Below are 63,809 nucleotides of genomic sequence, written 5' to 3'. Positions count from 1 at the left end.
TGTTCTAGATCGAAGAAAAGACTAACATTTCGTCTTAAATTTGCACGTTCCATTTATAAATTTATGATCAGCAGCGAAAATTAAAATTCATTTCTGATAAGTTAGCCTAATTGATACATGCATGCTTCCATTGAATAATTTTGTTTAGTCAGGCAAGCTTTTTGGAAAGCTATTACTTGTTTGATATACATTTAAATAGTGTTACTGCGTTTCTGCGGGATAGTTCTTTTTTAATAGAATTAATATTTTGCTTCTTTTTATGAATTGAAAGTAAATTTGCATGTAGAAATATATTTTATGCCTTATAAAAAATATCACATATTTTTGGTTTTACTCGTAAATGAAAAATAGGTCATACTTAGTAGACTGTCGTGTTTGGCGCGTTTTTATCGAGACTATAATCTATTCGGAAAATTTCGGAGTTCTTCATTCTTTTCAAAACAATGCATCGGGATCGGTATGTGGGACATACTATAGACCCGAAATACTACAGACCTGAATGTCATTAAATTTTATATAAATGATATATTCGAATTTTTATGTGCCGTTTCAAATAAAATTACTTTGTTTGTGTAATTATTATATTTCCATGTAAAATGTGGTAGAAATTATCATGAAATTATATCCATATCAATTATTTACGCAAAAATATGACAGAAATGAAAATTTGAATTGACTGGAAAATTTGAACTAATCCATTACTATTTTATCATGTGGTCCCTTAAAATCATATAAACTAATGCATTAAGTTTCAATACAATGCAACAAAAAATGGTTTGAAATACATAATCTCCAAGAGAAAAAAGATGAGTTAAACTTATTGTATTACAGTAATGTACAAATCAATGTGTTCTCCATTACTTCATACAGTAATGAACTCGATTTTTTATGATAATAGTAAAATGTCAAACTTCAAAACAAGTTGCTGAAAGTATATTAGAATTTACCATAAAAATTAGTACAACCAACTTTTATTTTCTTTTTTGTGGTGTGTTTTATGTAAACAACCAATGATTCATACAACAGTTATATTTTTTGCGGCCCATTTGACGCTTGCGTCAATATGTTTTCTTGTTTAATTTGTGTAACGTACATAGAAATCTCATTTTAGTCACGTTCCCCGTGGGTTCATATGTGACCGATGAACCTTTGAGTAATTGGTTACACTAGCCCCTTTCTGTCTTCCATGTTTAACAAAATACAAGCTACATGTAGCATGATTATCTTTTTAAAGCTTCATTTAGTACATTGTTCCATTGAACTTAATTTTAAAGTTACTAAGAAAAAAAAATAAAAGTAAATCTTTCTTATATTTCTGCAAGCCTTGAAGGCACAGACTGTTGATGGGATTACTGCAGGTCTTAAATCTACAAACCTTTAAAAGTTGGTAATTTATTACTTTTTAACAGTTTGAGTATAATCACGAGAAAAAATATAAAAAAAGTCTAACTTTACATATTTGTTTAAATTTTAACCCTACAAAATCCTTAGAATCCAGGAGCTTCCGGGTGCTTTGCACCCTTGGCCCCATGGGGGCTCCAGGGCGCGGCGCCGAGACCCCTTGCCTAAACATGACACCCCCTAAATACAATGGGGTTGGATCTCACGCGCTCACGTCTCCGTAAACTAATCTCAAGAGCGATAACTCGTTGACTTTGACAGCTGTCCGACGAAGGATGGACGAAATGAAATGTGACATTGACGAGCAGGTTGTGAAAATATCAGAGTTTTTAAAAAGAGAGCTGAAGCCGGGTGATGTTTGGTAAAATTTGTATTGAACCCAAAGCTTTATAATCTATTTCTAGAGTCTATAATTAAAGGTTACTATACGTTTTCTTTCGGTTAGAATGTTTTGTTTACATGTAAGTAATTCTACTTTCGGTTTAAACAGCAATCGCACAGGCACCTCATGAAAATATTTTCCCTCTACCTGTATTATATCGTAGAGGGTATATATTTTTTTACAATGAGAAATATATATAACGTCAGGTGCCTGTGAGCATTCGTTACTTATTACTAGATATATAGACTAGAATCAGATTACAACTGGGATTGGGCAAAAATTAAAGCACTTAATTATACCCTCTCTCTCTCTCTCTATCTCTCTCTCTCTCCAAATATATTTCATTATTGTGCGCAAATTTCACAAAAATTAGCTTAACATAGTTGGATAGAATAGGTTTTTTGACTGTATATAAATAAGGAATAAGGAATCATTCTTTGAGTATTATGAGGTGATAATTTTGGTCGGGGCGTGATCAAATCCAATAAAGCCCAAAGGGCTTTATGATAGATTTGATCACGCCCCGAAATTATCACTTCATAATATTCAAAGAATGATTCCTTATTACTTATATTTATATAATTTTAGGCCATCTTACGATTAAATATTTAAATATAAATAAACAAACCCCGCTGGCGCCTCAATTTGACGTCATTTGTAATATGAGTTATATAGTACAAAATCGTTACGTAGTGTTATCACAGGCAAAGACACTGAATAATGTATTAACTATAGTTCGCGAACCGTAATTAATCTGTAGTTAACGATTTGTTAACAATTGTTTTTATCTGTAAAAGGACATTAAACAATTGTAAACTATAGTTTACCAATGCCAATCTGTTTGTCTGTAAATAAATGTTAAAAATAGACTTTGCTGATAAATGTAAATTATGCTATAATTTACATTCGATAACTATAGTTAAGAGTTGTTAATCCTTGTTTCACAGTCCTGAGACTCTATTTATCAGATAAACTATGTTTTGCAATCGCAAATGATTTTTTTTAGTGTTAATCATATTTTACATTTCTGAAACATACTAGTAGATGATCGAGTTAATTATGGTTTAACGGCGTTGTCCATAATTTTCTGTCCGTAAACTACAGTTTAAAATGCACCCGATAAACCTAAAATTAGTATACTTAAGTACAATTTCAAAATAAATGGAACTTTATCTTATCTCAGAGACATAAATAACAAGTTATGATAAGTTATTGATGTCTTTGCTTATCTATACTATAAAGATTCGTTAAAAAATAACCCCTTAATTAATTTTGAAAAAATTGGATTGACCAATTCAAAATATAAAGTTCTCTATTTTTTTTTTGGGCATCATATTTATTGCAAAAGATATAATAGAGTCTTTAAAAAATATCTTTGTGTTGTGTTTGAAATATCATAATTTACAAATGAGTTGTCAAAAAACTATTTCAACTTTTGTCAAAAAGTGCAAATTGAATCTAATTAAATCAATAAAAAATTATTCAAAATCTGACAAAAAATAACAACAAAAACCCTTTTAGATATGTCTTGTTTCAATGAAATGTATAGGGAAAAAGGAAAAGTGTACATACTTCTGGCACGATAGCGTACACAATTACAATTAACATACCCTGCTGTACAGGTGCAATGTGCAGCGAACACATTGCCTGTAACCTTTGACAAAAATGTTGACACATCATAGTCAGGACGCTTGCTCATGTCAGCTGATGGGAATGATGGTATAACTTTACAACGTATGGCACAATGAGAACTTTCATTATTGATAGGGTTGTATTCCACCGAATGGACATGTTTATCTTCAAGGAACACTTTTGATTTAAGTTGACGTTTAGTGTTCATTTTGATTACAAGATAATTATAAATATCTTTCTCTGAAAAATCGGGAATGTTAGTAAAATCTGATGACCAGTTAGACAGAGTGTAAATATCGGGTATGGGTTCTCCATCTGGAAAAGTTGACGATTTAGAGTTTTTCTCAGACTGATTGTTTTGCCCTTGGACAGCCGTTAGTTTAAGAATAATAACGCCGCGTGCTCTTTCGACAAGTTCCTTTTTGCTACCTGATATTATTTGATTATTCTCTCTCAAAAATTCTCTTAGTTTGGCGATCGTCCAGTCATTAAATAGCGTTAATTCGGCGGAGGCGTTCATAACAACATACGTTGTAGTCAGCGGAAGTTACGCTAACAAAGAAGAGTTCCAATTTTATAAGGGAAATAACTCACGTTCTTGAAGTGGGGAATATTAAAATAACAGAGTCAAATTTTTGGGCTTTATTTTTAATACCGAGAAATCGGAACAGTGCTGTCTTTTGTTTTATATATTTTACACAATATTGGTACTTGAAGATTACCAATTTGTTTTTATTTTTTCTCAAGCAAGCTTTGCTTATTAATAATCAACGAAAATTCCTTTAAAATATCCGGAAATCATCTGGATTTTTTGGTTTTTATAATCTTGGGCATGCGCATTACATTCACGCTAAATAAAGGGAGGCTCTTTTATGTTCATGTTTCCACAATATCACATTTGCATGGATAAACAAAGAAATGATATTACAAATACGTGTAAATTTGTCATATATTCTGTTTATCAAAGGAAATACGGGAGATAACTCTAACTCATTTAATAGTGCATTTAATATGAAAAATTCCGAGAGTTCTGAATGTCAACATGGTGTGTAAATTTGAAGCGAGTAAAACATTGGTGAAAAAGTGTTGAATTCTTCATGAATATGAATTAAATTTTTTGATGAAAAGTATCTACAGCCTCAAAATGGTTTGTTAAATTATGAACAATTTGACTGTTATTTTCAATACAGCTTCATTGATTTTCTCCAAAATCGTTTCAAAAAAGACGCGATCACCTGTGGGTATCTGACGATGCGGGTATATGGGAGGTATTTTAACTGTAGTGAAGGCCTGTCCCGAGACACAGTTAGTGAATACTAACTAAGCAGAGTATAGTGAAATTAATTAATAGCATTATTCAGAGATATATATAACAAGTGTTTACACGTCCCTGCATTATTGTAGGCTTAAAGCTTGATTAATATGTAAATGTCAACAATACGGTGTGTCGATGTATCTATTTCGTAAATGCCCGATATCATATGCAATATGTCAACAGCATTGTCAAGTTAAAATTATAAATAAAGTTGAACACTTAGGATATTGTTTTCATGAAAGTAAATTTTGGTAGAGATTCAGCTTGGCTGGATATACTGATTGACGAAGCCGAGCCGAATCTCTGCCGAGATTATCATAAAATAGAACCAATTTAACAAGAGCTTGGACTTTGGGTAGTGGAGTCAAACGGCAATGTGACCTAGGCCTGTCTATTTCATTGTCGGCCACTCAGGCATGGCTATTTGAAATCAACACGATTTGTCTTGCTTTTGAGCAAAGATTACGCAATCGGTGTATATTTCACTTGAAGGCAGCGTCATTTTAACTTGTTTTGAGGCAAGAAATAGATCGTTACATCTTACTGAAAGTCCACGGTGTTGTTAAAATGGTTCTATGTCACATTCATGTTTGAGATTTAACACTGCTACGAAGGTAACATTATATAAATAGTGCCGGTTTGGGAGCTAGGGTAACTGTTGAAATTGACACCCCGAGATAACCATTGTCTAACTTCGCGTCGGTTGACAATGGTTGTCTCGGGGTGTCAATTTCAACAGTTACCCTCCCAAACAGGCACTATTTATTTTATTATACTGAATGTCTTAATTTTAAAGAAACTTTTACTGCTTTTATATAGAAATGAAGTGAATTCTACGGCGAACCGTACGCGCATAATTTACACGCATGTAACAATTCGTTGTGTTACCCGTTGCCAAGTGTGTTGCTTACGCTGAGGGTAATAGAACGGATTACCAACTGCGTCTAATCCAATCAGATTTCAGTATTTAACATGGAAGTATAATAAATGTTTTTATCTCATTTTGAGAAACAATCATAACTGATTTTTTCGAGAAATAAAGAAGCTTAATTTTCATTTGCAACGAACGTTAAATATACGATTTAGTAATTGTATTACTGTGTATATCAATTATAGGTATCTAGTTAGTGCCGGTTGGTTCAAACAATGGAAAAAGTATGTTGGTTTTAACGATTTGGATAAGACATGCAAGGGAGAGCGCGACGTTTATCCTGGACCAATAGACAACTCAGCACTCCAGGAGGGTAATTTAGTGTCAGAATATACTGTCTTTTGCCGACGTTAAAGAATTATTTTGAATAATTGGTAATACTATACTAATATTAATAATATTAAATATTATTTTGTTTGTGTTGTCATGCAAGTAATATCTCTCTGCCACACTCTATCACAATCTATGTTAAAACAATACAGTATTATTCCTCCCGTTTCAAATTTTCTATGTATATGCATTATGTACATGTATATAACATGTTTATGTTGCATATAAATATGATGCCTAAATGTACAGTGGGCAATGGCCTTTAAGTACCAAATAAACATCACATCTTATCTTTATCTTTCTGTCATTTTTTTTTTTTTAAATTTTGTTGATGAAAAAACTATAAGCATGTGTTACAACATATACATGTATGATTATATTTATTTTAAATAATAAACATAATTTACAATTGATTCATTTTAAAAAGAAGTGGAGGGTGTATTAGAATTGAAAAACCATTTGGTTGAAGATTTGGATTATTGCCTTCTACCAAATGACGGATGGCAATGTTTGGTGCAAAATTACGGTACATCAAACATTTGTAAGGTAAGATTTTTTTTTATTTTTCTAAGAAAATGCAGACCTGGTTTTATCCAGATTAAGTTGAATTTATCAAATGCAAACAGTATTATAAACTTCAAAAGATAAAAGTAAATTTATCAATCACAAGCATATTTCAAAGACTTTATTAAGAAGAAAATAATTTATGTTATCTGATTATATACATGTACATGTATATTTTTCTTAATTAATGTTAATGCTCAAATCAGATCTGTGACCGTCTCCGACAATTTTTTATCGTGATATGAAATATTTGGAGCCGATTACAGATCTTTTTTTTTCTTATCAAAATGAGATTCAAGTTTTAATCCAATTTACGTCATAAGTTGATTTCCAATGTGTATTTTAATCTAAAGGACACATTACAGAGAAAAGTGATTGAGCAAGGAATGTTCATAAAGCATTGTAAAGTGGAACTTTACCTTATGACACTCAAGCTCCAAGCTTCCAGGAAACAACAAGAAATACATCATATAAACATGAGCAGGGTTGATACAATAGGTTGGTACATGTATTTGTATCCTGTATTATTATGCCTCCTGTCAGTTTGCCGCTATATATTCAATACACATCTATTTTTGCATAGTATACAATGGGTTTATATAGCGTAAGCATACTATGCCGAAATAGAGCACGGCAAATGTTTACAACGAAAACTTTCCAAGCGCCGACAGCGGGTTTCGAACTCTTGCCACTATAAGCATTACGTTTTGAAACCCAACACGTTACCGTAACGTACAGCAGCCGATGATGTGATTGACGGTATTTATATATATATTAAACGTAAAAACATACGATTGACATCAAGCAATTAAAATTATTAATCTTTCCAAAAACACCTCATTATTGACGATAATTTTATAAGTTAAAGTTTTGATAAACTTTTGAACAAATGAATTAAACAATTTCAAAAGAAATTCTACATGAGAATCACAAAAACGCTTTTTTAAATGACGCTTGATAAAGAATGTACAAGAACAAAATTAAATGAGATTTCGTCTGCTAAACATTTCGAGTTTTCTCGCTAAGGTATTTAAACGTCTCTCGTTTCTTGAAAAGAACATAAACCTTTTTTGATTTTTAATTGTACAACAACTTGTTGATTAAATAATCAATCAATTTGAAATCAATTGATTAATTTGAAAGAACAAACGCTAGCTTTTCCGGTGATTATTTTTGGGGACAAGACAACACTCAAACGTCACAGCTAACGTTACTTATAGCAAAGCACGCCAGTATATACAACACTCGGCATTATAATAACAATAGTGTTGTGTTGTGCATGTACTATGCCTAAATAGTAGTCAGGGTTTGATACATAGTGCACTCGCCTCCGGCTCGTGCACCAAGTATCAAACCCTGACTACTATTTAGGCATAGTACATGCACAACACAACACTATTATATAAATAGCAGTTATTATAACTTAGTTGATCATGCACCTCTGAGTTCAGCAGTTGTGGATTGTTTACATATATTTTATTTATCGCGATGGTCATTTTTTTCTATGACTACTCAATCTGCATGATATTATAACCTTACGATACATATTTTTATCGAAGGGATACATGATTTGACCATGATATATACTACGTGTTTTTCACCTCATGGTTATAAAGAGTTGATTAATCGTTTAAGCCTTGCATTTAAGACTTTAAGCAATCCAAATACCAGTAAAACCATTCAATTTTCTTTCTTAGGGTCATTAGCACTGGTCATGAGGGATTTGTTTGATATACCTGACGATGTAGAAGTTCGCTTGTGGAACAAGTATATGTCCAACGCTTACGAACAACTGAATAGACACGAACACACACTACAGGAGGTGGGTCTTTACTGTGGTCAAATTGTGATAATAGAAGAAAGGAACAAAGACGGGACCTGGCCGAGAGGAGGGAATGGTGAGGGGTTCGTACAATGAAAGTTTTAAAAAGTATTTAACTCTTCAACTGTTTATATATTATGAATTTAGATGAAGTAAAATTACACTATCTAAGCACATGTTATATTTTTTTGTCAAAATCTGCTTTAAAACTGTACTGTAGTTTCAAAGTGACAGAAAAACAGAGGCGGAAAATAAATGAAGAAAATGAGAAACAGAGACAAATTGAAATGCAAAGGTACGAAAAACACTGTACTTTTTCTAGTAAAGATTTTCGTAGTTCTCCACTTATTGTGAAAAGAATACTAGTACTGTTATTAAGCCGCTGTACTTTTTTTACACGTTTACTAGGAAAAGAGTAGATGCCAGAGCACAGGGACTTGTGTTGTGTGACAACCCCAGATGTGACAGTCCAGCTCGTCTGTACTGTGTTCCTTGTAGTGAACAGATTTGTACTGGCTGTACAGGTTTACACATGCTCAGAAAATCTAATAAAGGTCATAACGTGGTAGATTATAAAGAAAAGACACAACATGGAGATATATTGTACTGTAAAACTCACGACCAAGAAAAGTGTGAGTTGTACTGCGTACAGTGCGAGATCCCAGTTTGTTCGAAATGCCTCTCCGGGAAATCTCACAAAGGACACGATTTCACAGAAACATCAGCTCTGTTTGATCTCAAGAGAACCTGCGTCATAAAGGAGAGAGACAGCATTAAAAATCATATCCAGCAACTGAAGAAACAAATGGAGGTTATGGATACAAAATTGAAGGAAAGCGAACAAAAATACAAAAATCTTCTCACTGAGGTAGGGGTTAGAAAAGAAGAAATGCTAAAAGCTGTAGAAAGAGCGGCCAACAACCATCTACAGAAAATTGGGGATCTGAAGACCTTGGATATCAATCAAATCCAGGCCCAAAAGGAGGAACTTGCACAGCAGATTGCAAAGGCAAATGCTGTATTGGAATCCCGGGAGGGTTTGCTGAAGGGACACAGTCCCAGCGAACTGTTTTCTTTTGAATCCAAGGCTTCAGATCTCAAGGACATTCCCGAAATGATTGTCCTGAAAGAACACAGTTTTAAGAAAGGGTCGTTATCAACAGAGGTAATCGAGAGTGGATTTGGAGAAATCGATTAGCATTGGAGAGGAAGTTAATTATACAAGTGCAGACATAGAGTGACGCAAACTTTTTTTACTCTTTAGAATTAACATAGGATTAAAAACTTTTCTTTATTATGAGAAAATGCAACATCTTCATGCTGATACTAATTTCTTATTTTACATTGCGGATCCATGATTTCTAGCTAGAGTGTTAGCTTATGTTGTAAATCATTCTTTTTGCTAATTCTTTTTGCTTCGTGAATACTGAGTATTTAGACATATATCTACATTTTTCATGCGTATAAAATTTAATATTATGCACAATAGAAGTAATCAAAATTTCAATACAGTACGTAATGGATGATATCATAAACATGTATGATCTAAATCAACAGAAGATTTTCTATGTAATTGTGATCACAGTGCCTAGCCCTAGAGGAATAGGCAGTGTTGAATATTATGTCTTTGAAAGGTGGTAGTTTTGCAGCTATCTAAGGCGCAATTCCCCCAAAAATCACATAGGCCATCAGATAGACCGCTTTCTATATGGGAAAATATAACCATATTTGATCTAGTGGGTCTTACCATTACTAACAGATAAGATATTTATTTACTTTTACAGGTAAAAATGAAAAAAAAAATGTTCCATGAAAAAATTATAATTTCTTAAGATTTTTTTTCACTACATGACAGTTATGAAATTCTGTAAGTTTTTATTACAGACATTGAATTTCTAAAGGAAATTTTCTCAATTGAAATACTTAGACCGGATATGGATTTTTCTAGGAAATTTTAGTTCGATTCCTATCCAAATGCATTATCCTCTAAAAATAATTTGATTACAGTATTATCATTTTTCTATGGGATTTTATTTTTAATGGTAAATATTCCATGAACCTGCCATGTGAGATACATTCTATTCAAACAAAAATTGTTTTAAATGGTCTATGGTATAGTATATATAACAAGCATTCTGAGAGTATTGCATAAGCAATACACGTCCCCTACCGGTTTGTGGAAATTGTGAAAACAATGCACTGTTATGCAGAATATCGAACCTGAACATTAAAAAATTGGAATATAAAAAATTAATTTTCTCGAAAATATGTCAACCAGACGCTACGAAAGTGTAAACTTGATCTGTAGTTTGACATTTTGAAGCTGTCCAGCAAATTTCGTATTATTCCTCAAACGCATAAAGAAAAAAAAGTGTGGAAAACTGAAGTGGGACAGACAGACGGACGGACGGACAGACAGACGGACGCAGAGGAAAGCTATAGTCCCCTCCGGTGAAAACCGGTAGGGGACTAATAATCTTGCTAGTATTAAACTTTGCCTCAAACAGGCAAAAAATGTCACATTGACGTTATTATCTGGCACAGCGTTGATATTTAAATTTTAATTTTTATCTCATTTTAGAAATTTTTCTGTGTGTGGAAGATTTTAAAAAGACAAGGCCATTTTAAGTTTCAAGCCCCTATTTCGTGCAACTCGGTAATTAAATATCGTGCCTTAATTACAGAACAGTGAAAAGTAGAATACACTTGATTAACGAATCTATACAGAATTCTATCATTCAATTAATTCGATAATCACACCACCCGTGCAAAATTAGGTCACAAGATCAAAAGTAAAAGTTTTTAAGAATTGACATCCCAAAAAATTGATCATTTAGAAAGAAAGTCTCAGTATATAATTTTGTTTTTACATTAGAGGATATAATATAGAAACGTCTGTATGATTTCCTTTCACTATAATATGTAGCAAAATCATCCTCTTCACAATGAAAAGACTTGTTAGGATAAGGTCAGGTATGTAATAACATTACACTCTGATTTTTTGAAGATGTTGTTTCTTGTCATAAAGCTTAAAGCTGCTTGGTCCGATTTTATATCAAATTTTATGCACGCATTAAAACGATGGCTATGCTTAGTATATGTATAATAATAGACATTGCAATAGTTTTACCCGTCAATTATGCCAAATTTCAATGAAGAAAAATACTTACAAAATTTGCTAACAAAACAAACGACATTAAAAGGTACCTCGTTAATTCGCCTCATGTTAAATTTCGCCCCTGACGACGAGACGGGTATAGTTGTATTACGAATTTGACACCGCTTTAAATAAAGGTCGAAATGATCAGACAAATTACAAATAAACATGTGTACGTTTTGTTTGCTAATATTTCTAAAGTCTGCCTTCTTTACAATCGATGCATAGCATTCGGGTTGAATAACCCGAATCATTCGAGGGACGAAACCAAGCGGTTTCCTTTTCTAAACATTCCCGTGATGCATTTTGGTTTGTTTTTTCGTTTGCCCAAAGAGAAATTATTTTTATTTACTTTAAATATTTCTAACTTTAAAAGGAGACTGATTCTGCAGGTGTAAATAGGAGAAAGTCCATAACTTTCTAAGATAAATGATTTGTATGAAAAAACTTTTGAAACTGTAATTACAAAAAAAATCGGACCAAGCAGCTTTATGACAAGAAACAACATCTTCAAACAAGAGGCCCATGGGCCACATCGCTCACCTGAGGAACAACAGGTATGATAAAATCAGCTTAATGGAGTCATAATACAAACTATCTGGACAATGTACAATAATACATGTAGATCCTGTATAAATAAAATCCATTTCCCCCTGGATATTCTTAAGTTTATAATCATTAGTCCCTTTTCTAACAGGATGATTTTATAGTCATATCATATGTTGAGTATTGCAGTTCTCAAAAAGATCCTTAACAATAGTTTATATATGGGATATAAACGTACATCAAACTCTAAACCTTCTCGTGAGGCCAAAGAATTGTCCTGGGGCCAAAGTCTTAACAATTATAAAGAATCATCTGGCTGATTAGTTTCTGAGAAGATTTTTAAAGATTTACCCTATATATTCCTTTGTAAAACATCGACCGCCCATTGTGGCCCAAACCTACCCCCAGGGGTCATGATTTTCACAAATTTGAATCTACACTACCTGAGGATGCTTCCACACAAGTTTCAGCTTTCCTGGCTAATTAGTTTCTGAGAAGAAGATTTTTAAAGATTTACTCTATATAATCATATGTTAAACTTCGACCCCCCATTGTGGCCCCACCCTACCCCCGGGGGTCATGATTTTCACAACTTTGAATTTACACTACCTGAGGATGCATCCACACAAGTGTCAGCTTTCCTGGCCGATTAGTTTGTGAGAAGAAGATTTTTAAAGATTTACTTTATATATTCATATGTTAAACTTCGACCCACCATTGGGGCCCCATCCTACCCCCGGGGGTCATGATTTTCACAACTTTGAATTTACACTACCTGAGGATGCATCCACACAAGTGTCAGCTTTCCTGGCCGATTAGTTTGTGAGAAGAAGATTTTTAAAGATTTACTCTATATATTCCAATGTAAAACTTCGATCTCCCATTGTGGCCCCAACCTACCCCCGGGGTTCATGATTTTCACAAATTTGAATCTACATTACCTGATGACGCTTTCACACAAGTTTCAGTTTTCCTGGCTGATTAGTTTCTGAGAAGAAGATTTTTAAAGATTTACTCTATATATTCATTTGTTAAACTGCGACCCCCCATTGTGGCCCCACCCTCAGGTGAGCTAAAAAGATTAAGTTTCAATACAATAAGTTGTTAAAGTTGGTTTCTGGAAGAACAGACTTTGAAAATTTTCTTAATAAATATTGACAAATTTTTTACTTTTTTAATCTTTAGTTTTTAAGATCTGTGTACAAACATAGAATTGTGAGCAAATCTTTGTATCTTGCTTATAATTCGAAGCTTATCACTCAAATATGGTTAGTAAATAGAAATTGTAAACAATTAAACACAAGAAACATGCACTACATGTATAACAAATAAAGAACACAATTTATTTTTTCGAAATGAATCATATATATACATATTTATACCTACATATTTCCGTCAGCGATATCAAACTCTATTTAAACTGAATAAACTCGAGAAAATGTCGAGCATCTCAACAAAACCTATTGCATTAATCTACCATTACGCAAAAGATAATGCCGAATTACCGATAGAATGAATTGTATTTCAGTACCCCTACATCAGATTTTGCTTAATTTGCGCAGGTAAACAGTTAACTGTTTGATTTACCGAAGTATCTGTTTGATTTGATACGTAAAAATCACAAAATACAGACGATAGTTTCCAGGTTACAAAGCGTAAATAATGAAAACGAAACGAACAAGCTAACACCAACACCCTTGTTTGATCCTTGTTGGCACAATTAGAAAATTAATTAATAAACAATAAAAACAGAGGGAAATGCACTTTAGTACGTTGTTAATGCATCAGATTTTATCATTTTCGCAGGTAAACATTTACCGAAGTCTATGTTCCAAATACAAGGCGATTGTTTCCCCAAGTTAAAAAGCAAAATGAAACGAAAAAATCAAAACAAGCTAAAACCACCCTCACAAGTGAAAATGACAACGCGTTAAAATATTTAACCTCAATTTACTTCACAATAATCGGCACCAATGTTATTTCCATGATTCATAGATTATATTCGCACGTGAACTGTTGCACAACAAACTGCCAGCTTCAAACAAAGAACCTCGTTTTCGAGATGCGGTAGACTGGCGATGCCTGTCATAAGACCAGTCTATCGCAATGAATTGCCAGTCTACTATATATGGAATAACGAGCCTTTCTTTATTAGTATTTTCGCAATTATCTCAAATTTGGAACAGAAATCGCCTATAATTTTTGCAATTTAAATTTTCCTTTCCCTAAGGATGATTTATGCTAAATTACGCTAAGATTAACTCGGTAGTTCTTGAGAAGAAGATTTTTAAAAATGCACCCCCCTTTTTCTACAGTTTCAAGGTTTTCTCCGCTTTGAATACAGATCGGACTTTTATTTCTGCAATTTATATTCGCCCTCCCATAAAGATGCTTTGTGCCAAATTTGGTTGAAATTGGATAAGCGGTTTTAGAGAAGAAGTTCAAAATGTAAAAAGTTTACAGACGGACAGACGGACAGACGGACGGACAGACGGACGGACAGACGGACGACGGACAAAATGTGATCAGAATAGCTCACTTGAGCTTTCAGCTCAGGTGAGCTAAAAATCAGAGTGTAATGTTATTACATACCTGACCTTATCCTAACAAGTCTTTTCATTGTGAAGAGGATGATTTTGCTACATATTATAGTGAAAGGAAATCATACAGACGTTTCTATATTATATCCTCTAATGTAAAAACAAAATTATATACTGAGACTTTCTTTCTAAATGATCAATTTTTTGGGATGTCAATTCTTAAAAACTTTTACTTTTGATTTTGTGACCTAATTTTGCACGGGTGGTGTGATTATCGAATTAATTGAATGATAGAATTCTGTATAGATTCGTTAATCAAGTGTATTCTACTTTTCACTGTTCTGTAATTAAGGCACGATATTTAATTACCGAGTTGCACGAAATAGGGGCTTGAAACTTAAAATGGCCTTGTCTTTTTAAAATCTTCCACACACAGAAAAATTTCTAAAATGAGATAAAAATTAAAATTTAAATATCAACGCTGTGCCAGATAATAACGTCAATGTGACATTTTTTGCCTGTTTGAGGCAAAGTTTAATACTAGCAAGATTATTAGTCCCCTACCGGTTTTCACCGGAGGGGACTATAGCTTTCCTCTGCGTCCGTCTGTCTGTCCGTCCGTCCGTCTGTCTGTCCCACTTCAGTTTTCCACACTTTTTTTTCTTTATGCGTTTGAGGAATAATACGAAATTTGCTGGACAGCTTCAAAATGTCAAACTACAGATCAAGTTTACACTTTCGTAGCGTCTGGTTGACATATTTTCGAGAAAATTAATTTTTTATATTCCAATTTTTTAATGTTCAGGTTCGATATTCTGCATAACAGTGCATTGTTTTCACAATTTCCACAAACCGGTAGGGGACGTGTATTGCTTATGCAATACTCTCAGAATGCTTGTTATATATACTATACCATAGACCATTTAAAACAATTTTTGTTTGAATAGAATGTATCTCACATGGCAGGTTCATGGAATATTTACCATTAAAAATAAAATCCCATAGAAAAATGATAATACTGTAATCAAATTATTTTTAGAGGATAATGCATTTGGATAGGAATCGAACTAAAATTTCCTAGAAAAATCCATATCCGGTCTAAGTATTTCAATTGAGAAAATTTCCTTTAGAAATTCAATGTCTGTAATAAAAACTTACAGAATTTCATAACTGTCATGTAGTGAAAAAAAATCTTAAGAAATTATAAGGCCACTAAGGTTCCTTGAGCTAGAGTTATTCCTCTTTGATTGATTATTCAACTGTTGTTGGGCGTGTATTGCCTAGCTATTTTCAATATCCTTACAATTTACATTGTTACAGATTCTCCAAGTAAATTCTAACCATATCTATAGTATTTATATCGAAGTCTATTTAAATATCAGCACACTAACTGTGGACAGTTCAACAGTCGGTTTTAATGTTTTAATAAATCGATGATTTATTCATTTGATGCTATGTAACAATATGTACGTGTTCTTACTTCGAAACACTGAAAGAACATAGTGTTTATCATATTAGTAATTATAATTTTTTTGTAAATTCTAAAAATATCGTTTATATCTTTGAAAAGGTAACAATAAAAATATATATCCGTCATCATATGAGAATGTGTCGTCTTTACCTTGGTTGACCCGGAGTTGGATGGACCTTTTTCCGTATTTATTTCAAGGGGGTGGGATTTTGCATGATCAGGAATTTAAATCATTTCTTTTGTCGTTATGTTACAATTCAGTAAGAGCGTTATTTAATGTTTTAGCATCATGTACGACTGATGAAACAGCTATGAATTGATCGGTATAGGGATATATAAAAAATTTATAATTGAATATAGGAAAGTTACACATGTACCTGTCGGCGCAAGCACCTTGATTTCAAGACTAAACAGTGGGTAATCTTTAAAAAGAATCCACAAAAACAAGATGAATTTTCTCTAAATGAATTATACATGTACCTTATAAGGTTATTGGTATTTTTGTTTATAAGAAGGAATGGAATTAATTACAGAAACGGAGAATTGCAAACTCGAAATATCGTTTCCAATAAGAAATGTACAAAAAACCGTATTTTAAAAATTTATATCAGCACATACTAAAGGTATATAAGGTTTACTTCACTGTGAATCAAATCCGCCCTTTGTGTATAACTGTAAAACAATCTAGGCTCTTCTTGATTTCAGTTGAATGGACCACTTATTGAATTTCAATGTGGCATATTATATAAAGGGATCGATCGCCCCACTGTAGGATAGCACCCGATCGATTTCTCTCTTGGGTAGACAGAGCGGCTCCATTGATATAAGTCTGCTAAGCAACTCATCTTTCTCATTTTCTCTTCACTTGCATCCTTAAAAAAACTATACAGATTATGACAAAAGACGTAAAAGGAGAGCTATTCTGTACATGCTAATTAATGAATAAATCATATGTTAACAGATTGCTCAATACCTCGGAAGTTCTACCACGTGTTTCCCCAAAGAAGCGATAGTTCGCGCATGTCAGCTCGCGTGTAGAAGCATTTTCTGCGGAATCGATAAATTTCCATCTCTGAATTACAAATGGCGGCGAGGATCAATAGCTAAATTCTCCGACAATAGCATTCTAATATACAGACCGTGTAAACATAGCGTTTAAGATACAGTTTATCAATGCAATTCCATTTTTATTAGCGCATATTGGTATTAGTAAAGAAAAAGCTATAGCCCATGTGTTATAAGGACACCTTCTTTATAGTGAATTATACCATGTGGTCCGCCTTCCGATAGAATTTTTTTTCTCCGCGAATCAAGGATAGTCGTATTCTGACCAGGTTGTGCGAAGACAACATCAAATGGCAAATGGGATTTGACGGCCGAGCCTCGATGCACGAAAGTCGAAGACATTCTACCGTGTTATACGATCGCCAAAGAAGAGGAAAAGGAAGAAAATTATTGAAATTCGCCAAGTAAAATCAATACACGGGTTTGGGAGCCGGGAAGATTCTTTTCCCGGTCAATATGGGGAGATCAGGCTTTCTAAAAGATGTACGACAGATAATCAGGGGACTTATTTAGAACGGAATTCGTGGAATCAATGGTACTAGCGTATGTTTTCGTTTTCAATGTCGCAGCCAGCCAATTCTACTTAACATGGATATATCGTGTACAATCCTGGATTCTGTCGATTACAGCACTATGTATCAACCAGTCTGTGTTTGTCGGATTTGTGTGGTTTCTATTTGCATACATCCTTTACAATGTCAGTGGAGCCAAAGGCTTGTTACACTTCCTGTCACGCGGTAGGGAGAAGTTATTATTTTGTGTGATGGGGAATGACACCAGCAGTATCCCCTCAGAGGCCACGACCCCCGTCTCCCCCTCCTCGGAATGGCAGTCCGTCTACTCCATTGGGTCCAAAAGACGGTCCTCCGTTTCCTCCACGAGACTTCCGTCTCCATCAGAGCCACCGGAACCGGATCTTAGTCATCTATCAGAGGATGAAATCCGGACCATCCGGTCCGTCATTGGCCGGGCCAAGACCATGCAGCAGGAGGAACAGCAGAGGATTAGGTAAATATCTCTGAATGCTGAATAAAGTTCAACCCTCCCATATAGTCCTTACTTGTACCCGGGGGGGGGGCTAAGTAATGTTATACTTTTGCGGTTTGCAAAAACTGTTATATAAAACGAATGTACCTTTGTCACACAATACAAAAGGTATCCTTTGAATTTAATTGTTTATTGTGGGAAATTTTAATGATTTTCTATTTATAAAAATTGCTTTTGCTCTGACTTCAAGTTTCTCGACAGGTTTTCATGCTTATATACTGTTAAAATGATCTCTAGAAAGGATTGAAATCTGAGCTTCAATGTGCGTATAAAACAAAGAGATTTGATTTTACGCGACACATAAAATTTGCATTTGTCTGTGAAAACTTAATAATGGTCCCCTGGAGGTGACTGGCATTTGGATAGAGTGACAATTATGTAAACGTTGTTCTTCCGGCAATCATATGGATTGAACCATTACATCTCTGTCGTAGAGAGGGGGGGGAGAGGGAGATTTTTAACCTTCTCCTATTCAATATTTTTGCAATAAAACGCAAATACCACTGCTGTTTAATGGTGTCACTACTAGGCTGGATGCGGGTCCTCTTCTGTTATCGTCCCATTTTATTCTCTGCTTTCTATGTACACACTTCATTAATCAGAGCAGAAATATTGACATCCCGTGACAAAGCATTGGTAATGGGTCGGTATTTATTTAAAATTGATTTTTTTTTTCAAATAGAATTAAAGCATATGATTTTTTCTATTTTTCATAACATTTTAGTTCCATTTAAAATATCTTTAAACAATTCTTGGACAAAAGCGGATTTGATGAATTCTTATTGAGCGGATCAGGGCGTTTAAGTTCAGTAACGGATTGGTCTGATTTCGAGTTGTTAGTGGTCGTCTAATGCAATCTCGCTGTCCCTGTATTGTTTTGAGAATAAACACAATTACGACTGCTATTCTCAACTAGTTATCGATTATGTAATAGTTCCATAAGCAGTTATTTAAGGCTGTAATTACTAAGACGAACATCGTCTGCTTCTCTGATGATTTCAAACGTCTCTACGTCATCAGTAGGAGTCTCGTGCCATTGTTCTCAGGCCGAGCCTATATCATCGTCTGCTCCCGATCGGTCATTCTGTGATCGATTTTCATTAAGGGTCAATCTTGATATCGACTCTGATCAAATAATGCGTCTAGTTCAGTTTAATGAAGCTTCAGACAATCCTTGTACTTCAGGCGTGAACATTAACAAATGGAAAGGTCTCCTGCGCTGGAAATCATTCTTGAAAAAACAGATATCAAATTAAAGTTGCATGTAAATTATTATAAAACATTGCTTATATACACACATCAATCAAAGTATAAAGGAATTTTCCTATCAATTATTAATTGACAAAATTGAGACCTACTCTTTACGAGATAATATGTTTCCTTTTAAACTCCTTTGATCTCACTGTCTATGGAAGAGTGGTGTAAGATACAGATAGATATATATTCTCAACTAATTCACTATCAATATCCGGTGATTTTTTTTAACTTACCAACAGCAATCATCTGCCGATCCAATTTTAACAAAATTTATTTTAGGGCTAATAAACGCCTAAGCAATTTCGGTTTTTTTCTAATACTAACACGAAATATATTTTTTGGTGTCTTCAAAGTGATATTTTAGATTTGTGCACTCCTAAAGGTCGCTATTAAACGTATTAAGACACTAAACGGATTCTATGGATTCTTGGATGCATTTATTTCTGAATTTGCCGTTATTCCCCCCTCGTAAAGTTCCAGGGCTATATGGCGTTTTGACATGAAATCGTTTGCAGTTCTTTATCGCTACCGAGAAAAAGCCTTTCTCTACTGGCAGAACCTGGATCAATATTGCATTATTCTATGGAGAAGGTGTTTAAAGTACATTTATAATTTGATAATGCTGCATCCTAAGCAATTTCACGCTTATCATTCCCATGTTAGCCGACTGTAATCTACCTCAAATGTTGATCTCTAAAAAGATCCATATTGATTTGTACGATTCAAAGTCTACGTTGGGTCCTCTTTGCCATGTGCTTTACATATACCTGGATGCTTTGTGCATAAAGAAGTGCGGAAGCTGAAACATTAGTCAGAGAGTTTGACACTTTTATCTTCTTCTCTCTATGAATTGTACTTATCCCAGCTTTGCCTGAAGGGGTTCACGTAACTGCATATTTTAACATGAGGGAAACACCGGTTATTGGTTAAAATGTGAGCTTCAGACTTCATTGTCATATACTGGTTAATGGAAACCATACCTTCATAAATCAAAGTACTGATAGTTCTGAAAAGCTTTAACCCAGCTTCTGTATGTATATAACAGTTATATGTATATAACATTTCATCTTCTGTATACGCACTATATTTCCTCTTCACTGCGTTGCAGCCCCTGCAATGATGTATGTAAGCCCCATTAAATTCACAATAGCCCGGACATTAGATTTACAATAGCCCGTGCAGTTATGTGCACTAGCTCCTGTTTAAATGATGTAAACTTCTGCTCATAGGGGGCGGTTATTCTATGCACCGGAAATAAAAGTCTAACGACAATAAAACGCTGAGCTATGCTTAGCGCTTTAAAAATGATTGTATTGTTAACGATTAGTCCAAACATTTTCAAATATATTAATTATTACTCATCTCATTAGTCTTTTATACCATGGCAATGTTAATTAAAGATGATTTACAAGCTAAAAGTATTGGTTATATTCCGCCTCGTATGTACATGTAACAACAATCGCAACTTTTTCAACAAGCGTGTGCATTATGTAAGCCTTCATGACAATCCCCTCACCTTTTTTGGAACTTTATATGGATATAGAACATGTTATTATCTAATGAGATGTTAGTTATTCTTTATTAAGTTCAATGATATACTAGTATTCTGAAATATACCTATAAGGCTGTCTAGCCGACACTGAAATTGGTGGGAAGCGACTTCATTTCGTAAAAAATTCTAACATTCGGTGATGTTAATATGTTTGAGGTGTTTTTTCCTAACTACCGTATGTCGGAAAGTCCCGAGAAGTTGCAAATGCGTATAACAGTAAAATTCGCAAAACTCGACACAAAATTTATAGCATACCTTCACCCACCTAGTAACTTCGACGTGACAATGTTATGAAATGGCAATAATCATTATACAAAGCTTTATCTGGATTTTGAATACTAAAATTGAAGCTAAGAGGTGTAGCTAAATAGAGATTTTTGGATAACAGAAGTGCGTGTACATCGTTATTCTGCGAACAAGAAAAAAACCAGAAATCGACCATCGCCATGATAATCACAGTGTCATCACTTCCAATTTATGGCATTTTATTTCGTACCGTGTCACATTTGACGCAATTCATTTTTTTCCTATCCTTTTTTTTGGGCATCCATTTAGGAACAGAATGTCGCTCAGTGCAAACAGTGACGGAGTATATATAATAATCTTAAGTGTGAATAGAGGCAATTTTTTTCTCTAAGTTGTCCATTAAGCCAAAAAGTAAACGCGTACAACAGTGGTCACTTTTTATAATCCAGACAAAAGCGGAATAAGGCGACGCTTTACGGCTGTTTATTGCTTCGTTATGATGCAACTGGAAACTAAATCAATTCATTGATATCGAGGCTTGCACCAACGGCTGTTTCCAGGATTGAAGTCCATGCTATCACTCAGAAAAAAAATTAATTGGCTGTGTTCCAATGGTCCTCGATTGTTCTAAACAAGCGCCGACGCGTAGTTAAATGTCAAAAAATAGTCGCAAATAGGTCTTGCTAGTTTTAATTCTGTCGTAAAAGGTCCAACAGATAATTTACGTCGATTGTCGGTCTTTCAAGCTTATGAGTGTTGGATTGTAGATTTTAGATATCGAAATGTTGTATGAGAGATAAAGAGAATAAATCTACAGTAGGAGTTGTAATGTAACTCAGAAAAGGTCTCTATTCGTCCCTTCAACGGTTGTTTTTTTTCGCGTAACCGTCGAATTCTGCATTTTGTTGTTCTGTGAAAATCTCGTAAGTCTTGCCTTTGTGAAATAAAAGTCTCATTCAAATCCCCAGACCCAGTCCCTGAATGACAAATCTATATTTCTAATCGCACACTTTGAAGAACAAACTGATTCCGTTTTCTGTCTTCCTTCTGGAATAATTGCAGTAAAAAATATCACATAGACAATATACGTCTTGCTATAAAAGATGCACTAAAGTGATTATACAGTCAGTAAATTAGACAGCATACATGTATGATGCTATAGAGTATAGATACTTTATAATTCAGCATAGTTATACAATCATTGAACTTGGACTCTTCATCAATCAACTATGCATGCAATAAGCAGTCAACCAGGACAACTGATAAGGCAAAACACACTGAACTGTGCATTAAACCTAATCTATAGTTAATAAGGTAGAGTGTCAACAGTTTAAGATGCATTAGGCAACTTTTTCAGGTAAGTTTATCACACAATAGTGATGCAAACTTGGTAAGTCTATTATGCATACATTAGTTAAGGCGATTTCGTGAGTCTATCATGCAATAGTCGTTACAACTTAGTGAGTCTATCATACAATAGTCAAGACAACTTAGTGAGTCTATCATGCAATAGTCGTAACAACTTAGTGAGTCTATCATACAATAGTCAAGACAACTTAGTGAGTCTATCATGCAATAGTCGTAACAACTTAGTGAGTCTATCATACAATAGTCAAGACAACTTAGTGAGTCTATCATGCAATAGTCGTAACAACTTAGTGAGTCTATCATACAATAGTCAAGACAACTTAGTGAGTCTATCATACAATAGTCGTTACAACTTAGTGAGTCTATCATGCAATAGTCGTAACAACTTAGTGAGTCTATCATACAATAGACAAGACAACTTAGTGAGTCTATCATACAATAGTCGTTACAACTTAGTGAGTCTATCATACAATAGTCAAGACAACTTAGTGAGTCTATCATACAATAGTCGTAACAACTTAGTGAGTCTATCATACAATAGTCAAGACAACTTAGTGAGTCTATCATACAATAGTCGTAACAACTTAGTGAGTCTATCATACAATAGACAAGACAACTTAGTGAGTCTATCATACAATAGTCGTTACAACTTAGTGAGTCTATCATACAATAGTCAAGACAACTTAGTGAGTCTATCATACAATATATACTGTCGTCACAACATGGTCAGTCTATCATACAGTAGTCAGTATTAGACACGTTATTGTGCAGTTAAAAGCCCTTATCACGCAGCTACCAATAGAGCATTTTTTTCATTGGACATGTCAACCTTTAGAGTATACATGTATAGTTTTCATGATTCTAGTATTGTACACACAGTCTACTGTATCACATGTCTTTGCATGGTTTGGTTTCGTTGTGTGCTGTACGTACACTGTATTATCAAAGGAAGAATAGAAAAAATAAATAAATAAAATGCCATTTTGCATATATTGATGTACTTAGGAAGTTCCGTGCTCCGATAAGAGGGCAAATAATATTTCTCCGGAGAATATATCCTCTTCCAGTCAAATTACGTAAACAATCCGACATGATTACAGTGTATCCTGGGAATGTCGCCATTGATTTCTGGATATCTCTCGGGCCCGGACGGTTACCCGCTCCGAATCGACGTGATATGAACAAGAGGCACATTTTGGCACGTTTATTATTCTTTATGAATATATCACGATGCTGAAAAGTGTATATTACAGGGTATTTTTTCTGCGGGACTTGGCTTCATGAATATTCATGATTTACCGGAGAATACAAGAGTGCCGTAAAGTCAGGCATCGAATAATGGCAATACACAATATCACGTGATCTGGTGTTATTTTTTCAAATTGCAGCCGAAGAATTAACCCTTGCTGTATGAGAGAGAGAGAGAGAGAGAGAGAGAGAGAGAGAGAGAGAGAGAGAGAGAGAGAGAGAGAGAGAGAGAGAGAGAAAGAAAGAGAGAGAGATCTGAAAGACCATTTACAGTTTACAGGAACATAATCAATCACATATAATAGTAACCCATTGCAGGCCTTCTGTTTTCCGCTATACATGTTTGCAAGATTTCCATTTTATAAAGATTTTTCTTTATCAACAATTCTTTTTTCTCAAAAAATAAATACTGTTACAAGGCGGCCATTAACGTATTTAATTATCAGTTGTATTTATAATGCGTTAAAAAGAAAATGACAGTAATCTCAAAAGAGAAAAAGACAAATGTAAGAAAACAGGCATATTGGTGGGTTTTTTTAATTCGAATTTTGTTCGTTTTTGTTTTTGAATTTGTATGTTTATTTTATTTTTTTATTTTAAGGGGGGGGGTGGATTAGGGGGTTGTGTGGTAATGGCTTACTCCTGAAGGATTTTATAAGTTTGACTAAATCATTTCTGTAAAAGAACATTTGAACGTCAACACAAAATCAATCTTTTTGCATATATGATTCTAAACTATCATATACTACATTGTAGTAGTAGAAGAAGGTTGTTATACAGTACAACAAACCTGAAGCTACATCCAAGCTGGATTTAACAGAAGTAATGTTAGACTGTTCAGTTACACAAGCGAACGAACATAAATGGTTTCTCTTTAGCCCCGATATTGGAATCAAAACATAGTCAATGCGCATAAGGCTATCCAGGATTGCGATGCAGCCATACAGACTCGTTAAACTTTAATGAAGATGAGGTAGTAATTAATTAGGTCATATGCTATTGTTATCTCTCTGCAGTGTAAGTGACATTATTCCTTCATACGGCGCGCCACCCGTCTAATGAGTTTCAATCCGACACAATACGAACAAAACCCTCATTAATTTGCGCATCAAAACCCCAGCACAGGGAATTCGTTGATTGCAGACAAAGAGTTTGCCATATATGCAAACTGTCCTCTTTCATTGTTATCAAAGTTGTACAAGTTCCAAAGATGTGTACAGAATCAGGAAAACGCTTTGTATACCACATATCGGTATAGCCAAGTTCATTTGAAAATATTTTTTTTAGTACTGTACAAAAAATATTTGCAGACTAACGATTTGGAGAAAAAGTCATCCAGTGAGCATTCGTTATCCGTTGATGACTATGCCTATTAGGGCAGTACTATATGTAGTTACACTGAAGTGAATGCCAGCAGAAGTTACCATCAAATTGTATTAGCTGTTTGCAAATGCAGAAGGCTAGAGTGTAAACAAACCTACATGTATATTCAGTTAATATAAATTTAAAAAACGCAGGAGTTTATTGCCACTGCTTTTTGGCGCATTGTTTCTTAGACACATAAAAGTACTTGTTTAACGTTACCATGAATATATAAGATTGTCTTTGTAAAGTGTTGATATGTAGATGTGAAACACATAATCCGGCCGTTTTAATGCATTAAAGTGACAAAGTAAAAGTTGTATTTCTTTCGTAGGAAATATCTAAGTTTGAGTTCAAAGATTAAAGAAAAAATAATTGTAAAATCTGTAATGAATCTAATGAATTTTCTGTCCATCTGTGATCTATTTTTTTTTGTACTATCCTTTCTGATATATTATTTTAACAAATAAAATATATAACATGACTATAAAATAGTCATATGGTATATTTTATTTGTTAGAATAAGCTACTATGAAATAGTCATGTGGTATATTTTGTTTGTTAAAATATATTAAATCAGAAAGGCCAGAGCGAATCATTTAAAAAAAAAGCTGTTGCGAGGGACTTTAAGGTTCTCTACCGCACAAACCCCAGTCAAAAATTTGCTGTAAAGTTTATTTTTCTTAACCATATATTCTAGTTGTATTATCTTTTTATTCAGAAGTATTGTGCAAGATAATCAATTTGTTTTATTTTGTTCTATAACACAATATTTCTTAATAAGATATCTTAACTAGTGTTGCGTTACAAATCCTTATTATATGTATCTCTGAGGATGTTTGGGAATGCATAATTTTCCTTTACATTTTACATAATACAGAAGACAAGGTCGTTTTAAATGGAAAGTAATTATAATAAATTGTCCTTTGTTACAAATGTATCTTGTATATTACACGAAGGAAAACGTCTAATTACCTACTTCATTATTTACCCTTTCTTATACAAAACAAATTTTAGAATTAAAAATCCAACAAACCCGCATAAAGGAAATATTCGAAGTACATGTATATATAATATTTAAGATTTATGTGTCTACTAAACGGTTTTCCTATATTCTTTGCAATAATCATATCGACTATTCGGGCCATCTATACCCAAAACTGCGTCACTTTTGAACCACTAATGAGCTAGAGTAATGTTGAAATCACGATAATTATATGTGTTTATAATGTTGCTAATTCAATCAATTTTTACACAAGTGTTACCTTCGTACTATTTTAAAAAATGTTTTCTCGGAAATATCGTCTGCTTTGTTTGTTACTAATAAACACTGTTAATCGCCCATGTGTTAAATGGGATACTTCAGTAAAAAGTTGAAATGGTCAATAATAAACGAGGCTCTCAACGACGACTGGCTCAATAGCGACCAAATAATCAGTTTTATTTTGCTTTGCTTTGCCGTGTGCTCTTCATTTCTATTTGCATAACTTTGCGTTATTAGGATCGAGATCGATGTTCCATTTTTGTTTGTGAAAAACTAACCTCAGGAAATCACCCATAAAAACTGAAAAGACAAAAAATTCGACCTTGTACTGGGTTATTGATTTTCTGACATCCTCTTCGCAGGCTAGTGTTTTGTTTTACCGTATTCCAGCTTGTCGAGGTTGTTTTGATGACTTTGGATTATTGATGTAGTTTTAAGTCAATTTTGCGAATATTAAACCATAAAGCGTTGATTCCGAATCACGTTATAAAACACATTCTTATGCAATCTCCAGTAATTGTATAGAAAATTTACAAGATCGTGTACACTATACTAGACATTCAAGCATTCCAGACGATGTTCACTTCTTGTAATTTGTGTAGATTGAATGTAATGAAATATATATATTTATATTTCATATTTTATCTCACATCTTGAAAACTTCCAAATATATTGTAATAAATTGAGTTAACATTTACTCTGCAAAGAATTCTTTGCATTTTGCAAATTTTGAGCTATCATTGTTACATACAATATTCTGTACATCTACCAATGTTTTATTTCTGTTTTAGAGAACTGGAGGAGGACTACATTGCGCATGCTACATCGGTCGAACAGAGGGCGCTGTCGGTGGAAGTGGAGAAACCAGAAGTCCATTTATGTCCAATCTGCCTTAAAAACGAGCTCAGTGTTGAGGAACCCCCTGGGGTTCGCTCGGGTCAAAATATATGCAATGACTGTGGGGTCCTGACCTGTAATGATTGCGGGGCCTTTCAGGGGTCGATGACGTCAAAGGTGGGTTACATGTTGTGCAAGTACAAGTAAAAGCTTGCATACTTCTCATATTTAATGTAGAAGAAATCTAGTAGCTAACCCCCTCCCAAATAAGCAAAAAATAAAACAAACAAACTCGGATACATTGTACTAAGTTTAATATCATAAGTGAAATATCCTTTCCTTTAGACTTTAAATTATTTATAATTTGCCGTTGTGTTGTTGTGCGATCACGATATCATACGCAACAATTGCAAATTAATACATTATATCCAATATTCGATGAGTTGTCTATCCATAACATTAATAACACCTGATTTTTCCTACAATTAGAATGATTTTACAATGTACTTATAACATGCATATTCATGATTTTTCTTTCAAATATCACTGATTTTTTTTTTCTTTAAAAAATGTCCATGTTGTAAACTGAGAACACATTCTTCCAATGTATGAAATAAGAAGAAATATTATCTGTGTATAAATTTACGCAGCTCCAGGAATGGGTGTGTGTTGTTTGTGGAAAGAGAAGAAAACTGGTGTTCAGTACCGGACTGTGGCACCCCGGGGTCGACCCAAATGAGGAGGTACCCCTGGAGAGAGAGCTGCAGTCACAACTAGAGAAACTTAAGGTAACGTGCGCTCTCTCTCTCTCTCTCTCTCTCTCTCTCTCTCTCTCTCTCTCTCTCTCTCAAACTAGAAAGGATGTATTGACCAATGCAACTAGAAGTCTCTATAACAAGAAAAAAAAACCAAAAGATTCGGGTCAAGGTCATAAAAAAACAAGCTGTAATGTTCCCATCTTCAAAATACTCGAACGCGACGATGATTATATTTAGAGCCTAAAACTAGTAGAACGTTTCTTTTTATCTTAAAGTCTATAAATCAAAAACAATAAAATACCAACTAGAAGAGTGGCTAGATCTTGACACAGAGGGAGACCAAGAAGCCTTGAGAGACCCAGAACTGTGACATATCGACCCGCCTACAGCCGCTGTAGCGACACATAATCAAACAATTCCCTGATTTTGGTATTCGATTCTAAACAGACTAATCCATGTCGCCATTGATCCGAGACTCCCCTTGAGGGCCCCGCTGTTATGTAATGTGTCGCTTTATTTCCAGTTCTTCTCTCAATTCAGTGTTAATAATTCATTAGTCGAAAACTGTTGATGAACACTTACTCTTGATGCTTTGATGATAATGCTCAATGAACAATATGTCATTTATTTATATCTGCATGCCATTCTACTATTAAAAGAACCCTGAAAATACCTGTTGTATGACGCAGTGTACCGTTTATACATGTTAAAATAAATTTTTAATCAAAAAGATTTCCTTATGTATTTTCTTTATTATCTTTTTAAGAGTGGCATTAGGTCATTTCGTTCCTGAATGAAAATATATTTAAACAATTACAAGAGCTAAATGACAGTGTTATATAAAAATTTTGACGGGTGAAAACTTTGCTTACGTTATGGTTAAATTCTACCAATTATAATTTTAGCTACAGTAACTAGTAAATCACTGATCAAAAAGTGTAAAGCATATCAGTTATTCCACCGAAAAAGCCCACTACATATTACGTTTTGCAAACTGTACAGCCCTGCATTCTTCAAGATGAATTCTTATCTAGAATATAAATTGCTGAATGAACCAAAACACACAGACTAAGAATCTAAAATATCCGAGCTATAAAATGATGCAGGCTCGATTCACTTTGCACCTGAAAATGAAAGACGTTTTGAAATAGAGAGACGATAGATGTTTCTTTTGTATTAACATTGAATTGTTTATTGTAATTGTTTAAAACTATATATACGTATTTGTGGTATTTACAGACGGAGGAAAAACCCAAACCTCCGTTGGAAAAAGCCATTTCCACAGACCAAGCGCCAAAAAGACCGCCACTACCTCGGCAAAAATCACTTCCGGTTCCCGCCATTCTTCCCAAAGTCACGGAGAAGACAGTGTCACCTCAGCAAAAGGACGCGAGTCAGAGCAGCCTATCTGGCCGGAGTGACACCAATGTTCCCGAGGGTTCGGAGTCCGAGGACTATGCAACATTGCCGACAAAACCAAACTCTAAGTTTGGCTGTAAGTTTGCTATAATGCAATTTTGACCAATGTAGCATGAGATGAGTATTGCGGTGTGGCGTGTCGGGTGGAGTGTGTGCTCGTTTCAAAATCAAAATTTTGCATGCCTGGGTGTGAAAGGAAATTAGACGTGTCTATTTCTTGTAGCAAGCTATTCTTTTTACTTATTAATAGAAGTATTACATGTATAACAATTTTAAGATAGCTAAATGGTCATTTCCATTTTCTTACAAGATAAGATTACCGCGATGTATCAGTATCTGTAGATTTGTGTGAATTCCGTATAGACTTGATATGTTTTGTGACGTTAAACTGTCTCTATCCTTTAGCCGCTCTGTGGAACATGATGGGAAGCTGTGGTAAAATTCCTCATCAAAGTTGCATGCAATGTGTCATTTTGTTTCAATGCAACGTAATGCTTGTTTTTTTCATGCCCAGGTCAAAAATTATCGTCTCTTTCGATTCTTAGTTTGCTTTTTACTGCAAAGTACTGTGTATTGACTAAAATATTAATGTAGAAGTTTTATCACCATATACGTATTTCAGTTTTGCCTTCGTCAGCAAATCTTTGCCTCCACTGTTGGATCAGTTGGCCATCGACTCGTGGTTAAGTGCTTGCTAGGGGTCGGCGCTCGCGTGCCTGTGGGTAGTTTCTTCTTATTAGGCTTTTAGCGGCAGGTGTTACACATCATTAATCCGGAGCTGGTCTCCATTAATCGGTATAAAGTATCCAAAGTTGATACGAAATAGAAAAACAAGCTTCCGCTGATAAAAATCACGTGACTGAAAAAGAAAATTAGGATTGACCAATATTGCTGTTCAACAAATCGATCAAGGTCAATATCAAAGTCAAAACCTTAGCCATCGTATCATTGGTCAAAAATAGTGAAATAATTAGGATTGTAGCAAATGAGTCAAAAAGCCTCCAAACTTAATTAATATACAATCTACATCAATGGGTTTTGACTCTAATAATATGATTTAACTGTACGTCAAAGTCTATACCGGTATATTTTCTACGAAAGGGTGTGTATATATTATCTTATAATAATCGAGGAATCGAATTTTGTTGAATTCATAAAGATAAATCGGTAGATAAATGCATTTTGCAGGTATTCGCGTTTTTCAAATATTAAATTTTATGATCTGCTTTGTATAATTTTTCAATTATTGGGGAGAATAAACTAATAGGTCCAGAATTAAATCAAATAAAAAAAAATTTTTTTATCTTCCTGCTGTCATTGAACTATATGAAAAATCCCACGGAGGTCAAACAGGGGCAACACATTTTATTCCTTCCCCTAAAAACATAACTCCCGGATCCAGCAATGCACAATATATTGTGTTTTAGCATATGCAATATTCACATATGCATTATAACATATATAGCTTAAACATAACTATTTGATAATGGATTATCGAAATATGTTTTCATTTTTTTTTTATAATTTGTTTTGTTTAATTCATATTTTTGCCATTAATCGTTCAGTCATTCTTTTTTCATTGTAAGTAATATTTTTTAATAACATCCTTTCATGTGTGAATTTTTGTTCTAATTTTTGTTCCGAATATTATCTTTTTTTTAGAATTTCAGTACTTGCCAATGATCTTCTTAATTCAAGAAATTAATTAACAAAATTGAAACGTACATATAAATTTTTATGAATGTACATGTAAGAATGAGAGTTATTGTTCAAAACAACAATAATAAAAACTTTAATGTCATCGGAATCTTCGTAACTTGGTATTAAATATAGGAAACTTGATTTCAAAGTAAACATATAGTATATATCTGCTCTTTACATTTTCAGCTAGGGGGCCTATGGGACGAAGTGTGCGCTCGCGTAGTGATTCCGAATCATCGGATGTGACGTCAGATGTTGATATGGTGGACGTATCTATGCAATATCAACAGGGAGATGCTATAAGCCCTGATGACGGAAGTGATGACTACTCCATGATGAGTATCGGAAGCAGCGGAGAGGACAGTCTAAAACGAAGACCAAAACACCGCCCAAGATCTCTCAGCATCCCGAGATCCCAAAGTGCTACGTCATCTGATGACGAGACTTCCGACAGCAATGTCAGTACAGATACAGAGTGTCGTCTGGCGCATCTAGACGGAATGGACGGTGAACTCGTGGCCAGAGCTGCGTCTGCGTTCGCAGAAGAAATGGAGGACTTTAAATCACATGATCCTTGGAAAGAGCTTCAAATAAAACCGGAACCGGAAATTCATGAGGATATGAAAAAACGAAGTCCGTATGCTCCGCGTAGTCCCAGTTGGAGAGAGGGACTGGAAAGTCCGCCCTTCTCACCGCGACGCCGTGACTCATATCCGGGAAAGAAACGAGGTTCTCCGACCCGATCACCAAAAGATCGGCATCATTTCACATTCCCCGACACAACGTCCCCTAACGCCAAACAGCCCCAGTCCGAGACGGACGCACTGTTTGAGGCGGAATACGCCGAGGAACCACCACAGTTTGTTCATTCGGTGCATTCTCTCGAGGATAAGGACGCGCATGGCTACACTGCTTCTAATTACGGCAAAGATCGACAAAAAGATCATTCCGGCATTGTAGAATATGAGTGTGAACCAAGAATTATTGCGCGAATTCCCGAGTCAACCGCGTGCATGGATTTAGCAACATATGCGGCAACCATTGCCAGTAACACAGCAAACTTGACACAAATGTCTGTTTCTCCCACAAACCTTAATGCTCATGATCGTGATCGTATGATATCCCCCGATTCCCAGGGAAGCGTCTCCCCGATATCCCCCGGATACTATGAACACGGAACTATTCCAGAGGAAGACGAAGATGAGGAAGAGATCGAGCTCGCTGATCCTTCGTCGAAATCCATTGATTACCAAGGTTCTAAACGTCAAAAAGTTAGACCCCCTTCTACAGACTGGTCCCCTGTGATTGACCTTTCACCCATTCTGGACGTGTCACCCTCCATCGAGGAGGCGGAACAGGAAGACATGCTGGTCATGCAGGAGCAGGAGCGAAGGAGGCGAGAGTCCCAAGAGGAGGATACTTCCGGTGATGAATCAAAACATTATTTTCAACCCGTAAAAGAGGAGGACGACTTGAAATCGTTCTATGGATTAAAACGTTATGAGCGCGTGGAAGATATCTGTAAGCTATTGGATATACCTGCTAGTGAGTTTGAGAACATTCAAACGAGCGCGGAGCCACAACCTAATGTTCCTGTTGTTACCACTGCTGATTTATGTAAACCCTCTACCACCACGACAGAACAAGCTATTCCTAGTTCTGTCTCTTCGATTATCACTGCTAAAGATGCTCCTGCCAAAGAGAATAAAACCAAACTAAACAATTCAACTGTTGTTAGTACCTCACGTGCAAAGCCCGATAGTATTGATGGAGCCTCGCCGAGTTCAGATAAATCTGACGGGAAAAGTGACGGGAAAACAAAGGACAGCAAGACGAGGCGGAAACTTCCAGAACCCACTGCCGACATGATAGCTCAACATTCTAGAAAGAAGAAACCTTTACCGCCTCTACCACCTACTACACTACAGAGGGAACCAGAAAGTGACAAGAAGAATAAGAACTACGCCACGGTTATTATACCAGAGCGAAAATTCACGTCTGCTGCTTCAAAGTCATTGACAGAAGCACAGCCCACCAAGTCATTGAAAGACCAAGTTCAAAAACAAGATTCAGAAGAACGCCGACGAAGAGCGAAAGACCTAAAAGCCAAACCGGATCCGTTGTTAATACAGCATATTGAGGCCGAGGAGCAGTCACTGTCACCGCAGTATAAAGTATTAGACTCACCGCCGAGTCCGGAGTCAAGGTCATCGTTAAAACGAGACTACTCGGACAGCACTTCCGTTTCCCCATCTTCATCACCTGACCGTGAACTGTATCCCTTCCCATCCCCAGTTACTCCCCCTGACTCGGACTCTTCCCCGCCAAAACCACACTCTCCTTCCTCTCCAGGAACTGATAATTTTGATGAAGACGGCGATTTAAGAGAAAGGACATCGTCTGCTGAAGCGATTTATGAGTGTATATTTCCTGTGCCTGCTGGAAAAACGGACAACACAGGAAAGGTCACCCCAGGAAAAGGAAGAAAAAAGTCTGACCAGGTGGGCATAATTTTTTGATATTAATTAAATAAACTAAATAAATTAATAAAATAGCCTTTGGGGTATTTATAATGAAAACAAACTTCTAAAAGACTATTTTTTTTTCGTTTAATTTAGTATCTTCTTTTTTTTAAATACAATGATATAAATCGAGAAATCATTGCAGTATAAGAGTTTACCTATTAAACTTGAAATACTTTAAAGGCTTTGGATTTTTCTAATTTAATATTTCAAAGAAGTTTGTATGCCCATTAGTTGGTGGTTATTTTTTGTGAAAAACTGTATATGACTTGGGCTTAATGAATACAGGATCCATTCTATTCCTCCGGGTCGAATTCATTTCAAAATAAAGGGAAATTCTTAAGCAAGTCTATTTTTCCGTATCGCCAGTCCCTTGAGCTTTTATTGCGGACCACACTGAAAAGCCGGCGGACTTACAAAGATCGGATTTCAGAAATGATAAACATTTTCCTTAATTGATATCTAAAACCCCGCCATGAGGAAGATTAATTATCACTGCATGCACTGACTAAGAAGTAAAGCTATGAGGAATCGATGGCGATTTATATTTTGGTTTGCCCTACATCTCTGCATGTCTATATATATAGACTTTTATTGATTTCTAGTATTATGAGGTATTGTTTACATAGTATATAATTGTAAGTTTAAAAGACTCATTTCTTATGTCATTATGAAAATTTAACGGACTATTTGTTTAATATTTTTCCTTAAACAACCCAATAGAAAGAGGGAAGGGGGAGGCATGTCATTAAATGGAATACAATAGATGGAGTGATAAGAATGTTTCTCTTTTTGTCGTTGACTTAATTTCTTCAGCTGACTGTAAAGTTAAATGGCATTGTAATGTTTTTAGCACGAAGCAATTGATTTTTTACGCTTTCTTGACTCCAGAGAGTGGAGCATTTCAAATAACTCAAAGACAATTCATCAAAGGGCCTCTTCCTAAGAATCAATGAAACATCGGCTCGCTGGCTCTGTGGAGGGGTGTTAATACGTTCAAAAGATTCATCTCTCAAGCTGGTCAATACTCCAAAAACTTGAATTATGATCAACTGTTTTCGTATATATAGAACTTGTAAAGGATTTTATATTGTTTAAAGGATATATATGGATGCATTGATTTTCTATTTTTATTTGATAGTAAAATGTACTGTTAAAAAATGCTGTGTTAATGGAGAGATTTTGTTTCTTTTTGGGTTTTTTAATGTTTCCAATCAGTTGCCTGTTTTTCGCTATATACATGTATCATCGATATTTGATCAGAAAGTCGTAGCATTGATTGGTTTTTCATTTATTACGTCACCTTTTTCAGCCAGAAATGAAAATACATTATATATAAAACAATTGCGCAACGCACATTACTTCAAAATAGAAAACAGAAAACAAAAGCTCAACTGCTCCTGTGCGACAGATAAACTCGTTAGCACAAACAAGTTATTAATTTTTTTGTTCATAAATTCTCTCACGTAAGCGATTCCTGTTGATGTCACTGTTGTCATTTACACCAACCTGCTGGTAGATCGTCGGAGCAGATGGCCACGTCTTGTCTGTTCCCAGCAAACTGGGTGTGTGTGAATTCGCGGGATAAGTAACTGATGCTTATAAAACTCTTGACGTGTATTTTTAATCAAATCTGTGTGTATGAAGAAAAAAAACCACAAACTTGATCCGCGCACCTGATAATATGTGGTATATTAGGGATTTGAAATTCAAACCTGAACCTATACTAGTAGTTGTCGAGAATTGGACGGATGCACGTGGATTTCGATATATTTAAATAATAAGCTCACTGTGTTGTTGTTTTCAAGCAAGCGCCAGGATATTGGCACTAAGAGTATGGATAGAAAGGCTGAAATGGTAATGTAATTAACGAGCTATTTTATGGTTCCCTTGTTTGTTTGTGCCTTTGGAATGTTAACCACCATTGATTACCAATACAGTATCAGTATATTTAAGCAAAATAACGGCACTTTGTGTAATTCCGAATTCAGACAACCTCGTTCGCTAATAGTCTTCTCTGATATTGAATTGGATTCGTAAATATTCTCGATTCTCATCGAAATCTGCTGTCTTGGCAATAAATAGTGACATGGCTGGTTTTGTCTACTTTTGATTTGAATCGAAAGCAGTCGAGTCAGTGTTCTTATGTATCTGACTCATATTAAGAGGAAGAAAGACAGAGAGAGCGAAAAAACGGGAATGTAAAATCAATTTTTGTTCATTGATTTCTCAGGCAAATAGAGGAATTTTCTCCTGCATTAGAAAATTTGCAGAAGACAGAGAAGTTTTGGCTTATTGTGTGCGTGACATGTTTTTATTGAAGGAAAAGGGATGACCTAAGGTTGCCTAACGAAGTGTGAAGTATAGTGTTCATAGCATCAATAATTCATATGCTGAAGCCCAGAGTAATCCAGTGGCGTTTTTCGTGTCAAGCAAAATATGCTTACGTCCATAAGCGTGTTGTCGAATTACAATAGTGGCTGACAGGTGTTATAGAATTTTCTCTGTACATTAATATAATTCCAAGTTTGTTCTATGCGGTTTTGTACAATTATATTTCCTTATCATAAGTTCAAAAGGTTCAACTAATCTTTTACTTCCTTTTTAGTCTGCAGTAGATGGAAAGAAGGTAAGACGAAAGTTGCCTCCCCTTCCACCGGAAGAAGCGTCCGCCACCCCTCCGCCTATACCACCCAAACCAAAATCGTACAGCTCAGCGCGCCGGAACTCTGCAAGACAGAGGTCTGGATATATCACGCCCTCCTCGACCAGTGATGAATCGATGAACGAAGAGGATTTTGAGGTAGCCATGCTTACCAAACAGCGTCGTATGAATGATTTAGACAAGCCTTCCTTGGACCGATGGAATGGGAATTATCTTCCACCAGATATGGATGATTCAAAAGTGAAAAAGAATGTGAAACAAATGTATAATGAGGATGTTAAAGCTAACATCCCTCCCGATGTGTCCGTGGAGATTGACAGAGCAATGGACCAGTATAACAGAGAAAAGGACGAGACGGATCAGATAATTGATTCCATGATTACAATATACGGTGTACCAATAACACAAGCCATGAAGTCGCTGAAGAAACGACTGCAGGAAGAGTTAAGGCGAGCAACAGAAGGTCGAAGGCAAAGGATAGAAGAAATCGAGGAAATTCGTGCGTTACAAGCTCAGATATGTGAATTAAAGTTAAGTCAGGACTATGCTAAAGTGCAAGCCAAACGAAATGCTCAAAAGCAGGCAGCTGGCAAATCTGCTGGACCTGGCAATAAAAAGCGTGGATCCGCTCCCATGGCTGCTCCGAGATCCTCACCACAAGTCATGCCCCGGAGATCTCGACACAAGAGACAGTCTAGTGATCCAATGATCTCAAAGTTCTCACCCATTAAAGAGGATAAAGACATTGAAGCTGACTTTCAATTAAAAACCCACAAGACAAACGAGGAAGCTTCCCAGAAATATATCACAGATGACAGTTCACAATCTGGTTTGTCTGATAATGAGAGCATTCGTTCAGAACCCGCTTTTAATTCTAGAAATAAGAAAACTAAACCTTCTGCATACACTGATATGTTCTATAATCAGAACAACCCAGCGCGAAAACCAAATATCGAACCTTCCTCTTCTTTGCCATCCTTGCCACCTAAGTGTCATTCCGACACTAATTTACCAGAGAAAGCCAAATCAAAGAGCGCTATGTACGTGTCAGACGACGATGAATCAAGGGCCAGAGAAGACAGAAAGCAAAAATTACAACAAGAAATCGAAAAACGTAAAAAGAAACTGGAAGAGACCACTAAATTGAAAACTGAGCTATTCAATTTAACAAGATCTGGGCAGGTTATGGCTCACAGCTATGACGACATTCCCAAAAAATCGAGTCGAACCTACCCTTCATCTCGTCCTATTCCTACTGGTATCATAAAACCCATCGAAGACGATGACGACTTCGACGATGGTTCCGATGATAACGAATTTGTCACTAGAAGCCACCAGGAGATTAACAAGGCCAGTGTGGTGGAGTCTAGTGAAGCTAACTATAGTTCTTCCGAATATCTTGCTCACAAGCAAGAATCGGTCAGGCGTAGTAGACTAGAGGATGTTACCTCCTATTCAAGCCCCTATTTATTCACAGGAAATATCAATGACCCGCGCGTATCCAAAACAACCAAACAGAAGGTAGACTTTTACCTTGACCCTGCCTCTAGGGACGCTGTGATAACGAGTAGTGTGACCTTGCCTGACCTCCACTCGAGACGGGCCGACATGGAGTACCCTCCTCCCAAGGACTACGGCGCCATGTCAGACACAGAGACCAGTCCACCTAGCGACTCTACCCCAGCTATGCCCCTCCTTGATGACGTCAAAGAACGATCCCGGCAGATTATCCATGGCATTGGGACCGGAAGTCGACCGGTGTCCGCAGAGTTCAACTTCTCTGGGGGAGTAGAAGGTGAGGGCTGGGTTTTTTTTTTTATGTATGCAGTGTATCTTCATGTGATAGGACTGAGGAATCTTTCTTTGGTTTCAAAAGGAGCAATTCTCGTGTTTTTAGAATGTATGCTCGTCCGATATTTGAAGTATGCATGGTCCATATGTTCTATAGATCTTTTTATCCCTGTTGGATAAGAATCAATATTCATTCAGAAAAAAAATCGAGACAAAACAGAACTTTGTGCTTATCTTGGGTAATTTGTTATAAACCCCGTACTTGTAACTTAAGTTCATTGATGTTATGCTACATGTACGTTGTTTATACAAGAAAGTCAGAACTAAAAGTCTTTCTATTGATTTATTGTGTGTAAAACTGTCTCACTAACGGAAGGAAACCATTCACAAAGCCGATGTGACGGCCTTTAACTTTTAGAATAGAATTATATTAGAACCCCATTCACTAATCCAAACTACGGCAACATGCTTTTGACGTTGCCATTAGTCTCACTCTTGCTTCAAGTCAATTGATTACTTAGATAAATAACAATAGCTATTTCAAGAAACCCTCTCTTTAGTTAAAAGTGCACACGCTCAACACAAACATGGATGATATGTTTTACATATATACAGACTCAGTTATAGTAAAGACAGGAGAGTTAGGCTAATCGTAATGGTTTTTAAACGCAAAACTTTTGTTGCTATCAAGATCTTCGTTTAAACATTAAATATTTACTTTCAATTTTTGCCGAATTTTTTGGTATAAAAAATCGTTTTGTTGGGTTGCATGTGTCTGAAAGACTATTGATACCGAGATTAAGCAGAATCAAACACCAGTGCGTTCACTTTTTTTTATTGAATTAATGATTTACGAATATCACGGAGTAATGCGTCGCTATGGCGATGGTTGGTTCTACTTGATGTAAGTTGAAAGTGTATATCCTCTTTCGATTAATGTACGACGATTTTCAGAGTTTGACGTCATCATCTGAAAGTCCTTCGTGTTTGATGATTATACATCAGGCAAGGACTAATCGTTACCCAAAATGGTTAAAACGTTTTCCCACTATTTGATATCGCTATGGGTACTAACACGATCATAGATCATGTTTAAATTGTTTTTACTACTTACACTACGATATTGTGACGCACGGCCGCTTGTGCCTTTGTGTATAGGTTAACATATCCAGCATGGTATTAAATAGATAAGCGTTTTAGACTTAGTTTTTGAATCATTGGTATCGACATTTATCACAGAATTGGAATTCTCAGAAGACCTTGTTGATGCTTGATTTTATCATCGCAATTAAGTGAACAAAAGAATGCACTGCACATGACAAGGACGGCAATCAATGAAACAATGTGTAACACTATTACCCTTACTCTCATCATTATTGCGTGGGTTAATATAGCTTTCACTAGATATAAATAAAATATTTGATTTTTAGCATTGAATTTCATAAACACTACACATGCGCGGATCTAGATGGGGATTTGGGGGGTAGGGTTTGGATCCCTCTGGAAATTTTATTTTTTTAAAATTCACAAAGTAAATATTACCGAAAATAGGCCTCGGATTCCTTTCCCCCTTACCTAGCAAACATAGATATCCCTCGGAACCCCCCCCCCCCCCGAAAAAAATTTCTGGATCCGCGCATGATACAACATTTTGTTCCTCTGTACTGTTTATGGAGACGACAAGTTTTTTTGATAGCGAGTGTATTTTTATGTCATCTTTCTCATTTTTTTGTTGTTGGGGGGGGGGGTGTTGTTCATTTCTCAAGAAAATTCAATTCAAAAACATAATTTGTATTTAGTGGTTGGAACTGGTAAAAATCGAGAAGCAAACTTTATGATATAACCAAATATGGAGATGTGTCAAAGGTTACACATGTAGTGGCTCTTCCATCTATGTAACATAATGATCAATAACACAACACATGTCTACGTTAAGACGAATATTAGATACTTTTAGAAAGGTTAAAAACAAGAAATGATTTCTTCGTGTCTCTGATTTCTGTTAAATAAGAATCAATTAAAAAGGTAATTGATTTTTTAATGACTAATGAAAACTTATTAATAAATATGTATGACAGTAAAGAACTTACAATTTTTTAAAAGATCTTTTTCTCTTAACCCTGTAAATTATTTGGTTATTATAAGTTCTTAACTGTTTGAAATACAAACTGTTAATGCATTTTTTTAAATAGTCAAGTGATCATGACTCAAGATAAGCCAATCCTGGGTCATTTTACTAGTATTAACAGACTGTACACTGTGGAGAGATAAAAATGAATAACGATTCAAAAGATTTTATGGTCTACTTTATAAGATTTGTAGAGAAAAACTAACAGTATATGCTATAGCGATCTTGTGTTAATAGTTTTTAGGAAAAAAATGTTGATTTGATATTTTGTTAGATACTTTAAAGTTTGGAATTTACCAGCAGGCACTAAATACAAAATTCACAACATTGCAGCTATAGTTGTCGTGTTGTAAATTTAATTGTACATGTATTTACCGCCACCCGGAAATTAAACTTTTAGAACATGACAATTTGTCGAAATGATTGTAGGTTCCAAAAACCAAGAAAGATAATTACTAGTATGTTAATATTAGTTTCTCTTATTCTTAAAGGATTTTGTATTCTAAAGCTCATTCTTGTACAGTGGTATCCCTAATATTCCTTCTATTTCGTTAATTATCTTTTGTTATAAGAACATTTTCAGTACTAACAATACACTGTATTTGATTCCTGCTAGACCTGATGAATGGGATGCACCGCGTGGAGAGTGACAACAGTGTGGACGCGGATGAACCAATCATGAAGCACATGATGGAGGGTGGGGTGACCATCCTAAAACAGCTAGAACGCAAGAAACAGGTATGCTACAGAAGGTGTGACCAAACTCTCGTTTGAAGAGCAAATGAATTGGTCCCATGTCACCGAACGATAAATTTCGTCCCCTTGATATAAAAGGCAATTCAATTTGTTATTCATTCAATCTTAAAAACTTCATTTCAAAAACTCTCTGAAAAGAATTGTAAAACGTCAGAAATAATTCCACGTGTTATTTTTTTCTAGCCTCCCCCTCCCCAGCCAAAGGTGTATGATTTCCCCATAAAGAGGATTCTGTTGACAAGAGACCCTAAAGATCGGTCAATTAAAGGTGTGTATAAAATGTACTCTCCTGGAGATTTCTCAAGTTAAAAAAATTTCAAAAAAGATATTTTATCGTGAAAACCTTTTTCATATAGCCTGTAGACAAATCTGAAATTTCATAAAGATATATTTACTATTATATAACAACTATATTGCATTTCATATCGTCAACTGTTTTCCGTATTTTATTTTGAACCTTTATCATACTTGATGCTTTGAATATAATTTTGAATTTACAAACTGATTATGTGCAGAAATAGAATACTTTACAGTTTTACAACTGTATTCATTTCTTTCAAATGTTTAAAAGCCGGGAACGGGCTGGGGATGAAAATCGTCGGTGGTCGAACTATACCAGGAACAAAAACCGTAGGTGCCTATGTAGCCGCCATTTACCAAGGGGGTGTGGCCGAGCAGCTGTTAGGAGAACTACAAGAGGGTGAGCATACATACAACACACTAAATTTTAAGTTCCATAGTAACCATGCGTTGATCCAGATTTTTATTTTTTTTCGCAGAGGAGACTAATTTTCAAAAACGTAAAATTTATGCTTAAATGATATCGCTTCATGACAGGTGATCAAATATTGGAATGGAACGGGATCGATCTCTCGGACAAGACTTATGAAGAAGTCCAGACAATTATATGTCAGCCTAATGGAGAGATCGAGCTGGTAGTGCGCCCGTAAGTCAGTCTACTAACTTATCTGTATTAGGAACATGCTGAACCTAATTGTTATGATATTATATGCATTGTACATGTTTAAAATGTAAATTTCTGGCCTATGGAGGAAAAATGTGTATTAATTGTCAAACTATTAAAAGAAAAGAACTTGCTTATCCTTCTAGAAGTTTTTTTGTAACTGGATAGGGCAAATATATTTTTAACCCAATCAAATATTATACAATTATTTAATGCTTGAGCAGTCAATAGACCAGAATATTTTTCCCTTGGTGCAGGGAACAGCTCAGTATGATCTATTGCCCGAGGCCAACGGCCGAGGGCAATAGATCATACTGAGCTGTTCCCTGCACCAAGGGAAAAAATTCTGGTCTATTGACTGTTCAAGCATTAAATAATTGTTTTATTACCTAATTCCTTTTTTAGTTTTCGGGGTTAATAATTTGCATATTGCAGATGGTTTTTGTACCATTATGCAATATACTCAGATTTTTTTAATCTTTTACATGCACAAAATCTGTTGCATGCATTACAACATCTCAATTTAATATTAGTTTAAACAAAGAAGGGACAGTCTTCAAAGAATTAGATTTTAGATAGTCTTTTACCTTATATAAATCTTTTAAACTGCTGATTATTTGATACTCCATTTTGATAACATTGAATTTGGTTTCACCAAGTACTAAAAACAGCGTGTATGTAAAGGAATACACATTCCCCGAGAACTATCGAAAGGATGTAACATTAACATATCCGCGTTCTGAAATACGTTGCCGGTCCAATAGATCGCAGTCTATTGACCGGCGGTCCAATAGATCGCAGTCTATTGACTGGCAGTTCAAAATAGACGCAAATATTTAATTTGTAATAAAACAACAAAATCCCTTTGATTAGGTATTAAATTGATATAATGTGTGACCATATGTAAGACTCCAAGTTTTAAGTGTTATATTATGCAAATTAAATATTAAAAAAGCATTTCTTGCCTAACTGTTATGTGTCTTGTTAACAAGAGCTCCCCATAGAGCAGGAAGATCTAAAACAGAGGAGAGTTATGGTTCTTCCTATGATAACTTCGAGTTCGTCTCTGATGACGTCTATGGTGAGAGGGATTTTTTATATATTTAAAACGGTTTTATAATTCATTTGTTATTTACGTTGGTTTTTACTTTTTAGTTTTAATTTCAAAAAGATACGTTAATAATCAATTTTTTAAAATGAAAAATGTGAAAAATTGTGTATCGATCATCTTGTCAGGAAATCAAGAAACAAATTACTAATAGATTGTTAAAAGAAGCAAGTCTTAGAATATTGAAAAATTCATTATAATAACCTTAATTCGTTTTTATTCTTCATGTAAATTCCTTTAAACGAAAATGTTATATGCTAATAAGTGCCTGCATTCACATTTGTAGAGAAATGCGTCAAGTCCAACCTTGGAGTGGACCCCGGTCAGCTTGCAGCACAGTTGGCGGGAATTAACGACACAGAGTCCCCCAACGCCTCTCAGTCGTCCTCCCAGCACGAGTACTTCACCCCCAGCGTGTCCTCCCAGTGTAGCTCTCCACGGTCAGACCCTGCCTCCGTGTCCTCGGACAGACAGCGGGGTAACAGCTCGGACGACCGCTCACAGAGAACCAGTTTAGACGATAGACAGACGACAAGAGCAAATGTTGATGAAAAGACCGCAAGAAACCATACTCAGGACAGGCATCAGAGATCGAGCTTAGATGAGAGGTCTCAGCGGTCCGCGTCGGACGATAGACCACAGAGATGTAGTTTAGATGAGAGGTCGTCTCGGTCAACTTACAATGGCAGGTCGCAAAGAACCAGTTTAGAGAGCAAATCGCAGAGGACTAGTTTAGAAAGGTCACCAAGGCCGTCGCCACGACCGTCGCCAAGGCCGAGTGTGGAGGAGAAGCGGAAACAGGTGGCGACCCCTGACGACAGACATCAGTCACGTGTCCTAGAGAAGTCCGACTCTGTGGACAAAGTTGACAAGGTATGGCTCGTCAAATTACAGGAACAACTGTTATGTTTTCACTTCTTGTTGGAATCATTTTACGAGACCATAATGCAAAACATTTTTTATATTAATTGAGTTTTGCATAGAGAAAAATCCGTTTGAACCATCGCTAATATGATTTATATGAATTAACCTCCTCAAAGTTATCTATTGCTTATCATTTAGATGTATTTTGTGATAGTCCAAATAATTGATTTGAAAAATAAAATATCTAATGTTCAGATAAGGGTTGAAATTTAAAACATTGTTATATGATAGTGCTGTATGTGTCATGTAATGTTGTGGTAAAGATTTATTAAATAAATAGCTTTGTCCTTTTCTTCAATGTAGTCTACACAGCAAGAAGACAAATACTGGGGAGATATACAGGTACGAAACAGAGATCAGCTGAAAAACGGAATCATTCTTCCTTTTGATTTCCAATATATATTGTTAATTTTATTGATAAGATTAATTGTATCGTAAATCCATGATGACTCTCGTTGTACATTTGGTATCGTCTGAATGGCTGAGTTCTGGATTAATGTCGCGCCTGTTGTTTGTAGCTGCAGCTGGGCCATGATGAGCACGAGAGTAACCTACACATACACGTGATACAGGCGAGGAACCTGAAACCTAAGGACATCAACGGCCTGTCCGATCCCTTTGTCAAGATTTACTTGCTGCCAGGAAGGTGGTAGGTTACAGCTTCTTTTTTTTCCTAACAAAAACACCCCTTTAAGTTTATTTGAATAAACGATTCAGTTCAAGAGCGGATTTTCCATGTGATGAAAGAGTGTGTGGAGAAAGTTGCTTTAAAATCACATCTTCGAAATAGTAGATTTTCGAAATCCCTCTTGATTAGTTATAGTGAAAATAATATATTAGTAAATGAATGGGTTTTAAAAAAAATTGTAATTTTTATGTTTTTAATTAATTAAACAATTAGAGAAAGGTTTCAAAATATCTGTTTGAGTATTTATAATTAGGCCTATATAAGTAAGACAAAAAAGATTAATATGATTTTATTAAAAGACAATGTTTCAGCTTTTGTTTAAAAAAAAACATGCTTTGCATTATAACTTTTATCATCAAACAGTTCCGAGAACAAGAGGCGAACGAAGCACATTTCACGGACACTGAACCCAGAGTGGCATCAGACCGTGACTTTCCAGAACATCCACCACGAGGAGGTCAAGTACAAGACCCTGGAGATCACCGTTTGGGACTACGACAGGTTCAAGGCCAACGACTTCCTAGGGGAGGTCGTCATCGACCTGGCCGGTGAGGTTCTTGTTGATGCATTCTTTTTGTTCGTGCCATTTAAAAAATCTTCACATTTTCTTTACATAACATTAAAATTGACGACATTCTGATATTGACATTTTATGGTCAAGATATTTCTCTTTAATTTAAAACTGATAATAGAAGTCTAAGTGTAAGTATTAGCTTAATATTAATAATAATGAACTTTAATTTGTGAGGGATGTGAAAACGTCATCGTCGCTAATATTTCACATCGCAAATCCTATATTTTTTTTATTGTTTAAATAATTTAGAATGGGGCAACGGGGAAATGTTGTGGCCGCAGACCAGTTTATCATTGCAAATAGCAAAATATCCAAATTTAGTCCTTGTGAATGAAAATAGGTTTTAAAATCATCGACATCTTTTCGTGTAGTTGAAGGGTTTCTGAATGACGAACCTCATTGGTACCCTTTACAAGACCACGACCCGACAAGAGGGGTGGAGCTTCCAAAGCCAACCGTGCTGCCACCGTCCGGCAAAACTAACGACATTCGGAAGAACTTCGCTTCACAAAGCGTCTATAGGACCTCTCGGGATTCGCCCAATATGCAACGACGAAAGGTTTGTTATCAAAAGGTTTTTAATATGACTTTTGGTTTATTTTAGCTGCACAACGTTTGAAAAATGTTGAGCATTATAAAGTAATTATGGCGAAAATTTTATCTTTATCGTCCTTTTTCGATCATGCAATAGTGTTTATTTTGGGTTACATTAAGGATTTCTTTGGAAATGAAAAAAAAAGTTATAATCTAAGCCTATTGTTAATAAGCTTTGCCCATCGTGTCCAGAGCAGCCTAACCTATCAAATTAAATCAAACATAATACAAAAAAAATTAAAATAAATTTGGAGTGTTCTATTTTGAAATTGGTTTTTAGCTTTTGAAGATATAGAGAACATGATGCCTAGTACAAACATATACAACCAACCACGGAATATGGACAATAATTTGTCAATAATTAAATAAGTTGAAGCTAAAGAAAGCTCTCTGATTTTTGATAGAAGGAAAAACCAGACAATATGGGGCGAAGACGGCGGTCCCTAGGGAACTTGTCTGATGTAGACCGTAAGACAACATTTACCCTTTACCATATAATGTTGTTAACATGCATGATAAAAACCTTTTTTTGCTACGCCTGCATTGAACATTAATAACTAACCATGCAAAAAATACTTCTTATTTTATGCTTTGTTTCTCGATGATGTTAATTGTGCTGCTTTCTTTCTGCAGAAAACGATGTTTTTATGTAATTTTCTCAATATATATGTAAACATTTGTTCTTTCGTTTTTGCATGTTTGTTCATTTTCCGTTTTATTTTTGTATTTTGTTTTATTCGAACAGAATTAAAGTCAGTCAACATGAGAAATGCTGTTTTTGTTCAGTAAAGTAGAAGAAGGTATTGCCATGTTTTCTTTTTACAAATAAACAAATTTACACATGTATATTTAAATTGCATTATAGAAAATATACTTCTAGTACACTGTGAAGTTGTCAACTATTAATATTTACTCAGAACGTTCTAGTCGTTATATACTATTGTTTTAATGGTAATGATTTCCATTGTTTTCTTGCAATAATTGAATTGTTTTATGACTTAATATGTGCGTCAGATACTAGTTTGCGAAAATAAAACAATGACTTCTAGTAAAACGGTTAAAATGCATAAAGACATCTCGATATATTTTTTGTTATTCTTGCATTTTTGTGTTTATTGTTTATCACAAGAAAATTTAAACGTCATCCTATACTATTTTATCGACAAATTAATCCTTCAAACGAATGTTTTAGCGTATTTTGTCTTTTGACTAAGACATCTTAACATTCAAAATTTAAACACTTATTATGAATGCGGTCACTAGTATGAAGACGTTTAAAAATTCTCTCGGAACCCCTCCAACCTTTGCCTTTTTCTGCTGTGTAGGTTCTTCTACTTCTGACTCCTTGGAAACTTCCTCTACTCGCTCGACACCTCTTCTACGTCGCAAACCACGTGATTTGCAAGTTCAGTGTTCTGCGCATGCACCTGGTAATGTAACCCATTGTTTCAGTGGTTTGTCGCACATCCTGTCTCTAGCACGACACTTCCTGTCTCCCTGTTCCCCGAAGAGAAAACCTCCTTCCGGTGCACGTTCATTTCGGCGGTTCTTTCATAAGAAAAAAAATGACAGCAGGTTATACATATATTGTAGTATGTCTATGTGTCACACCAAATATGGAATGCAATAGATTCCAAAAAGGGCTGAATGAATCAAGTTTTGATATCTGTTTGTTTTTAAAATAAAACCTTTGCAAACCACGTGCACGTTTGCTTTGAACCGCATGATCTTGTAGCAACCTCTGTCATTTCTATGTTCTCTTTGGGAAATGGTGTATTGATTTTTTTTCTTTATTATTAATCTGTATATTTATGATTGGTTTCTTTTACATGAGTGTACGTTTGCTATATGTTGATTATAATCATGCATCTTTATTTGAGTTTTTATATGTCTTGTATACTAACAGAGAAAAAGGAGGAACTGAACATAACCTCAGATTTTAGTGATATAAACAAAGGCGCTAGTTTTATGTTTCGTTTCATTTTATACTGTTAGTAAGTACTAGCAGATGTTAATCCAAAATGTTTTTAGTGACATTACATCATACGCATGTGTATGTTTGTAGATAACTGCAAAGCGTTTCATATTTTTTTAGCTTTTACAGTAAAACAGATTTGTAGTCCTGATTTTAAATGTGCACGTGGAATTCCAATTAATTAGATATCCATACCACATTCGTTTTTTAAAATTTGTTGAAGGAACATCACGGCAAATTTTGACACATCACTCACTCAAATTTGATATATTGTCCAAAATGATTAAACCTATAGCTTTTACTCACTAATTTTAGAATCTTTAGAGCTGTTGCCACATATTGGGACAAAACATTTAAATGGAAGTGTTGCTAATGATGATAATATAATGTATAATAATTTGCAGATAAAGATATTTCTGATACTTTGCCCCATTATTTAGTTATATGTTAAGGTAAAACTCACGCTGAATAATTTCTTTTCCAGGAGTATGACAACCTACTGGCACTATCAAAGTTTTGATTGACCAGAGTGTTCATCTAGGTATAAAGGTTTGAAAATTGTATTGATTTCCTACAAAATTATAATTATAAAGTATTTTTTGAGATACGTTAAAAAGTTCATTTTATATTGACCACAGTTTTCAGTATATCACCCACTTTTAAGGTACCTCACTACACCTTAAAATAGTTTCTCAAATCAGCAGAAATTTACTTGATTATGATAGAAAGAATGATGGATAAGAATTATATATATATCAAAGAGGCGAAAAAATGTACAATTTTAGATAAAAAATGATATTTTCAAAAATGTCATTCAGTAAACATGAACAAAAGCCCCAGGTGGATTCGAACTCATTACCTGCGGTTCACAAGCCTGATACTTTAACCACTGAGCTATGACGATATTCATCTGAATCGATTGATACAAAAAGATTAACAAAACATTTAAATCGCCATCTTGTGACGTAGTGTCTTAAAAAGTATAAGTCTCGGTGTAGTGAAGTACCTTAATTATTCTGACGCTTTTAATTTATTCACAATCCATAATTTTCATTACCTCAAACGTTAACGTTGAAAACTATATTTAGACAAGTTGCTTGTTTCCTCAAAATATCATATACTTAAAGAAACGTTGGCGTGAACCTGATTTAAATTACTCTTGAATTTTTTCATACAAAATGCTCTCCTATTCTAAACACTCTCCATTATATTTTGTTTCAGGTCTTTTTCCAAAGCAACCTGTGATATGAACTTCATCAGAATTGTTTTCAAATGTAAACGGTGATATGTATATTTGACGATCTGTGGCTTTTGCTTGGAAGTCAACAAAAGTCTTACTAAATGATATAGATTGTTTAAAAAAATCTTTTCATTTGAGTATTGTTCTTCATTGAATCGGCAGTGAAAACAATTTCATTATCGTCTGATTTTGTCACAGTTTGTATCACAGTTCATTATTTAATGCATATACACTGGATAGTAGAATATAAAAATATACTTTCGATTAGAATTAATTGATTGTAGATATTTTACTTTAATTAGTATATATATATATTCCATATTTCTTTTCAAAGAACATGTTTCATGATATGGTGACATTCTGTTAAAATTAAGTGAATTCAAATTTCTTTTGACATTGGTGCAATTTTTTATATGTTATACAGTGTAGATAATGTAGCTAAGATATATCATACCATTTATTTTACATTTTTACTTGGTGTTGATATTGCGACAGATGAAATAATGATTAATTTTACCAACAATATTCTTTAATGATACAAAGGTTGTTGGCTGGGAAACAAACCCAAGAATTCCATTTTTACTCACAAAATACCCATCCCATCTATCATCATTTTTTTATATGAAAAAAAAAATAAAGTAAGTTAAAAAAAAATAAAATGAGTTTTTGTATAGACGACATATTCACCCAACTCCACTGTAATCCATCTTCATTATTGGTCGTTAATTGTGACTCTATTTTAAGTTATTTTAAAGTGTTTTACTGTTAATATATATGTATGAAGTACACTTGTTTACTGTATGAACATATATAATATGCTCTGTAATTGTTGAATTTTCGTGAATGTGATTTTTCGTATGAATTCCAGTTTATAATAATTATTATTTTGTACTACGTTGGAAGTGAGATAGGAAGAGAGGAAGCGTTATGGTTTTGAAGGCAATAAAATAAACCCTTTTTCAAAAGTCTTTGTTTATTTGATTTATCCAGGAAAATAACTAATTATCGATTGAACATTTCATTTAAAAAGCTTTATTATTCAATGAATCACAATATTTAATCAAAATCATCATATAGATATTTGAAAAAAAAATTTTTATACTTTTCTTTTGAAAATAAGTAGTTTGTGATAAATTGAATAGTTATTTACATGTATTTACGTGTTTGGAATTTTTAAAGACAATTAATTATCTTTCTTTTCACTGATAGCTTTAAGTTTGATTTTTACCGTATATAACATTTTTTTTACTCACAGTAAGTCGCCCAATTTATTCTTACATACTAATGTGTGTGTCATTTAAACTGATGGACTCAAAACATTCATGAAAATAATACAGAAAATTTTCAAGTACAATTGTAAAAAAAAAAAAAAGCATTAAATAAAATTTTCTATAGTATGAAAGTAACAGCTGTATCGTAAGTGTATTTTTTTCTTCCACAAACTAACCAATTTACTAAGAACTATTTCTTTAAAAGTAATGTCATGTTATAAACTGCATGGCTTATTTGTTCGTGTTTTCAAGAAAGGGCTGAAGGTCAAATTATATTTCCCTTTATTAATATTTTTGAAGTTATGAAGGTTCCAATATTTAAATGAAAATTTTGTTAAATATTTAACAACTATAATCGGAGATCAAAGATTTTTTTGATTGGTAAACAAAAGAATTGAATTAAAATATCCTACTAAGGTAGCGTTTGACCCGGTATTGCTAGCAAAAGGGCAGATCAAAATAATTGTAAAGATACAAATTCTGAACTTTTGTAAGGTTTAATAAATTTATGTCAAATTCCCAAGAAACCGCCCACCGGATGTTCTTTTTTTTTTCAAATTTAATAACTAACATCAATTTTTGCAAATCTAGAGCTGATTTTTAATGATATTCTAACAACAATCCTATTAGATTGGCTATTTTTATTTCTATTACATGAGCTGATTTTGATTTTTGCGAATCAAATCGGATCATACGCCTAGAAAAAAAAATGATAAGCTTAAAGGTCACCGGCAATAAAAATTGAACTTAGATTTTTCGGTGAAAAATAGTAGTTTGTACCTTAAATAAAGTGTTTTCAAGTTTTCAGCGCGGTATCTCGACTACACGCAGTGTGAATTACCTGTAAAAACTCGAAAGGTATCTAAAAATAGAAAGAGGAGGTGTGTCTGATTTGGAGCGATCTGATTGGTCGTTTAACCTGTGACGTCATATCTACCATAACCTAAACTAGACAATCGTGAACGAAGGCGAAACAGCGTTAATTTTATCGTTATCATGGCTGGAATCGACTTGAACCCCGACGAAATCCAGTTTATAGTTCAACCTTACCAGTTTGAGCCACATCGAGGACCAGAACAACCCCTGTCATCGTCAGAATCTTCAAGTGAGAGCGACTCTGAGCGAGATTCTGACATCGACGATGTTGCGACTGATGAATGGTATGTATTGTTTCTTATTTATTCGGCAATGAAACTTTAGAATAATAATACATTTAATAAAAACCTTTCATTGACTTAAACAAAAAATAAATAAATCGGTTAAATGAACCAATGTAAACTGGTAAAGGAGCTATTCTAAATCCCATTTTTGGTCCACATTTCGCAAAAATTCCCAATTGAAAGTTGAATTTAATTTCAAAGTACAATCAAAGATCTATTTTAATAAGTCAATGGTTGTATTTGTTTTGACAGTAATAAAACTGATAGTTTACATGCTCAAGCTAGTTAATTACTTTAATTATACCAACCATGTGCGTAAGACAGATACGCTGATTGTATAATTATGGACTAATTATATTTGATAAAAAAAAAACGGACGGAGAAATGAGCAGTTGGAAGTGGCTACAAAGAAATAAAATTATTACATACCGCCAATGTTGTTTGTATGTGTTTTGAATATTGTCAGTTGTTTTTAGTTATGAATTAGTTGCAAAATTGGTCAGAAAAAATAATTAACGAACTTTAACAACTGTAACACAAAGTCACACCAACTCATACAAATTGTTTAAAGAACATTGCACATTTGTTTAAAAAATTATACCATTTTGTGTAATATTGAGTCTCAACCATTTTACTGTTTTCTTAATTTTTTTTACAATTTTTAATTTCAGGTGCACCTGTAATAACTGCGTTGCTATGCCTACTGCAACAGAGAGAAGATGCTGCCAGAGCTTTGCAGTTTGCCAGCCAAAACTGGATGAAGCCACGATAACCTGCATCACAATGCATGAAGCCTTTCAAGTCAACTGCTTGAACCACCACGTCCTTGAGCTCTCCTTCTACGAGTACCTAGATTACAATGGGCCTATTGGAGATGAAGAACCAGTCCATGAGTAAGTTTGATATTTACTGATTGTCAGTATACAAGATATCTCTGTATAATTAATTGGTAAATGATAAATTTTTTTTCCAAGAAAACTGTTCTATAATATTAATGATTTTACAACAATAATCTATATTTGTTAAACTTATTCAATGTCATTGTATTTTTTCAGACTCTACCGGTACATTGCTTATCGCAGATACACCAGATGGTTGTGGCATCGCCTGGGGAAAAAGACTAGGAAGGTTATTCCCTCATGTGTAGTGAGTGCCATTCGCACCAGATTTCCATCTGACGAGTACACAGGATTTAGGTATCCTAGAGACTACTGAGTAAGAATTCATCGTAAAAGACCAAGAAAGAAGAAATGTGACATGTCTCAATGGATTTATTTTGTTCTGAACAATATTAACTATTGACTACAATATGTTTGTGCATTAAAATCTAAGTATATCAGGACATTCAAAATGTCTATATGCATGAGTTGTTAATTTAAATAAATATGAAAAACATCAACCTTGTTGTAGTTTTATACATGTAAATACATAATATTGATATATATAAAAACATATATAGACATTTAAAGGAAAAATACCCGGTACTGCATCTTATTGAACCAGATGGCATTTATAGACATATATGACTATCTATGACTAGAATAGTTGAAGAGCTTTTGATGCACTAGCTCCTGTAAACAAAATGCTGCCTGCTACTTCCAAGTTCCCTGCAGGAAGCCTTGAAGTCAATGGCTGGCTACCCCAACTGTATTCCATTCCACAAGCTTCACAAGAAGACAACATGCGCACAAATGTTCCCAGTCTGCTCTTAATAATAACTCTACACTGTTCATGGCAACTCCTACATGATGACAACAGCTCCTTTAGGCAGCTTTCATACACAATGTACTTCCTCTCCCGATGGACTACGTCCTCTTGGTGGTCTGTAATATCCCTGAAAAATAGCAAATATTTGTCAAATTACCTTTAAAATTATCTAGGGTCTGACTGAGAGTATTTGTTAACCACTTTTCATCAACCAGAAATAGAATTGAACCATTTAGAAAAATTTCAGGTTTAAGAAACAGCTTTCTCATAAACAGAATTTAGATCATAGCTTGACACATGAAACCAGTATGACTGTTATACTTACAATTCACCAATTGTATCTTCACAGTCATCATCGGACTCATCAACTGGTGGAAGCCAATCTTCATCCTCATCTTCTGTACTGTCATCTGAGTCTGAGTCTTCTTGGTCTTCATCGTGGCATCTGATGTTTACACATGGTCTCCACAGACTTCTGGGCTACATCATCTGTCATAGTTGCTGATGACTTCAGGGTTGGCTTTTCACAAAAGTCTGTCATGGTACCGATAGACCTCTGAATTGGTTTCATAACAATCTCATCTGTCTGGGTCCTCTTCACAAGAACTTTCTAAAATAGAAACTTACTCTATGACATGTGCTGATATGTACAAAGGCATTTTATATTTCACGATTATGCTCACACAAATAACTTCTAATGTCATTGTTAATTTTTCATTTTAATGAAATTGGTATATACCTTTATGTCAGTCTGCATAGAGGCATCTTTCTTTTCCCCTACTGTTAAGGCTTCGGTGTTTTCCTCGTGAGTGTCATCATCAGAATCAGGTTCAGGAGGAGGCGTGTTCAAATTCTCTCGCTGGTGACGGATGATGTACTCGCTACATGCCTCTGCTAAGACCTACAATTCACACGTTAATAAAATAATGAAAATGTAGAATGCATAATAATACAACATAAAAAGGCATAAAGTATCTGTTACAGGCACGTAGCATCGTTTTTGAAAGTGGGGAGGGGGGGGGCCAAACTTGTCCAAAAAATCTTGACAAGCAAAAAAAAAAAAAGGAAAATTTTAAGTTTATACCAAAATCTTCATAGAATTTTACCCATGAAATAATTATTTTACAATGCTAAATTCAGGGGGTGGGTTGGGTGATTGAATATAAAATTCTCCCTCCTTTTGAACTTTATTTTTTTCCATATCAAGTGTCAACATAATGTACACGATCAACTAAAATTTGACATCAGGCAACCCATTGTTTATAACAAACAAAGGTGTATAATATACAACCAAACACTTGCAGGAAATCAGTTTCCGCTTGAACACACACAATACACTGGGTATATACCTGGGTCTAGACAGGTGTGAGAGGGGTTTGGTGGTGTTGTTTTTGTACACGCAGATTCACAAGTTAGAGACATGACACAGCTGATTGGCATTCAGTGTTGCACACTTTGGCATGTCAACAGTTTAGAACACATGAAAACATTCCCACAAGAAATTATTTATAATCATTTTGTTAATGTTGCTAGTTCAAACAAGAAAATTTATTATAAATTTCATGTTTAAAAAATGATTTCTTATATATGCCCTATATAGTATTATTTAAAACTATTTATATTTATGTTTTATACAATAAATGGTAAAAAAAATAGTAAACAAATGACAAATACTGTCAATTTGTGCATTTTGGTAGTATTTTACATTATAAAAAGATACCTCTGTTTGTAAAAAAAAAAGTAGAACTACAGAAAATTATTCATAGAACATTAAAACTGGTTTTCATTAAGACACGGTGGTTTTTATAACGATGATATCTGTACTATATTGAAACACTGTTTTAAAAAATTTCTGACACCCATGGACCCACCAAGGAAAAGACCCAGTGACACCTCCCACCACTTTTTCACCCCCTAGACTTCTCGATCTACTATTGTCTTATTAATAAATGTGAAACATTTGGCGTATACAAATTATGAATCAATCAGAATTATTTTATTAGGGCCTAACAATGATGCAAAAATTCTGTTATTCACAGTGGGCATGCTGAGGTGTCAACATTTGCTACTCATATGCCTGCATTAGATTATATTGTAGCGATGAGAGCAGGGTATAAAACATGTTTCCGACTTCTAATTAATCCAAATTTTAAAATTCATATGTGTAATACATACTCTTTGCGTTTCCCTCTTCTTGAATGCTGGCTTGATGCATTGGATGGCAGCTCGTTGACCAAGAAGAAGGCTGGGGTAGGCATCGGGCTTTAGTCTCACTCTAAATCCCGTAAGATTCATAGAGTCCACTATACACGGATTCTTTGTGAAGGAGTCCGGCGTAAAATGTTCGGAACAAACGACAGAATGGTAATTTGGTGTCCATAATTTGTCAATCGTGGAAGAAGTGGAAACGGGGTTCACTCTGTTCACTGCGTGTATCCACTTCGAATAAAGGTCTTTCTTCTTCTGTGCATTCGGAAAACGATGAAAACTCACACCGACGGTATTGTCTGGATTGTTCTTACAACTCACAACCGCACACATCACCATCTTTTGCTTATTTTAACGGGATCCTTCTCAATGTCTTCGTCAATTTCTCTTTCCGCGCGACTTTCTATGGTAGATATGACGTCACTTCCCTTTATACGACGGAAAGTTACGAGCGATTCCGATAACTGCCGGAAATTTACCTGTATGTTTATTGGCTGTTTACTACGCTAAACGAATGAGTTTGAACACCGTGATTTTTACTGTTGATCTTAGATTTCAATTTATTGCCATTTTATGTAAAGTTGTTATACATGTTTCCGGTGACCTTTAACAGTACTACGAAGATCAAGTACTCACCAGATAAACCTCTGTCGCTGGAGACGATGGACGGTGGCTACATTGGCGGCAGACAGACCACACAGGAATTTGTACCAATAGAAGAGCGCGGGATTCCGCGTGCCATGGTTACTGACCGTTCCGTGAGAAAATTATGAAGTCACCTAATATACATGGACTCTACAAACATGTAAATACCAAAACGAAGGCGGATTTGTTTAGGATAAACTCGGTGGTTAACCTTTAAAACTGTAATGTTGTTTTCACGCATTAAAAGGTCTTTATATTTCGCAAATTCAACAGTCTTTGATATTTTTTCTAACATTTTCTGTTGATTTGGTTTCAGGGAATGTATTATTTACCACGGAGAGAACATCAAAACTTTTTCAAAATCCTAATTGTTGAAAATTTTAATTAAAAAAATCATATTTATGATATTTGCTAATCTTATTATTTCCTCCTCTGTTTAATGACCAACTAAAATGAAAACATCAACACCATGTTTTGTAAATATCGTATTACCATAAAAATATTTATTAAAATATGATTCTATAATCTTCCTTTTTTGTGTTATAGAATACATAAGAATCCTCCGTGATCTGAAGTATCGAGACTTTTGAAATGTATTGAAATTTTCTATTGAGGAGAGTCTAAAATCGGTATCTAGCTAGAATGTGACTTGGTTTGTTTACATGTAAACAAATCTACAACATAATATGATAGTACTTAACGGTTCTCTCTGTCTCACTCCAAGAATGTCTCCACAAGGGGTGAAATGAAAGATAGCAGATATTACTAACTAGGGAAAACTGTATCTTCCCTGCTAAGAATACAAGATAAGATGATTTGGGAGGACTTTACGCGGTTTAATACTAATATGTGTCTAATTTTAAAATGATATCTATGTTTACCAAACTGTCACATTACGCCTAAGTTCATAAGGCAGATATGTTAGTATTGACATGCCTTGATTCTCTTCCTATTGCCATAGATACTTAAATGATGAAACATATACACAGTCTATTCATAATGAAAAGTACAGCAAAGGACTTTTCAACCCTGGTCATTAGTTAGAAATATAAAATCAAAACACCGGCTCTTAAGAATGGAAATCTTTTAAAATGCAAGAAATTGAAAGTAAATAAACATATTAAAAATTATAAGATTTCATAAAACATGCATCTATTATAGCCATTGTTCAGATTAATTGTTGGCATTAACATGAAAAATACACCTATGGGCAAACAGACTGCCTTAGATACTAACATGTACAAGTAATAATGGATATCTGGTAAAGGAGTTAAATAAAAAAAAACCTGATACTTGATTTTAAAAAAAAAATAAATCATGTTGTTTGTATGATTAATACATGAATAAAGGAATAATTATATATTTTTTTTTAATTTAATGTCCAAATCATTATCATTTATTAACCATTTTAAAGAATTGAAAATTTACAAGGAAAATTTTGTGATTGCTTGTACGTATATTTTATTGTTAAAATAAGAGTGTAATCTATCATTTTGAAATTTTTTCCAATGATGTACAACTTGAAAGAACATATTTTTTTATAATTTAGATAAATGCTTAGCGATATATAGTTAAATAGTTTGCATACATTAAAAGAAGTAGCATATATGTTTAGCGTAATAACATCTAATGGAAGAGAAATTAATAATTAACACCTCCTAAAAATATTCTTTTAACATATCTGCTGAATTGATTAAAAAATTTCTAATATTTTTACTTTTCAAAATTATTTTGACAGGAATATGGTAAATTCCACAGAAAGAATGTTTATTAGAGCAGAATATAAAAGAAATACTTTTCTTGTGATATAAAATGAATTTTATAATTAAATGAATTTAAACTTTTTTTGTTTTATATATTATAGATAATTTCATTCATAATATTGTTTATCAATATCATGCATGTATATGTATTAATTTTGCATATTTCACATAATCAAAGCATCTTTAATCGATGAAAATATGCTAAAAAGTTTCCTTCAAAACGAATCGCACTCTGTTCTCATTTACTTTAATACAATTTATTTCGGAGGTAATCAGCCATTTTGCTGTCACTTCTAAGTTGAAATAATGTCAGCAAGATACCGGGCTTACCTGATTAAACTGTCCACGTAATGACCTAGATAAGAAGCAGACGATGGAAGAATGTTCCCAGTGACATGGTGACGGGTCCCAAGTTGATTACGGTCAGCAATGAATAAGTTGATTTATGACCACAACATGAAAATATGATTTAAGAGTGAAAGAGTAAATGATTTCATCTTTTCTGTCTTTTACTGATTTTCAATCTAAATCTATAAAAATTATAACCAAGACAAATTATTTGTAATAAATGTATAATGTTTTTTTAATTTTCGATTGAAATATAGCAAAGGATATTACCATGAAAGATGAAAACACTTATATTTTCCTGATGTAAGTTTGTTTTTAAGGAAGAACTTATTTTCCTCTTTAGTTCAATTCCTTTCGTTTTATTTAAATCAAAGTCTTCATGGATGGATTGTGGAATTTTCTTTGAACTGTGTTGATTTTAATATTAGAAATTGGTATTATTTCAATGTATATGTTTTAATTTTCTTAATAATTATAAATATTTGTTTGGTTGTCAACCAAATTATAGTGTTCTATGTACTGTTAAGTAACTGTTGCAAGTTCATAATTCGGAAACCATTGCTGACATTCAAATCATTCTTAATTGATATAAATTACAACCAAAATCGTGGACCTTTATTTTTAGAAATGACCTTATCATTAACAATATATAAGGAATAAGGAATCATTTTTTGAGTATTATGAGGTGATAATTTCGGTCGGGGCGTGATCAAATCCAATAAAGCCCGAAGGGCTTTATGATAGATTTTATCACGCCTCGACCGAAATTGTCACCACATAATATTCAAAGAATGGTTCAATTCAATTCTTTATTCGCTCAAGACCAGTTCACTGGTATTTGAGGTTCAAAATCAGTATATACAAATGTTCACGAACACAGTCATTCCTTATTCCTTATATTTATACAGTTTTAAGCCATCATACGATTAAATATTAAAATATAAATAAGCAAACCTATGCAAACCCCGCTGGCGCCTCAATTTGGCGTTATTTTAAGTTATGGGTTATATAATATATAATCGATATGTAGTGTTATCACAGGCAAAGACATTGGGAAATGTAAATATATAATTATATATGCCAAGAACAACACTCCACATTACATATAAATGATTATTCGATATAAGTACGAGAAAGCTAATTTCAAAAATTTCCAATTGAGCAGTACCTTAAAAACTGTTTGTTGTCCAGTTTCATCTTGATTCATAAAAAAATTATTATCAAAACCAAAATATATAGATAAACAAATGTAGAAGAAGCTCTATTTCACAATACTCAGGCACGAAACTAAACTATTAAGTTGTACTTGTAGCTATTTTTTAAGTTTGTTTTTTTTTTTAAAAAAAACAAACGATAGATTCATCACAAATCTCCACATGGATAAGTTCAGCTTGGGTCAGGAGAAAAAATGCAGCGTTCTTGAGTATGTTTTATAAATATGGGGTTTATTGGCCAACGTTTTTGTACTTTTATCGACTCCGAGGCGGAGCGTAATGTTTCTTAAGCCGATGTTTTCTGTATTTTATCCAATAGGAGATAAATTAGCCATTATACAAACACGTTTCAATTAGCCTTATCTGAGCTTCTGCAGTTTTAATAGCTTCAACCAGGGCGATACGCAATGCTATCGACAGACATGGTATTGTTTTTACACAATCCGTCAATATTTGTGCGCACTTTTATCTCAAAAACAACAGAAAATACTGATTTGCTGTATCAATATAGAAGACCACGTTTTGGAGTCCTTATGGACTAATCACTTTTTAATGGTCCAGCTTTAAAACAATTATAAGAGGATCTAAAATTTAATTATGATTTTTAACGAAATTAAAGTGTTTACAATATAAAGTTGCAAGGGAATACATGGTCAATTTTTTTAAAAATGTTATGTCTAATTGGTGATGTTGGTAAATTATGTAAATAAAACTTCGTGTCATTTTATTATAAAAACTTAAGCTGAGAAATATTAAGCAATCTCATTTTGACCCATTTAGATAGCCATGTATTTTAGAGTATTTTAGAAACCATGTTCGCCTTCTCTGTATAGCAATGTTTTCTTTTTGCATAAACATAAGAGTATTTAAAAAATAATAATAAAACATTAATATAATTTAAAGAAGGTTTTAGCATCAAATGTTGTATTTAAAAACGTTTTATAATTTATACAATTTATATATTTAATTCAGTGACATCTCTTATATTGGTGGGTGTGACCGGTCAGCAGAGGATGCTCACTCCTCCTAGGCACTTGATTCTACCTCTATCTATTTGGAGGTCCATGTTGCTCTGCTTTGAATTTGTAATTCATTTTATGGGTTTTTGAGATGGTTCACGGTTTGTTATTGCCATTTGTTCATTATATTGAGTTTACTTAAACTGCTTTTTAGTTTTGATAATTACAATATGTACATGTAAGTAAATAAATTTATTCTAGGAGTAAGATGGTTTTGTCAAGTGTTTTCGTCTTAAAGAGAATGATTCATATTAATAAAATAAGCAATATGGCGAGGGAAATTATAATATTTTGACCTAAGGCTAAATTAAAGTAGTATATTTAATAAGCGTTATGTATTTATATTTTATGCAATATTTCTTGCGTTTCACTGCAAGAGTACCAAACTGTTGTTTATCTTTATAATTAAAAATATCCTCGTGTTGGTTTACCCTCTGTAGAAAAGGGACTATTTTATGAAACATTAATTTTATCATGATATGCTTAGTTTAATGTTCAACGAAACAAAACCTGCCGTACACAGTACATAATAAAATATTTTGAAAACACGCTTGACATATTTTTCTTATAAAAAAATAAAGTAAATCATCTTATCTTAATTTGTTTTGTATGAACTATTTCATGTATCTGTAATATTTCATGATCAGGGTACAAGTTTTGTACATAATATGGAACAAGCCATTCGTTGGGTAATAATATGAACGACTTAATTTAGAGAGGTTATATAAAAAAAAATATCAGATATTTTGAAATATCAGTCAACATATCCTTAAACTTATTTGCGTATCAATACACGGGTTTTAAACAAAGTTATATTCATCTAAGTAATTGAACATTACAAATAAGAATTTAGATAAATGAATTTGCTTTTATGTAACCATGAATTGCTCAAATAATATCATTCTATGATGAACATTTTTTATCCCATATGATGTGCATTGTACGTGCATGTTTTCAGAAATACAAAGAGATAAATCTTTTTTTGTTCCTTTACTTAAAATGTATCATTATGTAAATTTTATTTCCTAGAAATGCTATGTTAAATTATTTTAAATAAGTATTTTGTTTTGCATGATAAAACAAGGTGTGCAATACAGAATAATACACCATTTATTTCAAGTTTTTAAGTTGAGTATTGAGTGTAACGAAACAAAAAAAAAAGATTATGCAATTTTTTTTATTACAATGTCTTTTGCAAAATCTTTCAAAATTACAAATATCAATATTAAGCATGCTTATAAAAAGATTGGCTAAGTTCCCTACCGCTAAGTGAAGTAGAATCACTCTTCCCAAAATTAAACTATCATTATTTCTAGGTCTTTTACAAGTACACATTTGCACCCGGGGAACGGTTTCCTTTATCTGAATTTGGATTCTCGTATTGGGTAACCCCTAAGGCATGAATCACATTGCATATTTATATATGAGGCGCCGAGGATCAATTTTGTCCCAAACACGGAATATAAACATAGCCATTACGCTTCCATTACGGAAAGTAGGTTTTGATGTGTTTGTCTGGGGCCTTCGCTTACTGCAGAGCACCCGACTTCTTCCCCCCGCCCTTTAGTGTACGCGGCATGACAACTTAAATCTCTTGAAAATTAGCTAAGCTGCTTTACAAAGGTACATGCAGCTTAGTATATTTTAGAGGTGTTGAGTTTTAGCAAAACATCTTTTGTTGATCAAAACTAACGTTCTGAGTTTATATTATAAAGCAAGGAGAAGAAAAAAGGAAAAGTCAAAATTGAAAGTCCTTCGAAAAGAAAGTCAAACTTATTTCTCATTACACAAAAGCAAATGTCATGTCAAAGTTCGTTTACCATTGACATACCTAAAACAATAGACACGTATTTCAATCTTCCTTGTACATTATGCAAGGGATCATTTTTTTTCGAAATTCTAATTTTGATATTTGAATACGTTTTCGTGTTTCGATATAATTCAGTGTTTGTTTTGTCATTCAGAACATATTACATGTATTAAGATTAATTATTCCTCTAGCAATTTTATTTCGGACGTCAGAAAATTTTTGATTCTTACATCAGATATTTTAGTTTATGTTTTGATATCTGGAAAACATATAATTTTAAATCATCTTTTTTTCTTGTTTGATTATGTTTCACTATTTCTTAAAATGAATTAAATTTGTACAACTATGTTTTGATACAGCACATCAAAGTAAAAACATAGGTCAACGTGAAAAAAAATTAATCTGCATAAAGAAAGAACAATTTATAACAACACTTATAGAAAAATGCAAGATCAAGAAAATGTTTAAAGAAAGACGTGAAAGAAAACTAAGAAAGTTTGAAATTTTATTTATGTTAAGCATCAAACAAAAATGAGCTGAATATGCAATAAACATATTATGCAATGAGGTGATGTAGTCAGTAACAATAATTTCATCGTTGTGTGAAAAATGTATAGTTGTCACGTAATCTTCCATCTATTGACGTACAACAAATGAATTCTCTATGAAAGAATCTGCAAACAACAAATAATGTAAAACTTATATTATTTGTTTCTAGATTCGGTAGACAATTTTAACTTACTATCAATTCATTGAAAACCAATGTATATTTTTATACATTAAACTTAACGAATTGTATAAAAGTATCGTTAAAATGTAACGCTTGCGCTTTATACTTTTTCTACTTAAGAAAACAATTTTGCTTCAAATATAAATGCATTTTTAAAAAATATATATAAACTTACTTACTAGTAAAGTAAATACATTGTACAATACTATTACAGTAAATAGTATCATATTCTGTATTTTTTTAAATGTACATTTCTAAAAAAAAAAAAAAATGTATTTTATATTACATTAAAGAATTACTGCAGATTTTGATCAACTGGATCAATTTGAAATAACGCAATCCTATGAAAAATCACCGTACGTAGCAAAGTGTGTTATTAAGTAATTTAATTTTCTATAATTATCAAATTCAGGAAAAACATAGAATGAAAGTATTCTACATGTAAGTAGTAGGACCTGGGCAAATCGAAAATATTATTTTCCTTGAGATTTTCAGAATTAACATAGATATTAAAACTTGAAATTCAAAACATCTTCTAATTCTACTGAGGTATGTCTTTGTACGTATTCTGTGAGCATGGTATTCTTATTGTGTTAACAATATGTTTAGGGGGATCATTAATCTATTCTTTTAATTTTTTTTAATTCTATTAGTTGTACATGTATTTATTATTTTTTTTTTTTACATCTGATAGTTTAATTGTCAATTTTGATTTTTATGTCTAACTACATATCTTTTAATTTCTTTAAAATCAATTTTACACATTTGGATAATTATATTTTTATATATT

At 34.1% G+C, this 63,809-nt stretch overlaps 3 protein-coding genes across 15 annotated transcripts; all 3 read left to right on the top strand.

Annotated features, from left to right (window-relative positions):
* The first annotated feature begins 1,637 nt into the window (after positions 1–1,637).
* Positions 1,638–9,734, top strand: LOC128158915 (uncharacterized). Its single transcript, XM_052821905.1, has 7 exons — positions 1,638–1,762; positions 5,847–5,974; positions 6,419–6,537; positions 6,909–7,053; positions 8,253–8,460; positions 8,598–8,672; positions 8,786–9,734. The coding sequence occupies exons 1-7, from the start codon at positions 1,677–1,679 to the stop codon at positions 9,573–9,575; spliced, it is 1,551 nt and encodes a 516-aa protein (XP_052677865.1). The 5' UTR covers positions 1,638–1,676; the 3' UTR covers positions 9,576–9,734.
* Positions 9,735–17,160: 7,426 nt separating this feature from the next.
* Positions 17,161–50,112, top strand: LOC128158913 (protein piccolo-like). 13 transcript variants are annotated; one of them, XR_008240059.1, is made up of 21 exons: positions 17,161–18,164; positions 27,292–27,514; positions 27,988–28,125; positions 29,335–29,590; positions 29,920–29,949; positions 31,402–33,716; positions 36,346–38,197; positions 40,938–41,059; positions 41,261–41,345; positions 41,649–41,777; positions 41,915–42,023; positions 43,034–43,122; positions 43,436–44,022; positions 44,377–44,415; positions 44,592–44,722; positions 45,125–45,309; positions 45,707–45,894; positions 46,334–46,397; positions 47,255–47,359; positions 48,389–48,453; positions 49,126–50,112. XR_008240059.1 is itself a non-coding variant. In XM_052821896.1 (21 exons), exons 1-20 carry the CDS (start codon positions 17,689–17,691, stop codon positions 48,426–48,428), a joined length of 7,308 nt encoding a protein of 2,435 aa, XP_052677856.1. In that variant the 5' UTR covers positions 17,161–17,688; the 3' UTR covers positions 48,429–48,445; positions 49,126–50,112. The 13 variants fall into 13 exon arrangements, 7 of the variants coding, with proteins under 7 accessions (XP_052677856.1, XP_052677857.1, XP_052677858.1 ...); XM_052821896.1 differs by having other exon boundaries at positions 47,255–47,504; positions 48,389–48,445; XM_052821897.1 differs by having other exon boundaries at positions 47,255–47,504.
* Positions 50,113–51,156: 1,044 nt separating this feature from the next.
* Positions 51,157–53,096, top strand: LOC128158914 (P2X purinoceptor 7-like). The gene is made up of 3 exons (XM_052821904.1): positions 51,157–51,575; positions 52,247–52,468; positions 52,631–53,096. Exons 1-3 carry the CDS (start codon positions 51,412–51,414, stop codon positions 52,788–52,790), a joined length of 546 nt encoding a protein of 181 aa, XP_052677864.1. The 5' UTR covers positions 51,157–51,411; the 3' UTR covers positions 52,791–53,096.
* The last annotated feature ends 10,713 nt before the right edge of the window (positions 53,097–63,809 follow it).

Source organism: Crassostrea angulata, chromosome 8 (assembly GCF_025612915.1).
Source record: "Crassostrea angulata isolate pt1a10 chromosome 8, ASM2561291v2, whole genome shotgun sequence".
NCBI classification, from domain to species: domain Eukaryota; kingdom Metazoa; phylum Mollusca; class Bivalvia; order Ostreida; family Ostreidae; genus Magallana; species Magallana angulata.
This window is presented reverse-complemented; position numbering and strand designations above follow the sequence as displayed.

What these genes read in the sequence shown, in the direction of transcription:
- LOC128158915 (XM_052821905.1), top strand. Translation starts at nt 1,677, where the DNA reads ATGGACGAAATGAAATGTGACATTGACGAGCAGGTTGTGAAAATATCA. An exon ending in CAACTCAGCACTCCAGGAGG is followed by an intron (nt 5,975 to 6,418) that starts GTAATTTAGTGT and finishes CATTTTAAAAAG; the next exon opens with AAGTGGAGGGTGTATTAGAA. An exon ending in AGACAAATTGAAATGCAAAG is followed by an intron (nt 8,673 to 8,785) that starts GTACGAAAAACA and finishes CACGTTTACTAG; the next exon opens with GAAAAGAGTAGATGCCAGAG.
- LOC128158913 (XM_052821896.1), top strand. Translation starts at nt 17,689, where the DNA reads ATGGTACTAGCGTATGTTTTCGTTTTCAATGTCGCAGCCAGCCAATTC. An exon ending in GAGGAACAGCAGAGGATTAG is followed by an intron (nt 18,165 to 27,291) that starts GTAAATATCTCT and finishes TTTCTGTTTTAG; the next exon opens with AGAACTGGAGGAGGACTACA. An exon ending in ACCAAACTCTAAGTTTGGCT is followed by an intron (nt 29,591 to 29,919) that starts GTAAGTTTGCTA and finishes TCTATCCTTTAG; the next exon opens with CCGCTCTGTGGAACATGATG.
- LOC128158914 (XM_052821904.1), top strand. Translation starts at nt 51,412, where the DNA reads ATGGCTGGAATCGACTTGAACCCCGACGAAATCCAGTTTATAGTTCAA. An exon ending in GATGTTGCGACTGATGAATG is followed by an intron (nt 51,576 to 52,246) that starts GTATGTATTGTT and finishes TTTTAATTTCAG; the next exon opens with GTGCACCTGTAATAACTGCG. An exon ending in GATGAAGAACCAGTCCATGA is followed by an intron (nt 52,469 to 52,630) that starts GTAAGTTTGATA and finishes GTATTTTTTCAG; the next exon opens with ACTCTACCGGTACATTGCTT.